Genomic DNA, 58,311 nt, shown 5'->3' on the forward strand with positions numbered 1-58,311 from the left:
GGGCAGGGTGAAGTTCTCTGCTGCACATTATTTCTGGTGGGCTCAAAAAAGTCATTAAGGGAAAACTTTGAGGATTGTTAAGTTAAAAGTTCATCTAAAAAGCTGTTCATCAGGAGCAAGAAACGTCTCCCTAACCCTCACCGAATGAGAGTTATGGGGAGAAGAATCATAAAGGTGCCACGGAGGAAAGTTATAGTTCCTGATACAACTGAGATGCCCCTATTTAACATGAAGTTGAAGGGGTACAGCATACCAAAACTTTCCCAAATTATAATACAATTTTCCTTGAACGATTTGGGAAGATGAGCTGACGAGACTGATAAAATATATGTAAGTATATATTTTAAAAAGGATGCGTTTGGATGAAAAGACGATCTGAGGTTACTTCCTGAATTATTTAGAATATTGTCAGGAAGAGGAAACTGATTAGTAGTTTCTACCAGGTCCGTGATGCAACGTGATCGATAAGCACGAGCTCTTCTTAACCTCACCCTCTGATTTATGGCCTCCTTAGTCAAGATGCCTGAAATTTCTTTTATTCATCTTTTGTTCAAATAGTTTGGAAAACATATATATTTTCAAGGCCGTGGAATTTCTAATGAAGCCTCCAGAAGTGCCACGTTATTACGAAGCGAGGAACTCAAAGTCTGAGTGATGGCTGTGCCCAAAGGGAACTGCGTCTGGGGAGATGAACTGCACAGCACGGTAGCTGTAGTGCAGGCTGTAGCTGTGTTGCACATGGGAGATGCTGCTGGCTGTCCACGGCCAGGTGCTCCCAGAGCTGTGCTGGGAATGGGAAGGGCAGATGATGTGTGTGGTACGAACCATCAGCTCACCGATCCTTCGAGAACATGGAGATGTGACCTGTTGGGAAGCGAATCTTTATCATTTCTTTCGATTAACCAACAAAGAGAAATGCAAATTTGGCAGCCTTTGTTGAGTCATGATAGACTCTGGATTAAAGGGCTTGTCTGTAGAGTTAGACACATTTCACTTGAACGAGGACTTTCAGGAACTTATATACCACTTTGTCAATAATAAAAGGCAGACTTTCTGCTCTCTGATTGTACAGAGCTGTCTTGCAGCTAAACAGTGACAGATGCTTTCTTAACACTCTAGTCTGCTCTCCTGGGATAGCAGCAAATAAACATTTATATTTTTTGTATCTTTCCTATATTTCCTCTCTTCAATGAAGCTGAGCAAGGTGCATGCGGGAATGCAATCTGCAGTTTCCATACTGTGTCCCATAGAATTTGGGAACAACATTTCCATTGGTGTGGAATATGTAGAGATCTTGCTTCTTAAGTATTCATTGTTCAGTGCTCTCTCTCATTTGTCATTGTTGCCCAAGTTGCATTTTTGAATGTAGTGACCTATTTCTATTAATTAACAGAAAGTTTGGAATTAAATTTGTAAAGAGAAATTACTGTCATAATCAGTTCATAAACATAACTGCACCTTCTGGTTGATTCTATTTCTGGTTTGTTTGGTTTTTTGCCTTTTTTTTTTTTTTAATTTAGACAATTTTAGTTTATAGGAAAATCTGGTATTGAGTTTTTTGAAGTGAACTGGAAGTCCATTCAAAGACACTGACATGGAACATGGTACTTCTCAGTGCAGCAGCTAAACTGACTTATGACCTCAAATGGGAACTTCAAACAGACTGAAATTCTGTATTTTAATTGCATTTTGAGTATTAAACGTATATATTCATGTCGGCCATTAAAGGCCAAACCCGGGTAGCATCTTCAGCTCTCATCATCAGCCACATATGGATGCTGGGAATGCAAAGTAGAGTCGCTCTGTTTTAGTAGTGAGGAAGGAATTCCCAGTTGATTTACACTGCGATTTTTAACAAAAGAATGGAAACTCTATACCTCCATTCTGCAGATTCCTTACTTGTTAATAAATGAATCTCTGAGAATGGCACACTCAGAATGAAAGGTTCCAGGAAGAAGGGTTACAATCCATTTTGAAAAATGTTTAGTAATTTTTGAGAGCATTTCAAACAGTTAGACACAATAGAGTAGGACACTTTAATTTTTGTAACACTGATTGGTGTTCTTTAAATTATTTCTTTTGAGAAAGCAGAGCTCTGTAAGAAGATTACTTCATTCATCTGCAGCCTGGGAGGGTCAGGCGCTGCCAGAGAAACTGGAATTGGATGTTTTTATGTAGATAGGCATTCAGCATGCTGATCTCAGTCTTCCCACATACGATATCGGGGCAAAATAAACGTGCAAACTTTGACTTGTGTTTAAAAATAATGCACGGGCAATATAAAGTCTGGCTTTATTTTGTGTTTATGATTTCATGTCAATAATTACTTCATTTCTTCTGAAGGAATAACATCTTAAGAGATGATTACACCTGAAAATGTTCTACTTAGTTCAGTTTATCACAAATCATAGTGTCTTTCTATTAAAGCAAAGCTTCCTGAGTATTGTATTTTATTATGCAGCAGCATTGCGTATAACAATTACTTCCTTTTCTGTTGTGTTACTGCAAGAGTCGTTGAAATCTGCTGTGTACATACACCTGCCAGGCTTCATGCTCCAGCATTTATTTATTTATTTATTTATTTTTCCACTCCTTCTCCCTGTGTTGCCACAGAAATTATCACACAGCTTTCCTTCCCACCTATTCTGGTGTTTCAAGGCAGAAAACAGAAAATCGGGTGAGATTGAAGTTGGATAAACCTAGAAGAGCTTCCAATGCCTGCCAGTAAGAAGGCCATCAAACACATTCATGAGTTCCAAAGGAGGTTCCTGGCCCTGTGCATAGACTGCCCATACCTTGCTGCTTTCTCCTAGCCCCAAGGAAAGGTCTTACACTGACTGAACATTTATTAGCATTATTCATTATTCACTACTTTTGTCCACTGCTCATTCAACCATGCCATGCTAAATCTATTTGCTTCATGGCTCACATCTCCATTTCTTCTCCTTTAATCAGGCAGAGTCATTCTGAATTACAATATATGCAGTGATAACAAATGTACTGCGGTGCAACCGTTTCTATAAGTTCTCTGCCTTCAGAAGTACCCTTTGAAGGCAATGTGATGCTGAAAAGTAATCACACGTGTGATAGAGTTTACATTACCAAACGTTATTTAACCTGAAGTAGGATTCACAGTTTGGCTTCTCTTATTAAGTTGTGATAAACTCATGCAAAATCAATACTGAAGAGGAAATTTAAACCCACTGTGCAATGTTCACAGTTAATATTTCACTTATTTATGTGAGCACTACATCATATGGAGGAAGGAGTTGTGCATTACTCAATATCATATAGTGGGGGAAGTGATATAAGTTATATCCTTGTCCTTTGAAACCAGAGAAATTACAACAGTGCATTTGGAAAGTCACTCCAGACAATAGCGTTTTAGTTAAAAGTACAACTGGAATGTTATCTGCCAAGATCTTTGTCTTGTAGGACCAAAGTTCCCCTGGTACTTGCTGAAAGAGCAGACTTCAAGTAGAAAAGCAGGGATTATCACTGTTTCCATTCCCTCAGAGCGTAAATCCCAGCAAAAGCAAGCACCTGGAACTAGACTTGAATGGCTGAATACGATTTGCATAACTGTAACATGTCCTGTAAACAGACTTTGCCTGTAAAACATGGAAACAGGGCTGAAAATTGAATTTCCAGAACAGAAACTGTGTTAATACACCCTCACTGATGTGCTGGAGGTCCCAGACACAATCAAGAACAGAGCAAGCATGCTTTCAACTGTTTCAAATCAAATTCTTTACAGCATATGACTAAGGTGCCACCTCGTAAGACTCAGCCCGCAGCAATTAAATCCAAATGCTGCTGGAACTGTGTTATTCTGTACGGCTGGCAAATAAGGCTCCTACTGAACAGTCACGCAGCTCTGATTCCTCTCAAGATATTGTGGCAAAACAGCAAGTTTCTGTGCATTACAGGGTTTCAGATGTGAATGATTGCAAGGGTTTGCCAGGTTTGTCCTGTATTTTGAGCCTTTTTGCACAGCTCCCCAACAAAATTAGGTTATTAAGTTCAAAATGTGACCACTTGGGATTTGTCTTTATTAAGAAAGAAAGAGAGCTTGGCTTGAGCTGGTCTCCTGGCTCCTATTTCAGATAGGCTAAATTGTTCCGTAGATCATCTGTCTCTAGAGAATCACGCTTCCTTTTTGGAGTATCCATACATTCGTGCCTGAACTTCCATCCCGCTCAGATACATGGGAAGTTAAGTTCAGTATTTGTAGGTTTTTCTTTGCAATATAAATGCAGCAACTAATCTCAGAGTCCTGAAAGCTTATTCTCAAGATGATCCAAGTTGTCCGAGCACTGGCAGAGCCATATCAGACAGGGCTCAGGACTAGCTGGGGGAATTCCCATTCTGTTGTGATCACTTCAATGCTGAGCAGAGACACAGCACTAAATTATGGTATATGCATTACTTTACCTTTCTTCACATATCATCGCATCAAATGCACTGGTGCATTGTGGTCAAAATTGGCACGACTGACTTCTGGGGAAGATGAAAAGAAGCAACAGTTAACTAAGAGCAGATGTGAGTTAGAGAATAACACAGTTCCTAATTGCACGACCACATAATCCGACAATTCTTTCAATTATTTTTTATGATTTTGTTATCTAACTGCAGAAATACTCAAAACATGCTTCAGTTGATGACTTGAGAAGCTCTGAAGGATTCTTGTAGTTCTTATAAGATTTATCAGCAGCCACTGATGTATGACTTTGAAATTTGTCCCTGTGCTTTATCTGGTTGTAATGATGAAAAAGTACTTTTTCTTCATTTGTTTCACAAGGCACAACTTATCTCCTTAAAATCAGGTGTCATCTTTCACCTCTGATCGGTAGAATCCTACATTAATTCCTTTAAGACATTATTATCTGTTGAACTGGCCATCCAAAGGCTTTAGGAATTGCAGAATGCACTTAATTAACTTGTCTGAACCACTGCTTATTCCATTTGTCTTTTTTTTCCCTTTCTTGTTTTGGTATCGCAGTGGCATCTGCTGGCTCTCATTCTTTTCCACCTGCCCCTGCTAATTATAGGTAAGCAAAATGAAAATCTAACCTTGCTGGGAATCTGTTAATATTAAAATATTCCCCTTGATAAGCCCGTAAATCTCTAAGCCAGATAGTTTGTCAGTGCCTTACACAAGAATTCACCTCTGGAGTGAATGCAGATCTGCAATACAAATCGGTAATTGCTTCTTGCATATTTAAATTTACTTTTCAACTTAGAAAGCTGAACAAAACTCCTGTTTTCATGCTGAGAATTGGCAGGGATGAACTGTTCCCAATCTTAATGCAAAACGAACAAATAATTTTTAAAGAAATTATTCTGTGAATATGTCCTTTTAAGAACTCAAAGTTATTTGCTACCGTTATTATTATCATTATTAAATATACATGTAACACTATCCAAATACAGTGGGTAGAAAGGTTGGTGTTCTGAAAACTAAGAATTAGACTGTAATATCTCTGTTCTTGGGACTTTTCAAGATGATTTCACTAGGACTTTTTGAGTAATTTGAGATGTACTTTTGACCCTTTGCCAAAGGTCTGTCAGCTTTTCTTTTGATTAAAAAATACAATTTTAATAAGAAAAAAATAGAAACAAAATAACCCAACTGAAATTACATCCTGAATTATTTAGAATTGCACAGGAGATGAAAGCTTCTTAGAAATTTCCAGGGTAGAGATAATGCATCATGATCAATAAATGAATACTGTCCTTCCTAAACCAAAATATATTTGGCATACATTATTAAAAAGGTATAAAACTGTCTGATTTCATTATTAATGCAAGGTTATGCTATATCTTACGTGCACAGCTGAGAAGGTGAAAAAGCACAGTTACTATTTGATTTCATGGGTTTTATTTTTTTAAAGCTTTTAAAGAATTGTTGAGGACCAGATTTAGGTATTTGTTCACTTCAATCTTTCTGGCTCACATCTAGGCCCACCTTATTATGTAGAGGGAAGTTTAGGCTTGGAGAGATACTGAGTAGGTCTTGAAATTCAGAGTGCTTGGGGAGTACGCCTTCATAAAGGCCACCCCTAGAAACAGTCTTTCAATTACAAAAGGAAAGGGTAATAGACAGATGAAAAAATGAGTGTTGACACTACACTTGTTTTGTTCGTGCCTCTATGTGTTAGTATCAATACGCTCAATTTTCCAAATCCACAGGCTCTGAGTTACCATCTTCAGGATGTCTGATTTGTCTGGGTCAAGCACATTCTAGCTCTTTCTTTATGACATATTTTCCTCCCTAAAACTCACTGTTCTTTTCTGTATCTGCCCTAGCAGAGACTGAAAATGTCAGCGTGCCTCATTGTTCATTTGCTGTTTGAGCTTACCTAACTCTGGAGTAAAATTCTCATGCTTGTTACAGAATGGTTGTGTTACTTCATTGACTTTGCACCTATCATCAGCTGATTCTCCTTAAAGCCTCTTTTAAAGTAATATGAAATGTCAGTAGCTGTTTCTAAAGTTTTTTGATATATTTTCAACTATTTCATCTCGCAATAAGTTCACAGACTCAGCTATAATGAGAATCCCACTGTGCCAAGATTTCTTGACATAACTCTGCCCAGATAGACAGCATCAGCCCTAAAGACATTGCCTCATGAGTACAAATAAGAAAGTCACTGTGTGCTGAACTTGTGCGGAGAATGGAAGTTCATTGCTTTGAGAAAAGATCACAGATTTTATGACTGTAGATGCAGCTGGAGCTCTGAGTTCTGCTCTATACATCATTTAAGGATTTTCATCTTTACAGGCTCCTGTTACTTTATAGCTTGTAGCTCGTATCCACTTGATTTTTGCTTACTTTTCAAACTGTTGAAGTTCACATCCTAACTCCCTTGAAATAGGTGCATTTTCTTTAATTGAACTGTTTAGAAGTGGAATGAGAGCAAAAGAGCGCTGTATTCTTTTGAAATTGAAAAAGGATCTTTTAGGGAGAAAAGTTGTTCTGTGTTTCTTACTGTTGAAAAATACTAAGTAGGTTACTTGGATTTTTTCCTACCAGTTTTTTTCCTAAGTTACTCTGTAACATGCAGATGATTCTCAACTAGATTACAAAGGTGTCCAATGGAGTTCAAATCTCTCCCTAGAGAAAAAGGAACACTTGTCTTATACTCTTCTTATATCTGGTCAGACTTGATGATCTGAATGGTGTTTTCCAATGTTTATGATTCTATGATTCTTCTAACTCTGACAATATGGAGTTTGCTCATTTCTTATGCGCTCCAAAAAGTGAATGTACTTGATGCTTTCTGCTCTGGGAATACTTCAGTGTCATTCTTAGAAGGAGTGTCATGAGATCCTACTGCTTTATAATTAGGAAAAATATTTCTCAACATTTCTTGAAAGTAACATGATTGCTTTACGAATATTTCTTCTAAACTCTCATGTCAACTTTTGTATTTTGAAGAAGGGGCTGTTAGGCAAGTTGACTCCTACGTTTTCATTTTTTATTCTTCAGAACATAAATCTTGTGAACTTCACTGCAAGATCCAATTTCCAGGTCACTCGTTCTGATAGATGACAGACTTGTAAATCTTACCCAGAGTTGTTCAGACATAAACTTAAAAAGCAAGCAAGATAGAAACTTTTAAAGCCTCGTACTTCACTATGAACCGAACCAGCACAGCGATGCCTTTTGCAGATTAAATAAATGTTAAAAGCTATTTTACTTTTTAAATAATGTATGAAACACCCCAAATTGTTAAAAAAAAGAAAAAAAAATTCTATTAGTGCTGAAACCTTCCAAGTCAAGAAAACATAACCTGAGTTAGAAAGATATATTGCAATACTGTTCTTTTGCATTAGTATACACGCATGGCAAAAGAAGCTATCCAGTAGGATACAAACTCTAAAAAGCAACAAAAACACATATATATATATATATATATATATATATATATATATATATATATATATATACTTACCCCTTCCAAAAACCAGTAGCAATGCAATCACTCTAACCACTGCTAACCCTCAAATGAGGGTGAGGAGGGGTGGATCCTGGCTCCACCTCTCATTCTGGTGGAATTGCATTGCTTGCACCTGAGCTCCCTGGCTTAGGCAAGCTCAACCATTGGTTTAGGCTGTGACCTGGCAATTCCATTGCAGTATGCAAACTGATACTTACTGTGTTAAAAAAAAATTACAAAAGAAAGTGAAAAGTACTGACATGTGTGAGTATCTGCATCATTTTAGAAGAGATGGAAATCATATGAGAATTGACATCTCTGTCATTAGCCTGTTTTGCTGCTCATCAGCCCTAATAGCAGGCTTTGTTACTGGTTGCCCAGGCCAACATTATGCATCTTTGCTGCCCTTGTAAACTTTAATAATTTTCAAGCACTCTGCCTATTTTGGAAAGGAAAGGTAAAAAATTTAAATGCCAGTTAGCATTTAACAGTATTAAAAAAGATAATGTAACTGCTTATATGATGTGCTGCAAGAGAAAGACGAGAAAAGACAGACAGAAGGATTTGTGTAACAAAATTGAATGTTTAACGTAATACACTTTGATAGGGATACTGACACATTCATATTTCAAAGATGAAAATTTCACAATTGAATTTTGGATATTTTTAGATTCCTTTCAGTTCCTAATAGTCTGAGTGTGTAGTGTGAAAGATTTCCACATATTGCCCTGCTCATGCTCCCTTTAAAGTAATTGGAGAAGCTATTATTGACTTCTAAGGCAATGGATTTATTCTTTGTCAAAATGTTGCAATTTGGTTAGGTATAAAAGAAGGTTTTTATAGGAAGATTATTATTTCGTATTCAATTTGACCATAAATGTTTAAAAATTTTTTTGTCATAGTAGTAAGATGAGATTTTTTTTGATGCTATGTGTATCATCTGCATGCTTTTAGAGAGAGAGCATTTTTAGCAGAAATACCAACAGAAACAAAAATCAAGAAGAAAAGATGCATCTTTCTTTCTCTTATCAGCAAGCTCCAAAAAAGTACTTTCAGTTGTTCCATATTCTCAGTAGTCAATGTCATCATCTAAGTCAAACATAAATACAAAAGAAAGAATAGGCAGCAATTACTTATCTTTTTCACCTAATTTATTTTGCGGTTCCTTTCTATAGTTGTGCATCTTACTTCTTATTTTATATGTATTATTGAAACTATGAAGCCACTGCTAAACGTGTGGCTGAAAACAAATTTCAAATGTGATGGGTAAAATTGATTAAGAGTTCTTACCAGAAATAATAGGCTCCGAGATCTCCAGCTCTATCAAGACCACAACCCTTGCTGGAAATATAATGAAGGAATAAATTGAAAGAAACAAATGATTCAACCCTAAACTTCCAGGAAGCCTGGAAATACTCTACCAGCTAGCTAGCTGCAGTAGTATGTGCACAAGTTCCTTTTTTTTTTTTTTTTTTTTTCATTAATGTTTAAGAAGATTTGGAGCAGATCTTGTATAAAATATATCCTGCTCAGAATGCAGATGCTATAAACCTTATCTCTGTCAAAATTCACCCTGGTTCTATCTTCTCTTAATCCCTCCTGTAAGCCACAGATGGTGATTTCCATGGTCTATATTTCACCTATAGAGGCCAGGAGGAGGGCATGTCAGAAACAAAACAGAAGCATAAAAGGATGTTCAGTCCATGGAAAGCTGTCTGTGGTAACCCATATCTGTACATTCTTATCTCTGTGGGTATATATATTTGATATGAGAATAGTGTTAGAAACATATTGCAGGAGCTTGAAATGAGATAAAGATCTCTGTATGAGAGTAAGATCAACCTTTGTGTAAGGACACCTTTTAATTTTTGTGATTGCAGTTCCCTTCTGCTCTTCTCCTTCACATCTTGTGGTACATAGGTTTAATTTGTTGCTTTTCAAATTCCTACTGGCATCAAGGCCTTGTAAACTTTGGCAAAAAATCCCTGTTAGATTCCATGTTATAAAATTGAGAGGCCAAGTCTGGCAAACCAGTCCTCCTAACTGAAACTCCTCCAGGTTCTGTGTGAATGGATAACTCTGACCTGCACCTGCTTCATTCTGCAATGTCTTTATGTGGCATTGCAAATAATTTTCCAGATGAACCTTCAGTAACATCTCTCCCATTGCCAGGGTGCCTTGCCATGATTTATCTTTCATTCTCCTGTTTGCCCTGAGTGGAGCTTCTTGCTACTGGGCAGATGGTTTTATTATTTGCAGTCACCACAGGATCTCTCTTATGATTTCTTTATTCAGCAATGATTTTCATGTTTATTTTTGGTACTGAGATTATTGCCTTGCTTTTGCCAGCGCTGGGCTGTCTGTATTCAGCCATAAACCAAATCTACTCAATCACTGCATATCTGGTTGTTCTGCTGTACTTTACTATTTTTGTGTCACCATTAAATGTAGTGATTCTGGAAACTGAACACCTCTCTGCCTCGCTTGTTTCTCAGATAATTCCATCATGATGACCCAGCAGCTTTCCTTTAGACGCTCATTTTTCCTTTTGATGCTCATTAGATGCACCCCTGTCCTTGCCTAAGTAGGGGAATATTTTGAGTTACTCATAGAAATTCATATTTTTCTGCTTTATGTTTTTGCAGCACCTTTACCTATTGTTAAAGTAGGGACAGAACTCACCTGACCCACCACCCTGTTTTCTGTCAGAAAAATAAACTGTTTAGATGGACTGAAAAAAATACTTCTTTTTCCACTGGTTAATCACCAGGTGATATGGTTCTGTATTCGTGTTCAAGCAAACATTTTTAATACCAGCTTCTCTCTTAGTACTTGGAGTCCTTCTGTGGCACAAAATCCAGTTAGAGCATTATCATCACTCGAAGCGGATAATGTGATTTAGGCTATTAGTGTAGATGGGCACCACGCTATAACTCTGCCCCTAAGTTAGGTTACATTTTAGGCGCAAGAATAGGAATTATTAGGTAACATGTTTTAAATGCGATCCCTTGCAAAATATTTTTAGCCAGGGCTAAATGTAACTATGCTCTTTTTGGTACCCAGGTAGAGTATTTTAGCAGACCCACATGCTGATTAAAACTGTGACTTCCTTCTGTTGCTTTTGTATGGAGTGGAAGTGACTTATGCTTGAATAGCGGTTATCCACTGCTTACCGTGTCTCCGAGACAAAGCCTCTGCAAATCAAACTCTTTCAATAGTAGAAAGGCCAGAAGATTTTTTAATGTAACCTAGAAATGACTCATAATTGAGGAAGATGTGGAATTACCATCCAAGCTCTCTCTCACTAAAAAATCATCAAAGTGGATTTGTTTTATTTCTGTACTTTGTATGTTTGATATTTGGGCTAAGATTCTCCATTTCCTCATTCTGTCAGACTGTGTTCTTTTATTTTGAGAGTAATTACAATGATTTGAATAAAGAGCTGCTCAAAGTCTTCCCCCCAAATTGCTCTTCTGCATGGACAGATACAGACTCACTGTACAATACCTATTTCTCAACGTGGGGAAGGGAAGAGCAATGCAGACTCCTCGGATTTAGTTATAGACCAGACATTTTCCAGCATCAGAACTGAAGAACTGAGACTTGGCTCCATCATCAGGCCTGCGATGCTGGCGTTTCTCTGACCATGCCTGCTGCAATTCATTAGCATGGAGTGGTAGAGCAAAGAAAGCAGAAATATGACGTGTGCTGTGTGATGACACTGGGCATCTGTTTTAGCTTTTTTAGCCCTCTGTGACACGTTGACACTCTGTAGTTGTACCAGTCTTAGGTTGTGGTACAGGCATTGAGCAAGTCCCGATTCAGCAGGATGCAGTGGGGCCTCACAAGCACATGAAACTGATGTCTTCATGGAGTGGTTTGAGGTCCATCTCGGCTGACTTCAGGGTTTTTTTTTCCTTCTCTGCAAGGAGTGGATTTTCTGTGAAATATTTCTGGCCCTCTTTGTTTCTAATTCTAGAGTACAGCCATAGGTCATTACTTTTAGTTCATACACCCAGTGAACTTGTGTTCATTGCTGGACATGCCTGTTCCTTGATCTTAATCTGAGCATTATGATTAGATTGCTTTTTGAATGGACTCCAAGTCTCCTGTGCTGCATTTGACAGTTTCCAATAAGCCTACATTTCTGATTCATGGATACCACAGCTATAAAATTTGGCACAGAATAATTTTCCCTAGCAGTAAACAAGATGAAAATCCAGAAATCAAAAAGACTTTTACAGGTAAAGGTTGTTACCACTTGTGCTCCTTTTATTTCTTTTCTTTCTCTATTATAAAGACATTTGCAGAACTCAGCTTCCCTGTTACACTGTGCATCCCGGTTTCTTTTAGCACAGAAAATACCTTTTCATTCATTCAACCATGAAGCTATTGCTGATACAAATGGATTTTTTCTATAAACATCATCCTGTGTAGTCAGGTCTGGATCACATCAAAACAATCTGCTTGAAAAGAGCAGTTGTAACAGTGTCTAACCTTCTGCTTCTCCTTTGCTATCAGCAGCCCTTCTACCTGAAGTCCTTCTTAAGCCCTCAAATCTCCTGTATCTTTTCATCTTTTTTTTTTTTTTTCCTCTTTTTTTATTTCGTTGCATATAGTTTGCATATTCTTCTTCCTCTGATGTCTGTTTTTATACAAATCACCACTAAGGTGTTTCCTAGCAGCACCTACAGACTCCAAATTATCCATCCTCTGTATTCTCTTTTGATGGCTGTTACAGCCTTCTTCATGAACATGCAGTATTCCTCCTTGGAAAATTTCAATAGCCTTTCACAGTTCCTCTTCCCCCTGTACCACAAACGCCTTTTCATTTAGCAGCTTTTTATTCCTTTGCTTCTCCTTTTTTTTTTTTTTCTTTTTCTGTAACCGATGTAACCAACATTTCTTTACAGAAATAAAATATAATTCAAGTGGTAGAAATACAGTATGATCCAATCTAACAGCGTGTGGCTGTGAAAACGCCCATTCTTCCAATAGCGAAATGTGGTACAGCAGCCAGACCAGAGCTGCTTCTCTTTGAGATTAAACACTAATTCCAGTTATTCGAACTTTTGTCGAAATTAAAAGGAAGAGTGGTCATTATTTGAAAATAAGATTTAGTTTTCAGCTTATATTGCATCTTCTGACTCCATGCAGGTAAATCCAATGGTGCTGCTGTGGTGAATGTTAAGCAGGGAGCCCAAGAAGCCCATGCACAGCAGCAGAGATGAGGTGGAACGACTAAAGCTAATGAAGAGAGAGACGTTACTGGGCTTTCAGAAGGTAGAATCAGTGGTTTAATATTTACTGGCCTGAGATGGGCACCTACAGAGTAAACAAACTGCTAAAAGCCCCTGGGCCTGGCCAAAGAAGTGGACAGGACTGCAAAGCCTGCAGCAGGCTGCAGTAGTGGTAAGAGCTATCACCTAAGGGATGCACTACATTTCCCGATGCAGCAGCAGTGCAAATGCCCTCTTCAAGGAAAAATTAGTCTTAGGTAGAAAGCAAAAGTCTTCACCCTTGCTTTTGTTCAGTAAGCACTGCAGTCTGTTGGGGGAGGAAGAGCCGGAAGGCTGTTGGTGCTGAGTTGAGGAGCTGCAGCCAAGGATGGGTAAAGGCATTGAGTTTACAGCTATCAGCTGCTGGGTGAAAACGCTGTGTCTGCACCGAGGGCTGCAACAGGCAGCAGAAAGCACAGGGGCATGCTTACCCCTCCCTGCTGTGTGTCAGGTGTTCATCTCTGAACTACCCAAAGTGTAATAGTAAATGAGAAAGAAGAATGGTACAGTGTTACGAGACAGTGATTTTTCTAGAAGCTCTTGGAAAGCTGAAAAGTAGCATCTGCCTTTCTGCACTGATATACCATGCTTGTCACGGTTTTTGAGACAAATTATAACTTTTTGCATGTGAACATGCTTTCTTGGCCTATCTGTCAGCATCTCTTCTTTACTTCCCTCTATGTAAATTAAACAAACATGATAAAACTTGCATCATCAGACTCAATGGAAGCTCTTGCCAGCTGCTGCCTCGTTATTGAGTAATACATCATTGAGATGGTAGTGAGTTTGTAATGATGTATTGCATCGATGCATCATTAGGGGAACTGTGTTCTTTGATATATTAGTCAATAACAATTGTTAGTAGGAAAATATTTTGAAAAGTCAGACTCCAGAATCTTTTTTTAAGGATTGTCCATAAATACACTGTAAATGGAAGATATTGACAGCTCATGTTCTTATATTGTCATCTTTCTGTATGTGAAAGTGCATAACAGGTGACTCATGAAATCACCAGTTGTTGTTGGTTTTTTGTGTGTGTGTGTGTGTGTGGATCCTCCTTGCTTACAGGTTTCAAGCATAAATAGGTACAAAAGGAAATAATGAGAGACAGAAAAGATCCATCTTCACTTAAATAAAAGGGCAGCAAAAGGTCCCCCAAAACCTAAGGATGATGTTTTGCCAGCCGAGTTCAGATGTGTGATGGGCAGTACTCATGCAAGATCTTGGCAGGATTTAGGCTTGAATTCTCTATCAAACTGCTTAGCAATCCTTTTGATGTTCTATTTAAGTGATTTCTGTATAGAAACAATCTCAACATACTCTCATCTTCTGTCCTCTCTCTAATTAAAATCCGGTGCTGATGATTACAGTTTTAAACTGTGGCATATCTTTGTTACTTATCCAGGTAATTGCTATACCTATAGACACATCTATTAGAAGCAAATTTAAAGGCATAAATGGAGCTTAATTTAAGCAGTCATTACCTCATTCTGCGTGGATGTGAATGTGCAGTATGGGTGAACAATTACAGGTGTCAAAAGGTACAAATAAATACATTTGTTTACTTTATCATTTTGAAACCTTTTTTTTTTTTTCCTCCAGTTTTCAAGGACAGCTAAAATACTTTTTTTCTTTATAGGGATAAGAATTTAACCTTCAGTGTAAAACATTTAACAAGTATCATGACCTTATTATAACAAAGTGCTTTCCTTCCATTCTTGGCTCTTTGAAGAAACTCCATTTAAATGAGCCTGACAATAAAATGATTGTTCCTCTGCTGTTATGCAAGCAAATAAACAACTTAGTACATGACTAAGCTTGTCTAAGGAAAAAGTCTTTTCAAATGTTTCTTTATTGTCAAAGACACTTTTTTTCTTAAGCTGTGTTGTTGCTAGCAAATAAATGCAGAAACATGGATTTCTGAAGAAGAAGAATATTTGTGAAGTGCCAAAAGGTGGAATTAATTTCTATTTCGGATTTTTGAAGTCCAAGTTTTCACAGTGGTTTGATAACTGTGAATGAAGATGTATGAACACCTTATAGTGCAGAGATGCTCTTGGGAGCTGGCTTCTCCGTGACCCATTCAGCACTATCCGAATATTCAGAGTCCATAATGTGGGCAGGGTGGTACAGAGTTGACTTATTTGGTCTCTCTTCAGTTTGAAAAGCATGAAAATGAGCTTTCTACACCGGATAATCTCAAGAGAAAGGAAAAAAAAAATTTACTCTCAGTTTGACCACGGCAAATTTCACGATCTTGTGTCTTGAGCCAGTTCAGAGGTATGCATCTGACATAGTCCTTTGCATCACATGGGGAAAAGAAAATATGACTGACCACCTTTATGGAATATTTGCAAAAAAACCATGGAGCTGAATCACCTGAGTATCAATTTGGGCATGGTATAAACAGATTCACTTTGCTAATTTTCTGACTTGTGTACTGTATCTCTGCACACACATTGAGTTTGGCAACCTACACAGGATGTTTCAGGTAGACTTTCACCTTCCTAACTGATCTCTACGGCCTGAGAACCTACTCCAGCCCATTGCAATAAGAATGTGCTTTATGTAAGCATCCTTATTTCATCTGCTAAGTTATGCATCCCTTGAATTTCCTGGAATTATCTTCTCCAGAACTGAGAATTCAGTATGAAATCTGTACAATCAACAATTCCATAAGTCAAAACGAAAGTCTGAAGTCTTTCAGGAAAAGAGATGAGAATGAAAAATAAATAAAACTTCTTAAGACACATGAATGTATTGCTTCCAATGGCAATGGTCAAGACCATTGCCATTCACTTTTGACAGTTTCACAGTTGCAATAATTAGTGTGATTCCCAAAATGAAAAATTGTTTTCCAGAAATAATCTAAAAAAATGTGTTAGGACTGTTTGTATTGACAGAAATTTTGGCTTGATAACATCAGCATTTTCAGACTAAAATGAATTATAGAAACAAATCCTGACTCCAGAGTTATTAATGTTCTCCCCCAGTTGCAAGCAAACAGGAACAAAATTATGATTCAGGGAGATGTATTTGTAATTAGCTCTCAGGCTATCCCTCAGGACATTGTAATTACGCAGCAGTGCAGGTCTTTTAAATTAACTGCAGTGCAGCTGCTGACATAACGAGCCATGTTCCATGCTCACCTGAGGAACCACTGTAGAGTTTTCCCAATAATAATGAAACCAATTTTAGAGAAGCTGAAGCATTCTTCTCAAAAACTGTTGGTAGCTTGTAACGCCTTTCAGCTGTTATGCAACTCTCGTCTTCTTTTTTTTTTTTTTTTCCGATTTAATTTATCGCTTAGCAGAAATACAGGACGAGAAGAAATCTTCATCAGGTTAAAAGAGAAAACGACGTCCCTGATCAGTGTTTATCTTCCTATTTAATTTTAAAATTATATTTAGTGTCTTGGCTCTCCAAAGCAGATGGACCGTAGGCTCGCTGTAAATCAGCCTTAGCAGTGCTGTCTCTTTTAATGCTTTGGGTTGTAAAACGAAATGTGTTACTGGAATCGTATGGAGTCCACAGTGCATCTTTTCTCGTTCTTAATGCCCTTTTATTGTTACTTTTTGTTTGTAATTTCAGTGTGACTTAATTTTACTTTCTTGGTAACTAAAAATTATGTCTTACATTGTTTGCTAAGTATTTTGCTTGGTAAGTTCCTATTGCTGCTGGTGTTGTGCTGCCTGGATGCAGTTTACCTGCTGCGGTTCATTTGTGGTTCTACCTTTCTCATGTTCAGTGCAGTTGTTCACAATGTCACGCCTAAGTAGCAAGCAGATGATATCCCAAATAAATCAGCAAATTGCTTCATATTTTATAATGCCAAAAGATGACAGCATGAATACAACACAGGACACAAGTCTGATAATTCTGCTCTGTTCTCTAAGTTTTGCATGGTTTTGCAAATTCTATTGTGTGTCTATTATTTTTTGTGAATTTATAATATATTACTGGCCTGTTTTTGTCACCCATTTTTAGCTCTTTAGCATCAGTAAAATGCTGTCTGTAATGTGCAGGTAAGGAAAGGAAGAACCAAGCTGCAAATGGATTGCACGAATAACTTGGGACAGAACAGTCTGAGAGCTGTACAAAGTTATCCATCTCCCTGCTCAGCAAGGAGCTCATCGTTCCGTAGTCTGTTACAGTAAAAGAACCATATATAGCAGCTTTGATCAAATGAGAAAGAGCTTTCTGTTTCCAGCAGAAAGGAGGTAATCCTTAGACTGTGTTAACTTTTTTTGTTTTCCTTTCCTTCCTCGTGCCTTTGGGTCAACTTTGAAGTTGATGGTAAAGATCCTAACTCACTATTTTCGGATTCCTCTAGTTTCACAGAACTGTTTCTCCATAATATCAACTAAGTCACCAGTTTTGTAAGTAGGTCTCTGTTGGGTATTTTTAGGAAAGGTCCATATGTGCAGTATGACTGTTGGAACATATCAGGAAATAAAATGAAGAGTAAGCTCAGCTCTGAAATTATCACCTTAGTACTTTGCTTGAACTAAAGACAGTTTCTTTTACCTATCCTTTCCTCCACTTATCTTGCGGGTGTTTCAGCATTAGTCAAGGAGCGTCTTGGCCATAATTTTGCTGGGAAACATACCAAACAACAAATTAGATTTGTAACTAAAAAGCAGAAAAGAAATAATTTTGGGGAAAAATCTCAACTTGAGGATGGCTTTGGGGGAAAGACATCAAGGTCTCTGGCAAACTAAAAGGAAGAAATCCATTACCAGCATCATAAGAACTGAGCGGAAAAAAACTGTTTATGCATAGGCTCTGTGCAAATGGGGTTAAGCTGCTATGGCATAACTTTTTTTTCCACGATAGCTATTCAACCATAGTGAAAGAAAGAGCCTATGGATTTTTTTTTTTGCTTTTGTAGCTTTCCTTGAGAAGAAATCAAAATATTACAGTATTTCATAGTAACAGAAAACCTTCTACTGACATCCCTTCTCTTTTTTTTCTGAAGGTTTACCTGTTTTTACTTGCTCATGCATTGAGCCAGTCTGCAGGGAGAATTAATATATTAGATATACCAAGCCAGCTCATTTTTCTTCTGTCACTTTTGCCATGATTAATGATAGTGAAAGTGTGTTTAACTCAAATGACACTTCTGGTATTGCTCAGTGCTTAGATTTTTTTTTCTTTTCTTTTTCTTTCTTTTTTTTTTTTTTTTTGTTTTTTGTTTGAGTCTGCTATCATTAACTAAAAATAAATTCCAGTTAAAATGCAGAGGCAGATAAAACTATTTCCTTCTGTTTCTTTTTTATTCTTGCATTTTCCCTCCGGAATGACTACACATTTATGCATTTTGAACATTTCCAGAAACTGTAAACCTTAAGCAATTAAGCAGCATTTAAGCTTACTGTACTTTATCAATATGAGATGATACATTGATATCTTCTTTAGGTGGACACTTTCAAACTTAAAATTGTTAATGTACTAAAAAGAGCTCCTGGCCCTGAGGTGACTGGGCAATGAAAATCTGTCTTCCATCAGATAAACCTACTTTAAAGAGAATCGATACCTAAATCTATCACGTGCTTTTGTAATAATATGCTGCCCTATATTGCTGGAAAAAAATAGCCAGGAAGCCATTAAGTAGAGGAAATGCTTCTAACGAGGTTTCTCATAAACTAGAAAGGAGACGGCGGGGAGGAAGGATGGAAATGGGTTATCATGGAATTGCAAGGAAGGAATTTTAATGCTCAGAGTGCCCTTGGGTTGAATGTGAATTCCCCCTTGGGAATTCCCTTTTCAGGTCTCCAGGATCTGTTGGTCTCTATTTATATCTTTCAATCGTCTTAAGATGGTAACAACTAAGAGTGATGTAGTGATTATTGCTGATTATCCCTTTTCTCTCTTATCAGTGTAAAAGGATTTTAAATTCAATTCCTACCAATAGGTGGAGGTAGCAATTCCCACCAATTCCTGGTAGGAATTTCTAGAGTATATTCAGACAGTACTAAGAAGCCTTGAAAGAAGTGCTCAGTACGTGTACACTTCTAGTGCTCCTTTAATCACTATTTTCGGGATTGTTAGATACTATTTTTAGTGAATATTTACAATGCACTCTGAGTGCCTCTTGGTTTTGAGTCACCGCAAAGCAAAACTAGTTATTATCAAAGCACAATATTTCATAAGAAACCTGCCCATCAACTAACTAGAAAGAGAAAGCAAACATCATTAGTGCAGGTTGGTAATACTCTGTGAAAACTGTTCAGCCACTGTGAAAACTTCTCATCCACCAACAGACTAAAATAAAAAAATAAATTATTAAGCGTGTGTTGTTAATATTACCATTAAAGGGAAATGAAAGGCTACAGCATTTCCTTTGAAGTAATTTTAAGGCACTGGAACTAGTGTATGCATAGCAGCTGTCTACAACATATTAAAAGAGCAAAGAATGAACAAGTTATGGAGCATCACCCCACAAGAAAAGCAAAGTATGCATTGTTAATGTATATTATTTGAATTAAATGAAATCCCGAGGAATATTATTTTTAGGAATTGGAGACTGACTTTCTTCTTCAAATTTACTGAATATGCAATGGACAAAATGGAATAATATATCATTGAGTGTGCTTTATCTGTCTTACCAGCTTGACTTCAAAAATGTCAAAGTTCTCTTGGAAAACTGCTGCGTCACAGTGGAAAATACTTCTTGCTTCTCAGTGAAGACAGGTCAGAAATGTACCATATGAAGTTCAGTCGTCCTCTCACCACGTCGTATGTGACCAAGGTCATATATTGCTGAAAAGAGGAAAAAAAGGAATGAAAAGCATTGTAGATTGGCAAACATGTAGCTTCTGGGATTGATACAAAACTCAGCAGTGTTTACATGGTTAAGAATGAGCAGCAGTATTTTTTTTTTTTTTTTTTTGTTAGAAAATATAGGAAAATAAGGAATGATGGAAGCTGGCATAAAAGATGAAGGGTAGAGAGTTGTCCTACTTGGATTTCATCCTTTATTCTTTTATGATTTTTCTCCCCCCAGAAATCCATTTTTCCTGTAGCTTAAGGATGTGCCTTTGACTTCAGTCATCCAGCAGAAATAAACAAACACAGATTTCCTATTTATGTCATGCTTGAGATAGTAGAGTACATAGCCAGAAGTTTGAATAAACAATTAAAACTATAATCTATGTTAAATGTTCGCTCAAGAAATTAAATTAGATACATTGTGTGTTGCAGAATCTCTTGGATTTGGGTCACTGAGCCCATTTCTTAAAAGCTAATACTTGCTGTAGCCCACTTTACATGATTTTAAAATGGTATCAGATGTGCTGAATAGAACTAGACTCATGTCTTGATGATCTTCTGAATTTTAATATTTCTATTGAACGTCTCTTCTTGCTCCAGGGATGGGGCATCCACAACCTCCTTGGACAACCTGTTCCAATACATCACCACTCTTTGTGTGAAAAACTTCCTCCTGATATCTAACCTAAACCTCCTCTCTCCCAGTTTTAAACCATTCCCCCTTGTCCTGTCAAGAAACCTACAAGTGACAGAAGCGTACAAAGTAATTTTTGAAAATATATTTGCTTTCCATCTGCTGCAGCGTATGGTAGCCGATCCATGGTGCACACTCTAAACCCCCATGAGAACTTACTATGAGTAAATCTGTAGAAAGCTCAGGGAACAACTGCATAGTCTGATCTGTGTAGTTATTTGTGTTCAGGTGAAACACATTCCTAGTTCTGGAACGAGGGGTTCTGTGTCTGCATTGCCCTGACACCACAATGACTAATTGCTGGGTGGGACATGTGGCTGAACAGTGCCTTGGCCTGGAAAGTGGTTCTATTGATCCAGTAAAAGGATTATTTTGAGAGCAAATGTTCACAAAGCAGAATAAGGCCACATTTTACTTATCTGCGTAGTCCCAAAGGATGACCTACCTCTCTACTGAAGAAACTTTTATTGTTGTCATCTACACTGTGGCCGAGTGCTCGCAGCCCTCCATGGTTTTATTTTCACAACATCGCATTTATCTTGCTCTGCCTGTGGATGCCAAGACACAGAAGGAGTAAACAACTTTCTGAAGATCTCCTAGGAGGTTTATGGTGGGGAAAAGCAAAAAACAAAGCCTAAAAATGCAAGAGGAATGCTACAATCACTGCCCTATTTCTCTGCTCCAAAGGAGGAGTACGTGCACAGTGAGGGACAGAGTCTGCAGGGACCCAGCCAGGGGCCATGGAGCAGGATGTATGAACCACAATAAATAACACATTCCTTCTGAAATATATTTAGGGACAAATTAAAATTAAGCTTTCTCTGAAGCTGTATTCAGTCATAGAGTCTATTACCTTCAGCTTCAGTTTGTATCGCAGGCTTCTTTCGGTTACCCTCTTAAACACCAAATATTATTTTTAAATATGGAAAGAAGATTCTTTGCCCAATAGATTGTCTTAGCTTTAAAATACAGTACATACATACATATTTTAGTTTTTATGCTTAAAAGACCCAAACAACTGGAGAACAGATGGTTCAGCTGGTAACAGAGATAAAAGACTCTACAGATTAAACTGTTGTTGGCCATTTCTATTTCATTCTTTGGCATTTTGCCCCAATTTTGCATCATTGCATACCATATAAAATGAAACACTTTTTCAAGCTCTTAATTTTTAAGACTCCTCTAAGGATACTTTGCCTAATCTCCTATGCAGAATAAACTATCTCAAAAGTGAAAACTGACCTGGAGAAGTAGAAATGCAGAGTGATGGGCTCTTTCTGAAATTCCCAATAAACTGAATATTTTAACTTTGGCTTCTTCTCCTTCCGTTAAAGCCATTTACCCTTAAAAAAAAAAAGACATGGTAAGAACTTATTCACTGAAAATGCTTTCATTTCAACACGCCTCACCCAGCATATCGTGGATGTGGTTGCCTTCTGTGCCCATTGGTTAACTTAACATTACCAACTTAGGATTTAAGGCAGTGAAAAGAACAGGTTATCTTCATCCTAACTCATGCTTGGTGTCAACTTTGCTAACATTTAATTGCATTGATTGTGTCTTCAGTACAATGTCTTGCTCCTTTTGAGCCTCTCAGGTGGTTCATCACAGCCAGTGCAGAAGGTGTGATGTTCTGGGATGAAGAAGTCACAGTCACAAAGTGAGGGCTTTCCTGCATCATCAGCTGCCTCAAAGATCGTGCTAATCTCTGAGTTTTGTCAAACATTTGTTTAATGCATTGACCTAAGCATTAGATTTTTTTAGTGTAGCCATTGTATAAATGCCAGAAACTTTGATGGAGTTGGCAGCAATAATCGATTACACCAAAGAAGGTGCACTATTATGTTCTGTAGGGACCAAGCTGTTTTTAAACTTACAGATCCCATTAAAAAGAAAAAAAAGAAAAAAAAAAAATCAAACAACAAAATCTTCTACAACCAATGGTTATCCACAATCCCTTCAGTGAGCATCCTGCCTCAACACGGCCAGTGGTTGGTTGGGCAGCAGGAAGGCTGAGCTCCCCAAAACAGATAGCTGCTTCTTCTGCCCATTTCCTCTCTTTTCTATATATCATGTTTTTTAATAATCAGTGTAATCTCCACAGGGACAATGTTCAGAAATTTTGAATACTTTCCATTTCTTACTTTGAGTGTTTATCCCAGCTATTAAATATTCTTGAGAGTTCTTTCACAGGAAAACCTTGAGGTTCTCATTAAAATTAATGTGTGGTTTGTTTGTTTATCTGCCAGAAAAGGAAAACAAATACCAGTAGCTCAGATCTCCCTGCTAACACGCGAAGGTGGGAACTGTGCTGCAGTAATCACAAGTGCAGAGGAAGCGTGTACACTTTTATAAAAGAGTGTACTTATATGGGCGCAGCATTGACATACTAACAGCTAACATGAGGGATATTTTTTTTTTTTTTTTTTTTTTTTTAAGGATACCTTGTAAAATTAAATAGAAAAAGTAATTAAGATTGCCTTTCTTAATTTGAAAACATGAGGCTAGCAAGATGCCTCAGAGGAGATGGGGGCAGGAAGCCATGCAGCTTGGTGCTGGAATGCACAAAGACTGGAAGATGCACTAAACTGCATGCCAACATGGCAGACAACAGAAAGGCCAAGAAGGAGATCTTGTGTACGGGGTGAAATATTTTAGACAAGTTAATTGCCTCATGCAGAATACTAGTTACCACTTAATGCTGGAAGCATGCTAATGAATTGTTTCTTACTTTAAGATTCTTTATTAGAGCCTTCCCCCTCCCTCCCATTCTCAATGAAAGTACTTTGCTTTCAGAGCTCTTTCTAAAGCTCAGTGTTAAAAATCAAACATATAGGTGCTGAAACAATGTAAATAGCTGAGATCACAGAGCCCACACAATATCTAAAAGGTGCCAAAGGTGCAAATGGAGAACAGTGTTCTTAAATGTAAGGTTCTGTCAAGGAACTGCAAATAAGGAACTAAGGTAATGGCATGCTTCTCTACCTGCATTCTATTATGTGTCTGTATTTGAGACTGTGATGTTTAGTACGGAAGAACTCAAGAAGAATGAATTAGACCCAGATATGAGGGGAGAAAAAAAAAAAAAAGACAGTACAAAGGCTGAAGCAGTGAAATGACATTTCAGTGGCTCAGCTGTGCTGATCCTCAGGTAACACGGATACTTACTGTGACATCTGCATTTCAGAACATTACTGGGTAAAATATCAGTTGAGAGCGTTAATAAAGAAAATAAAAGTTATCTGCTGTTGGCAATGAATGTATAAGGCAAAATAGTACACCTCTTCCCTGCTAGGTTTATCTAACATGCAAATACGATGTATAAATAGATAGCAATTGGTTAAAGTACAAAACAGAGGCGAGAACAGTACCCTCAAGGAACCAGAGAATGAAAGAAGATATTCAGAACCAGTTTACAGCTGTTTCTGTTGTACTGGAATGTCCTGTATCAGCAGTACTGTTTGAAGAAGAGATGTAATCATTACTGGCACTGATAATGCTGACGATAAAGCCGATTCCAGAATGATAGCAGAAGATAAAAGGAGTGTGACAGTCACTGGAACAATTGGATTGAGAAATGCAAAATAGCAACCAACGATTTAAATAAATCCAGATTACAGGAAGCGAGACTGGGGATTTCTACTGCTCTGAATACAAAGGGAAACATATGAAGTCTAAGAAGTTAATTAATATTTTTAAAAAATGTAGTAAAATACATAAAAATGGGATGAATAGAAAATTAGTATATAAAAACCCTAACTTTGTGGATTGATCTTATTATAAGTTGAATGAGCTCTCTACTAAGCAGAGAAAATACATATCTATTTTGGGTGCTTACAAGAAAATAAACTGTTTGGGGTTAATATGTTTAAAATAGTATGCAAGCTTAAGTAGCACGGCAAAATTTTAACAAAAACTTAAGATAGACAACATCCACAAATGTTCCAGTGCCTTTGCTACAGTTATGCAGTATTTGTATAGAAGAGCAGTAAGATTTCAAGGCTGGAAAAATCATCTATTGGTCTTATATTTGTTGGATTAATCCCATTCATTTCCACTGAGACTGAAGGAAAAGGGGCTACAAAGGAATAACTAGATAGTTCAGAAGGCATTACAACTTCAATTCCGAGAAAATTCATTTGCATAATCAGTGCTCATAAACAGTGGGGCATCCATTTGTGATAAATAAAGCTTTATCCTCATTTTAAACACTACTGTTGAAATTACTAAAGTGGAAATTATTATAGTTAGGGTCATTATTGTCAGCATCAGTGCCTCTGTTAACCAGATGCAGGCCACGTCCTACGCACAAGATAATCTCTCCTGATTGATAGAACAAGTGGCCGACCTGATGCCTTAGGGCTTCATTTAAGAATGTCTTGTGATTACAGCTTCAGCTCCAGTATACTGATGTAGATCTACTGAGTACAGTGTTTAACTCAGAACCTGGACCAGCAAATGTAGTTTGATGTAGTGTCTTTCCAAGGACAAAGAGGTGAGTTCCTTCCTTCAACCTGAACCACTGATTTTTGGAAATCAGGAGTCATTGCTGACCCTGTCAGTGCAATTATTCATAATTAAAATTGAGATCTAACTATAAAGGAATTAAAGCAATTATAAAAGCAATAATAAATATGTTTCCTCTGCTGATTATAGCGTAGGTCTGAAACACTGTTTGAGATTCCTGCAAGTCTATGCTCATGAATTGTAGAAAAGCAAAGCTACTGATTGCATGGGTGAGCTGAATAGCAAATAGCAATATTTAGTTTGCTGAAGATCTTATAGCAGCAGAGCTGAGACATCAGTGGTTATTCCCTTGTTCTTGCTAGACAGCACCTGAAAGAATAGGGATGGGAAAGGAGAATTACATTAGAAGAATTTTTTTTATTATTATTATTTTTTGTCTTCTGTTTTAGTACCTTATTTCATCTTCCGTCCCTCCTTTCCTTCCCTTCTCTTCTGCAACAAATATTGATTTGTGGGTAGGAACAGCAAGCACATTGCCTGTGCACATTCTGATCTCATCAGAGAAGGAGGTGAGCAGGGACAAGTGAACCTTAATGACATTGTTCTGAACCCAGAACTTATTATAATATAAAAAATAAATAAATAAATAGCAACACATCAGCATAATGCTGAAAACCAAACACAGTTATCATTGGGAACTGGAGTTGTTGTCCTGCTAAAGGTTGAAAAGCTTAGAGCTCTTTAAGTACTTTTAGGGAAAGGCAGTGGCAGATAACCGGTTAGTAAATACCCAGAAAAATGGTGATGGTCACAATCCAGTTAAAGAATTGCAGATTTACTTACTTGTCCTAAGGATCAGGGCTTGCCAAATACTCCACCAGAAAGACTCTCCAGATACAAACCCTTCCTTTGTGGCTGCCAGCCCTTAAATGAGGCTTGGAGAGGGGCAGAACCTGGTTCTACCTCTTCCAGTCACACAAGTGAATTGCTTTCACCTGTGCACCCTTCACCAGGTGCTCAATCATTGGTTCAATTCATGACTTAGCAGTTCCCATACTGCATTACATGATCTGGCCAATGCTAGTAAGAGCAGTTATATTTTTTCAAACAGAAATGTAATAAAGTTATGTATAAATCTGGCAGACTACATGTATGATTCTGCAGTTTCCTCCTATCTACAGGAGCACTCCAAGGTATTATTTCTAAAAGGCCAGTGGCCTGACACCACTCTTGGTGGAAATGACATTGTTATTTTAAGGTTTGTTGTCTGGCCGTTGTATTGTTTTACACAGAGCTGCTCTCCCTGGGTTTTATTCCATTAAAGTAAATGGCAAACAGTGTTGCCAGAGCGAGCTGCAGAGTGCCCATGTACTGTATGCTGCTGAGGGAATTGCTCATCTGTCATCAGTCAGAGAATGATCCAGATCAGACCTTGACACTTCAGAATTATGACAGCATATGCTGGATAAATGGAAAATTCTTGCTTACAGCAGAGACATATTTCATCTACTTAAATGTCATACCAGTGTCTTTAGTGTTCACTGGTTCACGGAAGGTCGGGTTCTCAGCTATTTCTTGTATGACCTCACAAAGTGCAAGATTGAAGTAAGTCTCACTGCTCGAATGCTCAACATGATTCAAACATCCATATACAAGTAACAGTGGTTTCAAAGCCTTCATGATGAAGTACATCATCTGCTAACCGTTCACTTCATTATGAACCCATCTGTATTCCTTAGAAATCTCAGTTTTGTACATTCATTGGTTTTCTTATCTTCATCAGTAATGGCAAAAAGAGGAAGCTTTCTTGAAAACTAGGCCGCTAAGCTTGCAAAAAGTTGAACATCAGATTATACTGTCAAACCTGAACATATAGTGTAATAGTACCAAGGAGAATATATTTGCTACAACCAGCATTTTAGAGACACATTCACAAGAGCATGCAGACCAACACTGTGCAGCAGTACTCAATTTGTTAAGAAAGAAAGATGTGATTTAACAAGTGCAGTTTTATCTTTAGGCAAGCTGACTGTTATATCTGGGAGATGCCCAAATGCTTTGCTTATCAGTCCTCGGCTGCCATCGGGGCTACTGCACTTCCTTGGTTTTAATTTCCCAAGAAAGAACATACCTATCTTCCTACAGATCTCTCTGCTATGAAGCTGTAGGCTGTCACCTTTTCTTCAGTCAAATTGAATCTTGGGTATGGGTATCACTCTTTGTTTGTGTGAACCATTTCAAACATTTAGTATTCAACCAAAAAATGAGGAACCAACCAGAAGAGTGTCATCGCTTCCTAGATCAAGAGCTCCAATGCTCAAAAAGAAGAGCCACAGAATTGGTGATTTGAAAGCCAAATGCTGTTATAGAAGGCAATAAGATCTGTACTCCTATAACCTTGAGAAATTAGTGAAGAAGGAAAGATAAAGCAACTGTTAAGGAAAAAATTCATTAGGTAACAATTTTGTTTCAGATGCATCAATGGATGCAATTAAATTTTTGGCAAGAGCAATATTAAACTTCTTTTTCCAGAAGGTTATTATAGCTTGAATTGAGAGGCTGAACCATGAACCACTATTGCCATCAAAACATACAGGAGTAAAGTTTTCTGTGAGCAAAGCACAAGATGAAGTTCTGATGTCACAATGGGATTTTTCAGGTTTTCTTCCTGCCACAGTTGCGGTGCCAGCCTCCCCTTGGGTGAAGATAGGAGAACCTATGTCCACACTAGGATGATGCCTGACCTGAAGAGATGAAACGCACATGTGGTACATCATTATTCCTCTGCCATGTGCAATACTTCATTCAATTGTCTAACGTTCTAAAAATATGTCAGGGAAAGGGGGAGAGGAACAATATTTCAGCATGCAATTCAGCCCCATTATTTTTATACAATGCAAGATCTTCATTTCTTAGCTGACGTCAGTGACAAAAACAACAGATACAACATAAATTATGCAGATTTCCCTTTGGAGGCTATTGTGTTGTTGCTGTTTTTTTTTTCTATACCAAAATTGTGTATTTTAAAGAGGTCAGCAAAATGATACACACTTAGGAGAGAGGATGCACTGGCTCACAACCTCTTTGAATGCCTTCCCTAAGATTTGTTCTCTACCGAATGAGACTGATCTCTACAGTGATGCTCTGGTGCCACTGGTCTCTGTGCATCTGGATGTAAAGTTGTGAATTATGGAGCACAGCCACACTTCTTGTTTTATGCTGAACATTTCAAAAGGGTGCTTGACTGTTCAGCGTGGGGCGGGATATTGTAGTAGGTGGTTCTGAGCCTGGTAAACATGTATTATTTATCTTTTGGATGTGGGTTAAAGAGTAACATCTTATCTTCCTTTCAGTGCAATAAAAATAAAGCACCAAAAGGTTCTTCTGGGATTTTCCCTGGCTGCCAGACTAATTAATCAGTGTGGAACTCTTTGTACTACAACTTTAGATTTTACTGAATTATATTTATCAAGGAAGATCAACAAAAGGATTTTCTGTTGTTTTATTTTGAGGCTTTTTACTTACTGAATTGTGTGAGATGCAAATTGGATACATTCTGGTTTGGGTTGTCTGCCTCCATCTGCATGTGGAGATGTGTATTCTCTCACCTCTCTGCTGCTCCTCCTGGTAATCCACTGTTCACTTTCATTAATCTTGCAAAATCCTGTTCCACGACACCTAGAATCAAATAGATTCATGACTGTAACTTCAAAAATACATCTGTTTGCATGAACGCAGAAAGTGAAGGGAAAACATAACCACAGCAGGAAAAGGATTGACAACTGACTTGCAAAGAGGGTTCCATTAGTGAAATTGAGAGAAACCAGTAAGGAAAATGACAGTTTTTGAGTTTCAAGCCTTACAGAGGTGAGCCCCAGAGCAGTTTCAAGGCTGTGAGCCTGAGAAGGCTGGTTTGGATGCTTGAAGCTGGTGGTGTGATGTGCAGTTCCATTAGGTGCTCATTTTTGAGTGCATTCATGTGCACATGGTGTGCTGTGAGCATGGCAGGTGGCTGCCTGTGTTCTACTTGTATTTGGTTGTGCGTGTGTCTGTAGGGGTGCGAATCGCCCTGCCAACAGAAGACAAAATGCTGGCAAATCTTTTAAGACCATCTCACAGAGTAAGGACCGTCCAAACTCTCAGGCACAACTGGAAGCTATATTCCACTGATATACAACTCGTTTGCATACCAGTATTTGTAAAACATCCCATACACTGCTGTTAAAAGCTTAGCATTTATTACACCCCAGTCTGTGGGCAGTGCTGCAGTAACTCCGTTTTGTTTTTTTTTTTAATTGCAGTAGACAGCAGAAATAAACAGCAACGAAGAACCATCTACTTCTGGAGCAGATTGTGTGATACCCTTACTGAATTGGCTGTGATGAATCCTGAGTTATAACATAAACATAGCAGCAAAAGCATGGAGGAGATTCAGGTGTGAAATACATTTGCAGGAACTCAGTTTGCTCCCAAAAGTTTCTTTGAGAGAAGAGCTCACTGTAGTTTATTTCCTACCTCAGTGGTTTGCAATCTAGTGAGGGACTCATCCTGCCAAACCACGAGGCGTAAACATTTTCTTTCTTGTTAAATCTCTCCAGAGAGCACCACACCATCCACACCATCTTAGCATCTGCCTGATATATATACACACTAATTCTTGAAAAGGTCACTTCTGCTCAAATGTTAATTAGATGTTGTTGTTGTTAAAGAATAAACAGGCTAAAAAATTCACCTAGAATTTCACCAGTTTCTTGATATCAATGTAAGTAACTGTATTTTCTTTACGGGTTATACATCTATACATCTATTTATCTAGGCATTATATGCATTCCAAAGCTTAATGAGGAGAAGGAATATTTTTATTATTATCTTTAGCTTACTTCCTTCTTCTCAACTTCCTGCTCACAAAGAAAGAAGGCTCATAAATTTAGGAAGAACCTAAGTGCTATTGTTAATCATGAATTTAACTTCTTGTCAACTTAAACCCTACTTAATAAACTAAAAATGTTAATAATCTGGAAAAGGGAAATTAAAACAATTAAATATTATTAGCTTGATAGCCAAAGAGCAGAGGGCTTCTGCACGGAAATGTATGCAGTAAAAGGATTGCAAAAAATCCCAGTAAATGAAGGAAGCTTAGTCATTCTTTCAACTTTACTCCTCAATCCTTCCCTAATTCTCTGTATAACAATCTGGATTTTTCTTGAAATTAATTGTTTTAATTATGGCAAATGGCTTGAATGGCTTCTATGTGAGAAAAGAATTAAAACTCTGGGATGGTTTAGTGTGGAGAGGGGATATAAAGAGGGCACACGATGGAGCTATACAAATAATGAATTGCCTATGCAGAAAGTAAATCTGGTGCTTTCACTTATCATTTCTTATAATACAAGAACCAGGGGACTTATAATGAAACCAAAAGGCAGCAAAATTAAAACCATTAAAGAAAATAAGTATTTACACAAATGCATAATTAACCTGTGGAATTAATTCCCAGAAGAGTTCAGTGGAGCCAAAAGCTTAGTGGGGTTCGGAAAAGGATTAGACATTTATATGGATAATGGAAACGCCTGTAGTGGCATTGGTTGGAGTGAGGAGTATAAAGGGAACACGGGACTGCAGCTCCTGCTGAGGACAGTGGCAGAGAGATGAAGTGTATAAAGACTTAGGCAAACTACATCGGCGAATCACGGATTAACAAGGGGAGGAGGAAAATGCCTGAGGTAGGGAGTATCCCTTCAATAATTTTTCATTTCCTTTGGGTAAATATGGCCATTTCATTTCCTTCTGAAAGATTACACCGTGATGAGGTGATGTGAAAATCACATATATTTGAGCACTCATTTTACCCCAACTGAGCCAAAGAATAGAGGTTCTAACACTGGGGAAAAATGAATTCGGAACAAATTGTCTGTTGTTATCACATACAATTGTTATCACAGCATTCCTGCAGAAATGTATAATAAATAAATATAATCCATCTTTAGGAACCAGATTAATTTCCACAATCGGATGAGATGTGGTGTAATGAGAACTGTGTGGTGGCAGTGTTCCTGGTATCGACTTCCTGTGCACGCTGTTCTGTCCATCCTGTTTTAGCGTATCAAATTTTTTCGAGGCTTTAATGTTTTAAATCCCATAATAACATAATTTCTGCAGACATAAGTTGTCCACAGTTCATTGGGTTCCTAAAATAATCCATGTTAGCTTTTCTTATCGGGGATCTCTGCCAACGTTCTGAAAACTAAGGCAATTTGATGACCTACATGACATTATTATTAAGCTCATTTCCCCCTTTGCTGCTAATAATGTTACCCAAACTAGGTTCTCAAAAGCTCTGTATCTAGTGCATATGGGGACTTGTTCTTTCTAAACACAGATGTTACAGAAGAAAATGGGAAATGTGGTAGGTTGGATGTGGATTTCCATTTATAGTTAGTTCATTAACCTTTTCAGGATCTCTGCCAAAAGCAGCTCAAGGTGTTTTGACCCCTACATTGATGGTCTCCATGAACCCACTTCTATGAGCAGCCTTTCTAGTTGACCATCATTATTTTGAATCAAAACAGGAATTCCACCTCAGCACCGCAAGGTGTTGCAAAAGGCTTTTCATTCATGCTCAATTGATTTTGAAGCAATCTTAAATGTTTCCCAGACCATTTATTTATGACCTATTTCATTCTGGGTGATACTTACAAGCTCTAAAAACATGCTGGATATGATCTAAAATAGTTCAGTAGCTTCTTTTCCCCACAGCTGCACGTCTAAATTGCAATACGTGTTACTTTCCCAGTAAAACAAAGTCTGAATGCTATCGCCATTTGTGAAGCAAATATTTTAACTGCAAGTAACAAATTCCTTCTGCATCAGAAACTTAAAATCTGACTCACAGCTTTAAACTATTGCCCATTTTAAAGATTTTTTTATTTTATCCAGCATTAGTGTTTACGGTTCACATTGCTTGGGTAGTTAGAAATAAGATTCACTAAGTACTTCGACCTACAAGCTTTCCCTGGGCTTGGAATGTGGTGATTATAGACAAGAAAACATAGTAATTGAAAACTCCTTCTAGACCTGCTGTACTGCAGTCTGTACCACTCAGCAGCTGCTGTGAGGACACTTCCCATCTCAGACCTCGTGGCTGTGTTCACTTTACAACCTGCCTTCTTGCTTTCTCATGCAGGGACATCACCTTCGTGCCTCCACCTGGGCAACTGCTGGCTTTGTAGCCCACACTGGCGTGTCACTTCGATGGTTGCAAGAGATGTCTTTAAACTCCATGTCCTTCTTGCTTCCAGCTACCAAAAATGCATTGGTAGCACCTTATTATAAGTTATATTTATACACAGACTGACACTGCATAAGGGAAGATGCACAGCTGAGAATGCCTTTAGAGCATTGTCTCCTTCAACATGTCTTTTATGTATTCTTTATCCAGGAGCTGCTTTTGTAATTTTCTTGAAGCTGAATTACGAAAGAATTTTGATCCAAATGAGTCACTGTCCCCCTAGATAGGATGCAAGAGATGTTAAATATTCCTATGTAGTTTGCAGATCTGAAAGTAAAATTAATTCTTTTCCTTTAACACTGTTCCTTCCTTTATATTCTGATGACTCATCTGGTGAAGCATTATGGTGCCAATTTCTCTCCTCAAAGCTAACAGGTGTTTCTTGGATTTGCCTCATCTGCCACGAATCACCATTGAGTCCAACTGGGGATTTTCCCTTCAGCAGTCAGGCAGTACCCTGCACATTGGTATTCTGCACCTGCTCCCGCCATGCCCAGTCCATCCCCAGTATCGTTGTTGAGTCTGGCTGGACATCTCTTGACAGCTGGTTCATCAGATCCACATCATTGTTTGTGCAGGGTGGATTTATTGTACAGAGAGCCTGAGGCACCTGTATCTCATTATGTAAATGCAGCCACTCTGTCCTAAGATGTTGTTTACTGTTGGAATGTGACTACAAGCAGGTACTGGTCCTGAATTGTTTCCTCTTCTGAGAAGATCAGTGTTTGAGAATGGTAACATCAACAATTATCCTTAGGCAAAATGGTTTTTTTTTTTTTTTTTTACAGTGCAGTGAAAGCTTATTTTAATAACTTTCTGTTGCCCAAATTCTCTTTTTAAACTTAAATGTTCTGCCAGAATGAGATGAATGAGTTGACTGTTCAAAATACACAACACGCACAAGTTCTCATCAGTCTTTACTTTGGCAGACAGTGTTTACATGCATCTAAATTCATATGGAGCAAAACTGTCCCCATTTTGCTGGAAATGCCAAACGGCATTTGACGAACGTTAATTTGTTTTGATCTAATTGCGGTGCAACATTTTATTTTCAAGATGCTCAGACCTAATTAAAATTATTTTGTATTTATTAATGGAAAACATTATGCTCCCTTACTTGTGATCTGATCACTAAGAATCCAGTTTAATCAGCTCCATTTGAATCTGAATCTAGTGGAGCAATAATTGCCATAATGCACATTTAAAAAAAGATTTTATCTAAAACGCAAATCCACATTTTCAGCTGAGCAACAGGGAGACCAAACTTGAAAATAGTCTGATATGTCAGTTGTCAATTCCATGCTCGTAGAGAACCAGTATGAATTAGACTTGAAAACCATTGCTGTACTTCCCATATTTTGTCAAGCAACAGAAAAGATGAAACAAGGTAAAGAAGCGACCTAGTGTACGTGTCTGCTACCAGTCCCATGATCATAATTACTGTATCATTTTTTAGCTGTTTAGGATATTCCTATTTTTCATTTGTTAATACATTGCTGCTCCTGCAACCCATTTTCACTGTGGCAGTGTGAGTGAAGCAGGGGGATTAGTCTCACAGGTCTGCTGCTGCTGTGTGGCCATCGCAGCGATCAGCACAGGTACTTCGCGAGTTTATTAACAAAATAAAACCACTTGCAAGGTTAATTACAAACGGAAACATTTCACTGTGGGCTTAGCACCCTGAAAATGTGCTGATTCAGACAAGAACACAGGCAGACTCACTACTGAGGCTGACTAAATATACCTTAATTATTATATAATTTAATTCAGTATAAATAAGGCCTCCTTGGTATAATGGCCCTCTGCCATTTGTGATTAATTTTTCATTAGGCATCAGGCCATGAAAGCACTTAAGCAGGTGCTCAATTTTAACCACTTTAGTCAATTACACTTAGAATTAGGCATATGTTCCAATGCTTTGCTTGACTGAACTGCTATTCCCCAAACCCTAGCTGACCTACATGTACATTGTTTATATCAGCGAACATTTTGTGTGTGCTATCACTGGGGATTAAAAATAAGAAATTCTATTATTTTACCCCCAAATTAAATGCCATCTAAAGAAGGAGATCAGGTCCTTTATTAGAGTGTACAATATAGGTGAAAGGACAGATGCCCTCACACCTTGCTTCTCTTCCATACTTAGGCTATCCAGATGGCAACCACCTTAATGAGTTACACATTAACAGTCTCCAGAACCGTGCTCATATAACCTATATGCCTGTTGGCAGAGGATGAAGTTTTCTAAACCTTTTTTTCCTGTAGTAATAGATTAGTATTAGCAATAGTTTTACCATTCTGCTTATGAGCTACAAAATATAAATACTACCAAAGTGTATCTATTTAGTGCTGTGCTATTTGTGCAGACTGCAGTTTTCTTCAGTTTTGTTCATGGTGACATCAAATAAAAGAGGAAGGAAAAGTTAGTTGTTTTTTTTTTTTTTTAATTTAGGTTTGTTTGTTGTTGTTTTTCTTTAAATACAAACCCTGGCTCATATTGTTAGCCATCCATTGACCAGCCCTCACAACAACAGCTCTCAGAAGCTCTCTAGAGCTTTCAGTGGGGAAGTACAACAAAATCTAATGCATTTTGGAAAGCACTTTATCTGAAAGATGTTTGCTTTTCCAGTAGGAGTTATATTACCTTTATGTGATATTGCTACCCTATAAAATGTATTTCCTCCAAAATGGAGAAACTATCCTAAGAGAATGTAACATTGATAGTGATCCAGATTTTCAGCTCAGTATGAATCTTGGTGCTGAGAGCTGTGGAGTGTTGGTGCACAGTCAGATTTGTGCAGTACTCCAGGGTCAGAGGAAGGAAGGAGGTTTGTACTTTTTGCAGCCAGAGAAACATCAAATTATGAGTTTGAGATAACACAAGGTATTTCTTCAATGAATGATGATGATTACATTCATTTTTGTTGCCCTGTCAACCCAAAGGGCTAACTGACATGTCAGGCCCAGCTCTGCCAGATGGTCAGGAAAGAGATCGCCCTATTCTGCTCTGTGCTGGCGTGGCATCAACTAGAGCAGTGGATGGAGTTTCAGGTGCTACACTATAAGAAGAGCATAAAACTAATAGAGAACACCCAAAGGATGGCTACAAAAACAGCAAAGGCTCTGGAAGACAAGATGAGGAACACCTGAGGTCCCTTTCTTGGGTCCAGAGCAGAGGTGGCTGAAGGGAAGCCTCGTAGCAACCCACAGCTTCTCACAGGAAGCAAAAGGGCACCGAGTTCTGTTCTCTGACAGGACCATAGGGAATGTCATCAAACTGTGTCAGGGGAGGGTCAGGTGGGTGCTAGGGAAAGATTCTGCCCCACAGGGCAGTGGGTATTGCCCAAAGTTGACCGAGTTCGAGAAGTGTTTGGACAACATTCTCAGTTGTGGAGTTTAAATGATTTTATGCAGCCCTGTGTGGGGCCAGGAGTTGGACTTGCTGATCCTTGTGTGTCCCTTCCAAACCTGGATATTCTGTGATTCCACTATTGACTCCCTCAGATTTTGAAAATTGCAGTGAGGCTACACCTCACCATCCCTGCTTTTCTCTCCTTTCCAGGATGTTGTATTAAAATCTTGTCCTCCATCTGTACTTCCTCACCCTATGATAGTCCTCTGCATCAGCTGCTGCAGATGAGGGAATGGTGCCTTGCAGGAGACAGTCACTAAGTATAGCAAAACCATTTTGAAAAGAAGTGAGGTTCAGAAAAAGAACATAATTGATTTCTAATTGTGTTGTACGGGTGGAAAGTGAAATAAAAAGACACGGATCAAGTTACAAATGGACAATTTGTCCCTGAAATGATTTCACTGTGGTAAGAAGCACAGAAAGAACTAGATGGTTCAGGATGTATTTCTGAAGATGCAGCTTTAATGTTTTCAGATAATAATCTTTATGGTAGAAGAAGATAGCTGTATGAAGGGCAGCTTTTGAAAATAGGGCTTGACCAATTCTATTTGCAAGTAGCAATGTCTCTGGAGGATTTCAGATGAATCCAAAAGGGTTTCTGCTTTCCATTTTACTGTAGAAAGCAAAGGGATTTATCTAACATGTAGCCTGTAGGATACCTGCACTAAGGATTCCCCATCTTACACCGAGGATTTTGCAGTCAGAAATGAAAGTTCAAAATGTTTCTTGCTCAGCAAGGAAAATATTCCATACTGATAGCAGTTTTAAATACCGGACAAATATCAGTCACAGTCTGCAACAATTTACTGGAGGGTTATATCTGTTATAGACAGGATTCTGTAATTTTATTAAGCTATCATTGCATTTGTTCACCATCGTGAGGAAAAAGGTAAGGTGATGGCTCAAGGGGAAGAAAACCAAAGTAGGGTACTGGAGAAGATGGCAGCTAGAGAGTAGCTAGATGGGCAGATACTTTGGTCTGTATTAGGTGTTAGAATTTGATATATACATGTATTTTTGTTATATATGTGCTCAACCTGTAGGGAAAGCATTTGGTTTTACTTAAGGCAAGTTTGGGGTTGTAATTGGATGGCAACAGATCATATATTCACATAGTTTAGACGTCCATATATGAGATTTTATAAAGCACTGTTGTCTGACTGGATCACAGTAGGCAACAACAACAAGTTCAGCAAATGAGTGGTATTTTTGTTACTGTGTTATGAGAATAGAGGCTTAAGAACTATCTTTAAAACTGGTATTGGAGATGAGAAAAGCTGTTTTCTTCATTTAACATAGTCAAAATTATATACAGATATTTGGGTAGCAGCAAAGTTCTACTGGGTTCCAGCTCACCTTCAACAATGTGTCTTAAATTCTTTTCCTAATAAAATCCTGAAACCTTTAGTAAGAATAAGCACAGCTTCCACTTCTAGTCGATATAAGGAAGAGTTTTGCAGTGGCTCCTGCAGACCATGGCTCTCTGTTCCTACTGAGGACATCGATCCTTTGATATTCCAGCCTCAGCAGCTGTCTCTTTGTCTTCCTTTTTCATCTCAAAACAAAGTAATGTTTTCCTCAACTTTGACCAGCGAGACTGGCAGTATTACAAGAGGGCTAATCTTAACTGTCCAAGAACCATTAATACTAACAAAAATATGCTCTAAATGAGACATTTATACAAATCAATATACATTAAAATGTACAGTGTGCCAAGGCAAGCCAAGCAGAACTTGTTCTTTTATCGTCATTAAAAATAAAAGATTAAAAATTTCTCTTCCTAATGCAGAAAAGCATGGTGAAGGAAACGTGACTCAAGATCATAGCAGCATTTAAATCATATTAACTGCACAAAATAAGATTTTAAAAGTAAAGAAAGGAGCTAATGATTTTTAAAAAAAATTAAAAAGACAAGCAAACAAAATATTTTATGGTCTGTAATGAAAGATAGAGATAGGGAGTCCATGGCTTGGGAAGAACTCTGCTTTTAGCACCAGACATACTGAGCTGTAGTTGCATACCCACACGGCAGCATCTCTTTTCTCTCTGTGCATCTGTGATGTGCTCACTGCCACACCTCAGCTTCAGCCAGTTCTAAATGTCAAAGAAAGTTCCAGGCATAAATAGCAAAGCTGTGTTTTGACGGGAAGAAAAACATAAGCAGAAGGGAGGATGAGGGCTTCCCTGATGCCTTGTGTCTGGTTAGCTGCCAGGTAGTCTCAGTGGAATGAAGTGCTTGAGGTGCCTGCAGCTCAGTCAGCCACGAGGACTTTTATACCAAGATTCAAGGACCTTTTGTATAAAGAGAGAGTTGCTTTCTGTACTCCTTTGTCTATCACTTTTTGGGTTTCTTTTTTTTTGGTCTCAGATACAACTTCTTTTTCTTGCCCATTTCTTAGACTTGCAAACTTACAAGAATTTGCAGGAATTTCACAGTGAACATTAAGAATACTGTGCCAAAGGAGCATAAACCACTTTGTAGCCATGAGATAAGACTGCTTTCTAACTAGTTTATTCTCTGTAGAGATTTAAACTAAAGAGAGCAGAGTGCAAAAGAGTAGTAGTGGCAAATCCTCAGCAGCTCTGATGATAACTCCCTCAGAAGTTGTAATCCCACTGACACAGGGCACAGGGTACCTGCAGGAGGGGGAGCAGGAACAGCTGCGATCAGCTTGGGGTGCTTAGGCAGAGGTTGTGAAAGAATTTGGGCAATCAGTGCCATAATTAAAATCGAGCAATTATTCTAGTACTAATTTCCTTCTCAGTTCACAAGAGAAATCCAATTGTGGCTGAGTCTCAGGGCAGCTCTGCTTCCTTTCTTTCCAAGTCCTTCTTGCAACATTTCATTTAAGGTTAAAGATAAGGTGCGTGGTTGTGACTACCATATCACCAACTCTTTCATGAAAAAAAACCCAGATCTCAACACTTCTTCCTTTGCTTTCTGTGTTACCTGCAACCAACCCTGTGATTAAACACGGCTGTGCAATGCAGTGCATTCTTTGTATTTTGATTATTCTGTCTATCATTTTGATGGAAATAAGAGATTGATTGCATCATGAGCACAAACACTGGAGTATTTCACAGAGCCTGGTAATAGGGCTTTTACTGTCATAACAGCAGCTCTTATGCACCACTTCAATTTCTGATCATCCTTCCTCCTTTGCTGTGTTCTCTCCACCGATGCCCCCTGCCCTTGCTATGAGTCTGAGTCTCCCTGAGCACTCTGAGCATCTCCTCCCTTCCAGGAATTTCTAGGAACTTCTCATCAGCTCAGCTGAGCCCTTCAGTTTTCCAAGCCAGCTGAATGATTGCTTCTCCTGGTGGTAATATCCCCAGAAGCAGGCAAGGGTCAGGGAATGTAAACCTTATTAAATGCAATAGAAACTACTCCACTTGCTTAGGAATCCAAAGAGATACAGACTGCTATGAGCATCTTTTAAGAGACGCAGAAGATGAATTTTGAGTAATTAAGACATGAATAGCCTGATACATTTTTACTTAGATTCAAAAAAGGGAAAGATTAGGTGAGTGTTTGCTGAGAATTGGAGCAAAAGGCATCATGCAGGGGAACGCAGTTCCTCTTGGAAGTGTAGTTCTGAGAGAGGCAGGTGGGCGAGGTGATCTCTGGGGGTGAAAATAAAACCCAGGTGATCTGCATGGGACTTCAGAAAGATGTCTTGGCTTTGATTCTTTCCTATTTGATATCTGTAGCCAAATCTGCTGATCTCTGCTTAGCAGAGAATATGCAGACTGGCAAAGAGACAACACTTTGCAATGCATTGTGTGCATTTTCATAGGGAAGGACGTTGTTCTTTCAGCATACTCCAACTGCAGCTGTCCTGACTTAATGCACAAGAAACACATTTTATTTTTCCCCTCAGACTATCTGAGCACGAGGTGGGCAGAATAAAAACTAGAGCCACCACTGCTTTTAAATCAGTATGCTAATGATGTCAAATAGCCCATGCATACTAAGCAATGATTCACATTTTATTCACTTTCTATAATATGTTGACATTCAGACACGAGTTAGGATGCTGATATCCTTAGGCTCCACCACTTAAATAGTGGGGTGAGAAGCAATTTTCATACAAGATCAAATCTCAGAGTGGTAAGCTATCATTTGATGCCAGGAATTTGTATTAAAGAAGGTTCCTTGTTTATTGTTTTCCATAGAGATTGTTTTGCGTGAAGCACTGCATCAGAGAATAGCAGTATGGGAATGGAAGAAATTAATAACCACTCATAGCTGCATTGGCAAACTATGATCATATATTTATGGGGAAGTTTTCAATTTCAGCATTTAACAGTTGAGGTGAAGCAAAAATTTTTAAACATTGACCCAAGACAATTATTCCAAAACACATTCGGAATTTTTGAAAGAGGAGATTAGGAAGACCCTAAGGTAACAGATGTTTTAACACAGATCCCTTACAGAGGCTCAAGGGCAGAAAGAATAGGTAGTTTATCATATTTTTTGCATAGAAACAATTTCACTTTCAGCATACAACTGAAGAAGTGCAATGTAAAAGAAGACATTGAAAATATGGCAGTTATGTAACAATACTGTGTTCTCCTGAGGTAAAACATATACGTCACCCTAAGCCCTACAGTGGAAAAGCAGAAAACACATCACCAAACACAAGCAGAAAAGACATTAAACTGATGAAGAGACTGTGTTAAATGTCAAGAAAGGAACTCATAACACTGTACATACAAGAAGAGAAGAGCTATTACTGATTCAAAAATAAAAAATATCACCATTAATGGGATAGACTCTATAGACTTCCTGACTACCAGATAATAAAAATAAATTAGAACTGTTGAGGCATAAGTTTCATTGTAGGTACATCGCTGTTTGCTGAAACTGATAAATTATCGCTCCTTTAAGCCACACAGTGTGACCGCTCACTTGTAAGAGTGTTTCATGTCAGTTCTTACATTTATAGTCCATTTTAAAGCTTGACCTAGTTGATACAACATATAGCAGTGCAATGCAATAGAAAGCACAGCGATGACTGCAGAGAAGCAAGATCCCAAGCCACAAAAAGCTAGGGCTCCCTCAAACACAATAGCAGTAGGCAAATAAATAATGAAGAATAAAAAAAAAAGTGCTTACCTTTGGTAGACCTCAGGTATGCAAGGATCTCCATCAGAATAGCCTCATCTCCACTGCCAACCCTTAAATGAGGTCTGGAAATGGATGTATCCTGGCTCCAGACCTTCCAGTCACTCAGGTATATTGCATGCACCTGAGCTCCCCTGGGTTAGCCCTGTCTTCCCACCAAGTACTTAATTACTGCTTCAAGCCCTGACAGCATTTCCACTAGAAGCTTAAAATAATTAACCATTTCAGCATTAAGATTATCTCTAAGAGCCAACAAGTTATGTTTCAGTGTTAATCACAGGGTAACTAGACCTTTTTAATTTGGATTTATGTTATTGGAGATCGAAAATGAGTACCCAGCAGTACAGTGTTACTGAGTTTTCATTTGGTCCAATCTAATTATTATCTACAATTCACAGTAGAGCTTAAATATGTAACAAATTATGTGCTTGTACTAGGGCTATAATTAAAAGCAATCCCTACACAAACATTATTATTTATAGTTTAAAATAAAAGCTTGTGTTCAATAACATTATTTTGCTATTTTCCTGCACTATAATTTCTCCTGAAAGATTCCTGTGCTCTGTAATTTCATAGTGCTCACCTTCTCTATTTGATTTTTCTGTCTAGATTGTCGTTACTAAGTTTGTTCTGATTTTTTAGGGTAAATAAAAAATAGCTGTGAATCCTGTGGTAAGAGGAATATATCTGAGAGGTGAATGCCTTCCCCAGTACAAGGACTGGTTCTAAATATGTTATGATGCTGGATGATTTATTTTGAGGTTCAAACCACTCTCAAAACAATGACCTTAGTGTGGGTTATGCTGACCCATCAGCCCCATGCACCCCGAAGGAAGGGTTTCAAGCCGTAAGGCTGCATCCAGAGACTCCAGTATTGCACCTTCCCAATTAAAAATACCAGCATTAGGGCTTGGGTGGACTTTAACAGCAGAACGTTTGGGTGTTTGGGTTGCAGCAGCTGCTTGGGAATCAGTGGTTTGCTTCCTGGCCCTGGGACAAATCCAGCTTCTTCCATCTGCACTCCCTGTGGAATTTTTTTCTGTTGAGAGCAATCAAAATTGCCTCCCATGATTTCACACAGTTTGAAGCACAGTTTACAGTAATCTTCATTTAACAGCCTCTTCAAGACTGGTCAGATTTCCAGCTAAGAAGCTTTTATAAACCTCAGCTAATGCTTTCTGTCTCAGAGTGAAGAAAAAGATTTTGCCACCCTTGATTGTGAGATAAATGGATCAGATATTGTTTTTCATGAGAGATTTCCCAGGATTTTCACTCACATCTTATCAACCTATTCCCTTGGTTTAAAAGGTGATGCATTAACTTCTGCGTTCGTATATTTTATATCGCTGCACATTATCTAGTCAGTGCATTCTCTCAATTTCTTTCTGGCTTAGTTTAATTGCGATTGCACATCTCTTCTGGCTCCAAGTGACCTGCTGTGATTTGTTTATCTAATCACAGAAGGGTTTGATGTTTTTCAGGAGCACTGCTACACTTAAAACTACCTAAAAAGATGCACTGGCTTCTACATTTGAATGCATATTTAACACTTTTGGCCCCATTATTTTCCTGAGCAATGGTCCAATCTTGCAGGGACTTTACCGAGTGTTAAATTATTGCAGTTTGTGGATTCCTTCTTTAAATGTTTGCAGTGCTGAGACATAAAATGCCTAAATACGTGATAATCTTCAGGACAGAATGATATTTTTTCCCTGTTTACTCTCCAAAAGTGTACTGAGGTGAAACTAGGTCCTTAATTCTTAGCCTAAAGATGAGACTAAAGGATTAGTCTTTATTTTAGATTGCAAAACTTAGCTTTCCAAAACTGTTCCAAAATATGCCCTCTCCCACTGCCTGATACTGGAGATTTACACATTCCCAGCCCTGTAGAAGCTTGCTTTCTCACTGAGACTTATAAGCAGCCTTCAAGAACGATATTTGAGTTTACCCTTCAACTTTCAAATTTGTGTGGATGAAGGCAGAGTCACTGGCTCAGAGCTCTGTCAGTATTTTGAGACTTCACAAGTTCAATTTCTATTGCAGGGCTTCTTTTCCCCACGTTTGCTCATCCCTGTGACTTGGGTTAACGTCAAAGTACAGCAGCGCTGCATGAAGCTCTTCCAGACTTCTGGCTTGGCAGACATAGAGCTTTTTGCAATAAAAAGTTGCTTTATGTGGATGCAGAATCCTGTAAACCCAAAATATATTAAAAATATATGTTTTCTAGAACAAAAAAAAAAAAAAAAAAAAAAAAACTTCCAATATTCTGTATCAAATACCTGTGTATTTCTAATGCAGAGATTTTGTATGATGCGTTATTTACTCTTGCAAAAATACCTCCTTCAGAAGCATCTTGCAGCACTTTTCATAGCTGTAGCCAATGGCTGCAGAAGATACAGAGAGGCCACAGTGTGTGGAAGCATTTTCAGCCCATGCAAGCTATCAAGGACATTTTCAAAATGCTGACCTTCACACTAGCCTATCTGTGATGGTGAATTCACCTCTGGAAGGTTGTATGCATACCTCTGTATACAAAAAAGACATGTGAAAGCACAGCTGCTTCTCCGTGGAGAAGAAAGGAGTGCTGGATTTCTTCAGTGGCCACTCTGCTCAGGGCATGCAGCAGAGATGCAAACCTCGACTGCTGCAAGTACTTGACTCAGAGTCCTTGCTGTTCTCTCATCTTGGTCCCTGTGCCTGATTTTATCCAGCTCTACGGAAAAGAGATCTGTTCTTTGTTATGGGTTTGGTTTACAGAGATTGAAATAACACCTCTTTGGCCCTCCCTGTTTTTAAATGCCAGTTAAAACTTACTTAAACTTATTTCAAAGTATACACCAGGAACTTAACAAAAGCATAACGAAACTTTTTAGGTGCCAGCCGCGTTTGGCAGTGTATACCTCTACCCTTATGAATCATTGCAAGCAAAAAGGGAAATGCGTTGAAACCAAGACCAGATTCAGGCAGCGTCTCCATTTTGGCAGCTATATTTTATTATGATTTCATTTTTCCTGAGGTTGCTGGCACCTTGTTAACGATAGACAACACTGATTTAAATTCTTCATCACAGAAAGGTGATAGACGTCGTAAGGAAGACAACGATTATGGTTTGGCACTCTATGTTGCTTTATCACATTCCTCTGAGCGGATAAACTGAAATCCAGAAGAGTGAAACCTGGCATGGTGGATACTGGGAGAGCTCCATTAAGCAGCTGTACTCAGACATTGGTTTTCAAAAAAATCACAGAACATAGTAAATAGGTAAAACCAAGGTCAGTGATGTGAATTAAAGAAGCTGAACCAATATGCCACAGTGTCCACTTCAAGTCTGGACCCATTATGGTTTATGTGGACTCATTTTATACCTATATGTAATCATACTTTTAGAGAAAGTTATGAGCATAGTCCAGCATACCATTGGTTACATTGCACTGAGACAGTGTAAGCACTTTTCCCCTATAAGCCAACCATAAACTGTGCTGCAGCAATACTAATGTAAATTCACAGAAATAGAGCATTTTCTGGACTAGCACTTGCAATTCAGGATGCTTAGTAAAGGGATTTCACACATATTTCCATTTTGGTCATGCAATGGGAGCATAGGTTGGGATTGTATATCCTTGTGCGCTGCATGCTAATGCTGCAGAATGGACAGGTGGTGGAATTACATTTCAGCTCCTCAGCTGCCTTGCTGCTGTTTGACTGGGCTGGAGGGAGCAGCACATGCTGCTGAGTGCAAGTATCATGCGGCCTATGCAAACAATCTGGGCTCTCACGAGAAGCATCTTTATAATCAAATTTTTGACGTTATATAGTTTGTGTTAAAGAGAAACAATTCCTAGTGAGGAATTCTTTGTCCTATGCGAGCGTTTGCATTTAGTGTAATCTAAATGTTCAGGACAAATCCTTATTTTGGACAAACAGAATTAAGAACACGGAGGGGTATTGACTAGGACAAATATAACATGTATTCAAAAACTCTCACTCAATTATCATTTCAATTTTGTTTGCATGAATTCTGCATGCTTGCCTACAAACTTGGCTTTCTCACAATTTGGAACCAAACTGTAGTTCAATTGAAATCATAGTGGAGAGAGCCATGATGGAAATTTAGCTTTTTATTCAACTATGAAGTGTTGAAATGGTTTCAGACTCAAGTCAAACCAATTGTTTGCTGTTTTGTTGTCAGTATTTTTATAGCCTGGCTTTAGTACAGGCAGAGAAGATGGGAGAGAAGAGAAACTGGTAATCTAACAAATGGCAGTGGTTATCTGTTTCCTTAGAACAGAAAAACCTTTATCTCCCTCTACAAAAGTTGAAGAAAGTTTTTGTATATTCAAACAAAAGTTACCGAATTCTTTAAATTTTAAGAGGAGTAGAGAAATCTCTCATGTTGGACTGGGAGGTTTGTGTCGTCATACTGTCCCTATCATTCTGCCTTCCTGAAAATACGAAGGCAGTAAACTGTTTCTTGAAATGAGAGTCCACTGAATTGCAGTTGGTATGTTCTTGAATGTGAGGATTCACTAGAAACTGGGTAATTTGCTGTAAGTTCATTAACTGCTCCCGTTGACTGTAGTGTTGATGACTTTTGTCTCCAGCAAATAAATGGTGTGGGACTGACAAGGATAAAAGTAATTTTTTGGGAGGGGGATGAGGGGGAGGAAGTAATCTGGGATTTTCTTGTGAGTGAAGAAAAATATATGTAGAGTTTTGTTGCAAAGCAACAAAATTTTGTGAAATTACATCTCCAGGAATACTAAGCCTAAAAAAGGATAATAAAAAAAAGTGAAGAGAATACTTTCAGCTTTTGGCAGTCTGTTGTGATAGCAGGTGGCTAGTCTGAAAGCTAATTCCTGAGTTTTTGTAGTGTAACAGTAAAGAGGAAAGTAGACAACATCGTTACCCACAGAGTTTGAATTAAATTCAGCTTTGTTTCAGCAGGGTATTAATGGGGTTCCTGTGAGAGAGAATCTCTGGCTTTGAATTGATACTGGGCTGAAAATAATCTGGACAGGGCTTTGCTTCTTTGTGCTTTCCCTGTTGCTGCTGCTATTGCTTTTAAAGCTCTGAGACGGTTTACAATTTGGATTTCTACAAATTTGTTATGCTTATTAAGCCATTTCCCTGTGAAACCTTGCAGAAGCCACCTGTGTCGGTAAAGGCTTTTATGAAAACTAGGTGGGTTTGCTTTTTCCTTACTTAGGTGCGTGTGGTGCACATGCATACATTATAATTGCTCATTACTAAATGAAAAAAAAAAATGCAGGTAGCCCTATTTTCCTTCTGGCAAAAATATTCTGAAAAATGCTTTGAAACACAGAACAGAGCAGTTCAGCTCAAGTCCAGATCAAGTCACCTGACAAAATGCCATCTCTGAAGATGTTAAAGAAAGAACTTTGAATTAAAATGGTGATCATAGAATCATTAAGGTTGGAAGAGACCACCAAGATCATCTAGTTTAACCATCAGATTCATCAGAAAAGAGGGCCATTGAATAGACATGCCATCACATTATGATATGAGCCTGTTGCTTTTTTTTCCTTCTACATCTCAATTTTCTTTTGATGAAAGGTTTAGATTTAATATATTTTCTAGCTTAGCAGGAAAACTACTTTAGCAGTATGGGTATCTGACTTGACAAGCAAATAGTATACGGCCATGCAAATCCAGTGGCATTTGTTGTGGATTTCTAAGCCTTGTAGTTAGTCATAAATTTTTGAAGTCAAGAGTGCAAATTGAAGTCAACGGTGTCTTTCAGCAGGTGGTTGTAGAGGCTGATCTTCATTATTTTCAGTTTTGTCCTTTAAGGTAAGACTATTCAGTAACAAATGCCAAAGTACTTCCATTCCAGCTAATGCACATCTATATTCATTAATACATTTTTTTCCTCACACTTTTAATTTTTCAAATCTGAAATTAGGGACTACCACATCACTACAGTTTGTTGTATGGCGTATGGCATCACGGTCTGTGTTATTTGTGATGGCATTTTGGACATGTAACAGTGTTTTGAGATACCTGAGATGCATGGGTACATCTCCAGTATTTGATTCATCTCAAAAAGCCTTGAATCCTAGAGGAGTTATGTGTAAATCTCTTACACACATGGTGCTCTGTCTGAACATAATATCAAAATGAGTTTACATTTAGAGATTTGAAAAATAGGTGAGCAGATGGTGGTTTATACATGCGATTAACTGATTTGCAGTCATTAAGACAAGTATAAAACTGTATTTTGAACATCTTAAAAAGTGAACATTTCTCCTAGCTGCTTTAAATGTTGTGGAAAATAATAGTAACTTCAGAGATAATTCATAAATTTGGCTGAAGAGAAACCCTTAATACTCCTGGTAGCTGTCTCATTTCTCAAAGTGATACAAATATTTTCATTTCCCCTCATAGCAAAACCAAGGATTTACCAAAAGCATATTAGAAAGAATTTTTTTTACTTAACTGCAAGTAGGAGTTAAAATGAACTGTATTTTGAAATTTTATTTCCAGCTTTATGTGAAAAAGTAAGTCACAAAATGAGAATTCGAGCCCCATCTGTAATATATAGAGGTTAAATAATTTTATATAGAGACAAATACCTGGTACCTATTATACACGAAGCACTGGCTCAATTTTCAATATTTGATGAAGCTTTCAGCATTATTTTTCTAACTCTGGACTTTTGAATACATTGTGATTGATGTACTGTGAATTTCAGTTGCTGCTATCCATCGTGATTTGCATTAAGGATCATTGGTTTAGGTAGGATAGAATCAGATGACCTAAACTATCCCCAGCTGCTAAACATCACCATCTTTGGTTTCTTCAAGGCATTACTAGCAGCAACCCTTTATAAAGTCCTGCATGTAATATTCAGTCATTCTGGCAGCTCATGTCCTTATATACAGTACAACAGATACTGTAAGGGCATCAGAATGTACCTGTACCAGTATTTAAAATTCTGTCTCACGAATTTCAGCAATTGCATATTCACCTCAGATCTACTCCTGTATATGCACTGCGGCTTCTCTCTGAGCAAACAGCTCCAGAAGATATGATCAAGGGGAATGCTAAAATAATATTACGCAGTCAACACATATCTTAACTTGACCTTTTTTTTCAAATCCAGCAATATAAATGTAACCAGCCTCAAGTCTGGAAAAGTAAATTACACCAATAGCCAGCTATAAGTCTGAGTTTTTATAAGTTGCTGTAAGTTTTTTAATAATCATCTTCTGCTCTAAACAAAGTAATTTCCTGTGACCCAGAACTCCAGCTCAGCCCTCTGGTAGGGATCACTCCAGTCCACAGCTGCCATGCTGCTGGCCAGCCTGAGAAGAGGTCAACCAGTGCTTGGGGCACTGGGAAGTAATTAGACCTTGCTAATGCAGCAAGCACTGATTCGTGGACATGAGCTCTGAAGCCTTAATTAAATCTAGTTTCAAAGCCATCTCAGAATGCCCAGAGTTGTGGTCAGCAAGGATTGCCTCTTTGTTTTAATTGCGTAGCTGTAAAAAATGCCATTCTGCACATTCTGGAGTCTAGAAATTCATGGCTTTTAGTACAAATAAAATACTGAAGATATTAAAGTTAAGGTAACTTACAGAAAATCTGGTTGAAATGATGACTATGGTTGTCTACTGAATGTCGTTGAGCGCCTTGAGCCATCACTAGGTCAGGTCAGCTGTACCCTTGTCTTTTTGAGTCTTGAAAACCACAGAGATAGAGATGAGGTGCAGAACAGTATTTCTATGTTAGTTCTCTCCCTAAAATTAGAAAGTGGAAAAAAAAAATCTGAATTGATTTCTATTTCCACTTTCTGTTCAAGCTAACATGTGGCTTTTGAAGGAATGCAGTGAAAAGGAAAGAAGAGGGGTTTTGCATAAGTAAATTCATTAACTCTAGTCTCTGAAATTCTGAAGAAACAAACAGGGGATGAAATTGGTACTGCCTGAAGTGTTGCTATATGAAATAATGGTAAAGCACACATACTTGAGAATAATACCTAATTTCAGCTGCTACCATCCTAGCAAAGGCAAAATGGAATTAATGTAATGATCATTTGGAATATGTTATTTTGCATTTTGCTTATATAAATACTGTCATCAGTGTGCTACCCAACATTTACCTTATTCACAAATGTGAATTTTAATAGAATGTTTTTTATTTGGAAAAAATATTTGCATGATTTTTTTTTCTTTTCTCAGAGAGATAAATTATTCTCTTTAATACACCAGAGAAATAAACTGACTCCCCACCAGCAGCCATAGAAACGTAGTTCAAAAGTCCTTGTGATGTAGAGGGATATTAGCATTTCTGCAGAAAATAATAGGCTATGATTTTTCGTTTTATTTAGAGCAGTTCTCTCTTTTTTCCTTTGCTTTACCTGTAACTTCATTTATTGAATTTACAACTAATTTGGTTTTGAAGCGTAGCAAAAGGGTGAAGAATTGTTGATATATTTTGCAACTCTTGCATCCAGGAGATATTTAGGCTTGTGAAGAAGATAACACATTAAACCAGGAAATGTTTGTTACATTTGGAAAAATACCTTTGTAATTAAATGTATCTGTGCACACTGCATGGGATTTTAGGCAATAATTTATACAGCCTAAAGTGTGTTCACCTATTTTCAGTTTATGAGTACAGATATACAGGGAACAAAGATATACCTTCTGAGAAGATAAGTGCTTTTTAGAGTTTTCAGAACTCTCTGGGGTTTTAATTAGGGATTTTGATAGCTTTTGTATACTAGCTTCTAAAACCTTTTTACTTCAAAATAAAATTCAAGGATTTTTTGGTCCTCCCTTGATCAACTTTAAGGCCAAAAATAAGGGTGCAAAAAATCCATTTCTAAATACTAATGAGCATGTTTTTAAAATGAGGAAAAAACTTCTGACAGCATGTAAGGATAGGAATATGAATACAAGGGGCTATTTTATACATCAAGATGTTCTAAAGCATTTGTAATGATAGGAATAAGTCTGTGCTCCTGAACATATGTGTTGGCTGCTAAGTGTGGCATTGTAGTGCTTCCCATTCTGTGCAAGTCTTACAGTGTGAGTGATGGGTGCATATATATGCATCTGTATATCCTGCCATCTAAAATCTGTCACTTTTCTTGCCCTGGTAATGGTTGGTTGTTGTTGAGGTAGTGGGCTTAAAAAAAAATAAAAATAATGTGCATAACGTCATTGGCATTTGAACTATTAAAGTCTAAAATAAAGACACACCTTGTTCCCTGTATGGTTCTAACAGTCTCCTGAGCCTCAATCACCTTGCTGAGCTTGAAAAATGAAGACCCTGTAAGAAAATATGTAAATATATAAACAGTGCTTTGTAGGGCGAATTCATGGTCTCCTTTCTTTCCCTCCAAGTGCACATCAGAAGCAGCCTCTGCTCCAGTAGCTCTGACTGTCTGAGAGCATCCCAGGGCTGAGCCTCCATCAGCAGATGTTCTCTGCTACTGGGCACCTTACAGTGTCCATTTCTGTAGAACAGAGATCATAAGATGACAAATTTGGGGGTGTGCAGACAACCACTGAGTTAGCTTATCTCTTCCCATCCCTACCGTGTTGCTGGGATATGGGAGGCTCTGAAAGCAGTGCCGTGGTTTGGGTGAATTTAATTCTTCTGAGCTTGAAATGCACGTTCATTTAGAAACCTGGAGCTGAGCACGATACGTTCAGTTAAGCAGTTTTATAAGGGTTGAAATTAAATGTCTCAGAATATCATTATCTGGCACTGAAAGCTTGTGCCAAGGCTGAAACTGGCTGCACTGGAATTGTGAGGGCTGAATTAGATCACATGCTAAGTGACAGGTGAGCTTAATGGGTTTTGACTGACACAAGCAGAGCTGGCATAAAAAGACTGCATTCCTCAGCCCTGTACTGAGCCTGATTACAGGCAAGATATTATAAATTCTTTCTCTGCAGATGAGAATTGGCTCTGCAAGGGCTAAGCTATTAAAACTGGCCCTGCTATAGGCACTGAGTGTTCATGGCAATGCAGTTATCCCAAAAGCAAAGAGCATTCACGTTTCCAGTGCAATTACAAAGGTAGAAACGTATCAACAAGCATGTTCTTCACACCACAAATTCTTTCTATTACAAAGGCAAATGGTCACCAGGAATGAAGAAATAGAAAAAGGGGAAAGCTGGCTGTCCTCCCAGCCAACTGTAACTGCAGTTCTGCCCAGCACTAATATGGACTCAAACAGTGAGCGCAGCAGTGGGGGAAGAACAAGCAGATGAAGAACGTAAGAAAGAATAAAGCCAATGGATGCTGCTTAAAAGATTCTTCTACCTGTGATAGAGCTAAGAGCCTGCTTTGGCTGAAAACATCAGAAAAACCAGCATTAAAAGATAAACAAGGCTTCTTGAACAGGATGAGGAAGGGGATACAACTGGGAGGAGCAGATTTATTGGGCTCTGTGGCTCAGCGAGGAGTGCATGCAGTGCCCAGTACCAGTGGGCTCAAGGATGACTCTACCAGCAGAAGGTGAGATAGAGATTAGAAGGATGCAAAGTTCTTTTTGCTACAAATAATTTATGGTCTTTAGTGTTCATAGCTGTTTTGAAAGGCTGTCTTCAGCTGAAGTTTAGGTGATAGCTCTGTCAAAAGCGTTCTCAATCAGCAAAACTTTAATGAATACTTCATGGCAAAAATCATAACACATACATTATGAATTTGACTTATCTTTGGAAAAGAACATAATTCAAAGTAATTGTTGACAATCTAATACAGAAAGGTTGTATCTTTTTTTTTCCCCCCCCCCACATTTTTCTGCATCATGCCCGAGACTGTGGAAGTTTGACTCAGTGCATGATGCAATAGGAAACAGATGGCAGATTTAACAGATTTCAGGTTTAGGTTATGCTGGGTGAAACCCTGTGGAAAGTTTTTTTTTTTTTTTTTTTTTTTTTTAAATATTAGGAGCATGATTTTAGAAACTGATGGCAAAGGATGGTGGTTTTTTTTTGTTTTTTTTGTTTTTTTTTTCTGATAAATGCTTAATACTTTATTTAATGAAAGTATTTGAATACTGGAGACTCATGGTTTCCTTCTCTGTTCTTTTGTTTTGTTTTAATCTTTTGAATTAAAAATAGATTTATTTGAGAACTTTATAGAAAAGGATTGAGTCTCAGAGGACAAACCTACAATGACAAACGTAGTAGGAAAATAAGATGCTAAAATTACATGGCATGTTTGAGTTAGACACAAAGCTCAAATAGACTCAAATATTCTTCCTCCAAAAAGACCTTTACACTCAAATACTTGTAATTGATTTGTAACTGAATATTTGTAACAGCCTTGAAAGCAACAGTAGGGCCATGTGTGGTATCTTCAGCTGCAGATACATGCCAGAATTCATGATGATTACTAAATGAAATAATGCTATATTTTTACCTCTTATATTTGACTATTATAAATCAAGAGAGAATAGATTTCTTGGCTAGAGCTCATTGCAACCCTGAAAATCATTTAAGCATCTCATCCTAAATCTTTATACGGTTAAGATCTCATTTGACTTCAGTATGCATTGAGCTTCACAGTTGCCAGCATCACCTGCTGGGTTCAGCAAAGAGTACCAACTTAAGCGAACCAAAAAGGAATATATTTTGTAATGTTGTCATGGAAATTCAATCTTCTGCCATCACAGAACCCCAGAAAGCACTACATAGAGAGCTAATGTTGATAACAGAATCATTATATCTTGTTTTTTACATTAAGTGTAATTTCTTTGAGATGTGTGTACCAGCATCCATACAGAAAAAAAAAAAAACAAAAAAAAAAACAGAAAAGTAACAAGAGTTACCTTTGTAGATGTTTTAGTCTTCATAGTAAAATTTCTAAAGTGATGGAAAGAAGTACTGATGTGACCTCAGCTTCCCACTAAGCATTCTCCTCTGGCAGAATCAGTAGTTTTTTTCCAGACAGATGACTTTGCAGCAATAGGCTCTTCATTCATTGACTGTAATAATAATAATAATAATAAAAGTGAATATATTTGCATGTGAATATCATGATTTCTCTCCTAATTTCTGGGGGTTTTTTTGGGTTGCTTGTTTGTTTGTTTGTTTTGGAGAGGATGAAATTCCCTTTTGGGAAAGGGTTCAAACCCTTTTTTTCCGCTGATTTTTTCTGCTGTTTTTTTCTGCTGAGATGGTGGTACAAATGAGAAGGGGAATGCCCAGCAACTCAAGGTGTGCTCCAGACCAATTGGGATCCAGCTGCTGGCATGCTTTGTCCACATTGGCTGTATGAGTAGGCAAGTCTGGGACATGGGCATCAATACATTACTGCTTTTCCATTTTGTTTCCAACCTGAACTTGCTACTCTTGGCAGCAGTTCAGAATTAGGAGTTTCTCTGGTGACCCAGGACCCTTGCAATTCTGCATCTGTTTTGCAGCTCCTTTCAATCTGTTGTGCTGGTATCCACCTGGCTTACACAGAGGTCTGTATGTCTACTCAGAAGAGGCTTCAAATGCTTTAATTGAGGAGCTTCTAAAACCATGTTGTTTGATGAAGTTAAGGGTCTCACTTTGGCCTTGGGCACATTTCTATCGACTGATAAGCATGAACTGGAGTTCTTTCTATTGAATGACAGGCAGTATTACAGCACTCAATCAAGCAGCTGTTTGAAGACACCTCAGATGATTTGTCTATGCTGCAATGATTCATAGCTCCGTTCTTATTTCATAATAAAAAGAAAATGGAGAGGATTCTGTCTTCTGCTGCAGCCCTCACTACACTTGCCTACCTGCACCCATGGCCCCTTTTATCCTTTTATCAAGTTGTCTTGAATACCTGGCCCACCTGGAGAAAGCTTTTGTCATCTTAAAGCAAACATGGTGCAGAACTGCCAACAGCTTACTTTATCCAAACTTCTACATTTGAACTGTTCTTCCATGGTATGTCTCTGCTTTGTGTTTCATAGCACAGCGTGTCCTGTTCTTTGGAAAAGTGTGCTGACTGATCACATAGCTGAGTGCCCTAATGGCACTCCTCATCCAGAGCGAAACACTACTTCTCTCAAAGCATTGCAACAAATATAATAAAATGGAGATGGATGTGAGACTTACTTTACATACAATTTCACACTTCAGGTTCAGATTTATGGATGCTACCGATTTAACCAGAGAATTATGCCTTCTGTCAAAATCCTAAGGTTTAATTATAGGAGATGGTGTTTGTGCCTCCAACTCTAACTGAAAGCATGCACTTTCTGAAAATTGTCCTATAAATGATTTGTCAGGTTCTGCACAGGTGTATAAAATGAACTTGCATGGAAAACAAAAGATCGATGGTATCTCTGCTTAGGACAGCCCAAAAGACTGGAGGTATTGAGGATCAATGCGTAGTGAAAATAGTTAGATAATTTCATGCAACATCAAAGAGAATATTAGAAGACAAAAATTGCATTCTGCGTTGTAACTCTCTGGATAACATAAAGACTAAATAAGGTAAGGCTTCTGAAGAACTTTTATGTGAAGCTTCACGTTCACAAATTCCATGTAGAGGGAACAGGTGCATCTCAGTCAATTGGGAACTCTGCACACCTTCAATATCAAGTTGAAATTCTCAATAAATTAATAATTAAAAAAAAAAAAGCTGTTACCCTCTAAACCAGCATCCATGACTTAATTTCCAGACTTAAATTAACTCATGATACTTAGAAAATATTGTCTGGATTAGAGTATTTTTAGATTTAAACAATCAGTAAAACATCACGATTAATTCCACTAGCTATTTTTAAAATGCCTCTAATTTTAGCTACATTTCTCTGTACCAGTGTCCAAGAACTGAATCTTATCTCTACCTGCTGGCCTGAATAATACATTTTCAACCTTGTTCACCATGTAGTTTCCGGTAGGCTTTTAAGTTTGTTTTGATTTGCACTGCAAGGAACTCTGAGACTCAAATATGGAATTTCTGAAGAATCAATCTAAGAACTGATCTTATTTGATGTCTTCTGCAGTCCTCTGGAGGAAAATGGAAGTATGCTAATGAAATTGGCTGAGAAAATGGGATACACTGTACAAAGAAGAGGGCGGCAATATCACAGAGAAATTTGCAGATGACATCTGACAAATAAATAGTAGATGCTGTTTATAACCTAAGAGCATGAGATGTGGCGTTATGCAAAGGATGAACAGTTTGGAATTGAACAAATTTGAAAACTTTATCAGGTGAAAATTATTGATAAATATGTCAAATGGAACCAGGTGACAAAGATAAACTATAGGGAGCTCAGAAAGGGAGGGGGAGATGGGAAAAAAGCAAGTTAATATGGGCAAATTTTGTGATTAATTACTGAATAAGTTACCAGCTGGTCACAACAACCATGCTGTGTGCTATCTTTTTGTACTCCCTTGCATGGTGTGGTGTACAGGTTGAAATTACCTGTGGGGTGCTGATGACCCACACTGCACATCTAGGTGATTGTCTCCATTATGACTATGCACAGTTATGGTCTTGGCAGCTAATCAAGTTTTTGCATTATTTGCCATGTGCATTTCCAGCTGTTCTTTTTTTAAATTAATCCCAAATAAAGCTTTCTTTTGTTGTCACTTATTCATAACAAGTTATTATCTTACACATAGTTATTTTGTTAGTTAGGTAATGATCTAGTCTTCATAAACTTGAATTTGATTGATATTAATTAGACTTCTAGTTCTGTGCTTGATGAGCTTTACATAAGTCATTGCCTTATTTGACCTGGAACCTCTATCAGGCTGATAATTGCATAATTACACTGCCATTCTGCTTATCCCCTTAAAATGTTGACAAAACACTAGATTTCTTTCGCTAATCCAGAAATCATCTAAATTTTGAACAGGCATTAGAAGTCAATGATAATAAATACATTACTTTAGAATGATAAAATCCTTAGAGTTGGAAGGGACCTCTGAAGGTCATGTGTCCAACACCCATGCAAAGAGCAGGGACACCACAGCTAGACCAGGTTGCCCAGGGCCTTATCCAGCCTTGCCTTAAAAGTCTGTAGGTACAGGGCATCAACCACAACACAAAGTAACATATTCCAGTGCTTCACCACCAGCACTGTAAAAAATTTATTTTGTTTAAAACCTACATAATAGCCACATCCTGAAAACCTCTCTTTTCAGTTAAGTACATCCTCACGAGTCCTTGGGCAGGATATTCACAAGTGACCCAAGACTGACTGAAAATGTAGTACCTGGGGAGTTGCCTTTCGCTCCTTTTTCCTCTTGCCCTCATTCTCAAACAATCCCAAACACTCACAGAGCCGCGGGTATCACAGTTGATTTTGTGGCATCTCCCAGATGCAAATCTCTCTCTCATTTCATTTGCTCCATTTCTGTCCTTGTTCATTTTTACAAAGCAAAGAAAGGAAGTGAAGACAACACTATGCAACCGCAGCTCACAGCCACTGCCATCACACGATAAAGAGCTAAGATGCAAGGAAAAGAGCTTCTTCCAGTAATTTCTCAGACTCCTTTGTTCATTAGTCACAGTTTTGACAAGCAGCTAGCTCTCTCCATGACAGAAAGAAACGACAAATCACTCAAGGTTTAGGCAACAAGTGGATCAAAGGCTCAGCAGTGATAATGCTGCACTTAGTAGTGGTAACGACCATCTACGCTTACCAAAATAGTTTTGTCAGCTCTGCTTTGCTCAGGTATTTAAACCACCCAACACAGAGGCAGGCAGATAACCTGGCAGACAAACAAAATGCCTCAAACATGACTGCTTCTGACTTCAAGATCCGAACTCCTCACATATTCCCACGTACACTTTGTTTTTTTTTCCCATTTGTTACACACAGCACATTCTGATTTCCTATCTGCTTTGCAGTATTGCACTGACTCAATTTGTATGACTTTGAAACTTTGAAAAAGCAAACTTTATAGCTTTTCCAAGTGTTTATAACTTGTTTTTTAATGCATGTATGGAGCCAAGTTTTAGCTGTGTAAGTTCTGCAGTCCCAAAGTCACTTGAGTGAGTACCCATATTTAGGAGATAACGGCCTTCAAAGTGCGTTTGATATCCCTCAGCAATCTTTTATGAGGATACTTTTTGCTTGTTTTTTTCCATTGCTTATGTCATGCAGTAGAGGAGAGAGCAGTGGCATAAAAAGAGAAGGTAATGCGTAGTAAAATGCAGAGGGCTATTAAGTGATTCTCTTCAAATAGAAAAGTTTACCTTGGAAAATTCTCATACTAATCATGGCTCAGGGACACACAGTTTTATTAAAATGGAAACATGCTGCTATAGTGCACAAGCTAAATAAAGAAGTGATCCTGTGCTCCAGCGACCAGCTGTTATGATATGTAAATACATGATCCCATATGAGCAAACTTATTAGTAAAAATGTGTGTAGGTATTTTAATGTAATGATGTAGAAAGAAAAAGAAAACTAAGACTCTTACCTAATAAATAATCTCATTTTTATAAGATCCTACTAGCAACAGCTTAGACATGTATACACTCACGTCATTGTTGGTACCAGTATGGATTCTCCTTCCCATTGGCAGCTCAACTTTCTCTACAAATAACTCTCAGCAATCACAGTTTGTGTCCCAGCAGAAGTTCTGACATTTCAGTAAATATTTTTGATCCAGAAATGTAAAAAAATAAAAATAAAAGCTCCTTTGCAATTCCAAGCTCAAGAGTATATTCAATGTTTCCAGAATATAATTTCCCAACATTGTTTTGTTGATCATCTTTAGAAGCAGTTCATTCTCCTATTTTATTGTTGGTTGGAAAGTGCAGGACAGATGCACTCAATCTTGCACAATGCACAGTGGACTCTCCCTCCCTTCTCACTGTGTTTGCAATTGCCTCGACTCAGAATCCTCCCACACTGTGACCTCAGCTGACCAAGAGAGCTGTAATAATAGCTTTCTTCTGAAAGTGAACATTCATTTCTCAGGATAATCATGACAATTAAAGCCTACCTGTGTTTGCGCATGAAAAAAAAAAAATAGCTATAGAAAAACGTGAAGAATGTCAGCGTCAAAACTACAGAAAAATGGAATTACAGGTTCCCAGTCCTGTGTTTCTATCATTGCCTAACAGTGATGCAGTATCAGTTACGACACTGGGCTTATGGACTTCTGTGCTTAAGTTTTAAAAACTGCTTTGGATACTTTTAAATGAAATCTCTATTTTTACCGCTCAGCCTTTTATACATTTCATGCATCTCTAATATTTAGTAATTCCATCCTTAGAATAAATTGGTAATATTGTAAAGTGTACGTGAGGTTTGACTTCATGGAACAGCACAACTCACTGCTGTCTTACTGTTGTTGAAGCTTTTGTGTGCAGAGGCATAAATAAAACCTTGCAA

General features: G+C 38.0%; 3 long non-coding RNA genes across 5 annotated transcripts; 1 reads left to right on the forward strand and 2 right to left on the reverse strand.

Annotated features, from left to right (window-relative positions):
* Window positions 1-533: 533 nt before the first annotated feature.
* On the reverse strand, window positions 534-26,051 carry LOC116235537 (uncharacterized). 3 transcript variants are annotated; one of them, XR_016469477.1, is made up of 6 exons: window positions 25,998-26,051; window positions 21,930-22,030; window positions 21,133-21,235; window positions 19,831-19,984; window positions 4,435-4,500; window positions 534-864 (listed from the first exon to the last, which is right to left on the reverse strand). It is a non-coding gene; the product is annotated as an uncharacterized LOC116235537 (long non-coding RNA). The 3 variants fall into 3 exon arrangements; XR_016469478.1 differs by lacking the exons at window positions 534-864; window positions 4,435-4,500 and adding an exon at window positions 14,981-15,420; XR_004168380.2 differs by lacking the exons at window positions 534-864; window positions 4,435-4,500 and having other exon boundaries at window positions 18,492-19,984.
* A 1,753-nt stretch (window positions 26,052-27,804) lies between these two features.
* Window positions 27,805-29,885, forward strand: LOC116235517 (uncharacterized). Its single transcript, XR_004168376.2, has 2 exons — window positions 27,805-27,922; window positions 29,456-29,885. It is a non-coding gene; the product is annotated as an uncharacterized LOC116235517 (long non-coding RNA).
* An 18,711-nt stretch (window positions 29,886-48,596) lies between these two features.
* On the reverse strand, window positions 48,597-52,942 carry LOC149916650 (uncharacterized). The gene is made up of 3 exons (XR_016469493.1): window positions 52,795-52,942; window positions 50,210-50,279; window positions 48,597-48,742 (listed from the first exon to the last, which is right to left on the reverse strand). It is a non-coding gene; the product is annotated as an uncharacterized LOC149916650 (long non-coding RNA).
* Window positions 52,943-58,311: the final 5,369 nt, after the last annotated feature.

The sequence above is a fragment of the Phasianus colchicus genome, chromosome 10, assembly GCF_987193195.1.
Source record: "Phasianus colchicus chromosome 10, bPhaCol1.hap1.1, whole genome shotgun sequence".
In the NCBI taxonomy this organism is placed as follows: domain Eukaryota; kingdom Metazoa; phylum Chordata; class Aves; order Galliformes; family Phasianidae; genus Phasianus; species Phasianus colchicus.